Genomic DNA, 60,948 nt, shown 5'->3' with positions numbered 1-60,948 from the left:
TCATACATGCTGGACTCTTAAGCAGTGGCTGACATCTCTGCTGTTGTTACTGCTACTCACAACAGATTTTGGCCATAGTTGTGTTGCTAAAACTACAATAGATGGCTAATATAACATGATCTCTGGCCTTACTGTTTATAAATCATTAACCTACAGAGCAACAGATCTCTCCAGCATAATTTCCTAATCCTTTCACTTCTTAGACAGCCAACTACCTAAACTGCTCCAGCGGTGTTTGGGCTGCATTTCGGGTGAGCCGTGATTTGTTTCTTTATTTAATCGTTTCATTGTCTTTATTATTTTTTATGGTGGCTTCATTGATAATGCCTTACTTTCCCCTGATCTTGTATGCTAATTTTTACATTAATTTGGCAGTGTAACCTGTAAACTCTATCGGCCTGCCCAGCTCTGAACCTGACCGCGTGTTTCTACATGACACAGACTTTGATGCCTCAGTGGTTATCAGAATTCTAGGTGCTGCGTTCTTCAGGCTACTGTCCTGTGATACCATGAAACAGCTTCTTAAGATGACAACGTTACCTAATGTGCATCACTACTGTAAATCAACCACACTGCGGAGTTTTCTCTGCTCTCGGCTGTGCCCTCATTCTATTGCTGCTTATCGTTTCTAGTGATATTCATGTCCATCCTGGTCCCCCCGACAGGCCTCTCCTTCCCATCATTACTCTGGCTTCCAACTATGTGTTCTTTGGATTGTACAACATAATATTATGTTTTTTCTGCATGTAAATGCAACAAGTTTATTGTCCAAATTGGATCACCTCCAGAGTGTGGGTGGAAAGCTCAAAATCAGAGATTTTTTATTAACTCGCCCTAAAAGTAAGGTGGATACTACGATAACCCCCAACAGGAGGATGTATGGGGGCAGGCACATGACACTGCAACACACAGAAATAATCTCTAGATCTCTAGTGGACAATGATTTTGTCAGATTTAGAATAACGCAACACCAGCAGAGTGACGTATTGGAATCTTAACTACTTGAAAGAGAGATTTATACATAATGGCTCCAATCCAATACAAAAAATGAGACTGCCTTTGTCAGCGAAAACAGACAATCCGGTTACCGATAGGAATTGTTTGGCCGATAATTTCGGTCATCGTTTTATGAAGTCCGTGCATGTCTCTGATTCTTCCGCGTAGCCGCCATACACGTTGCACCAACTCCTGGACGTCCTGCAGTGTCTTGTTGTACACCTGCATGTATTGTTTGTATGTAGCCTCACACACATGTGCACTTTGCTGTATTACAGAAGGGGAGGTTTTAAAATAACTGATTTCAGTTTACCCCCAAAGGCAGCCGGGTCGGGTCGCCCATTTCTTTTTTAAAACTGCAGCTGCGATCACAGCAGTGCCATAAACAGACATGATTACTCTTGCCAGTCACGCTTCTGAACCACCTGGCTAGTGAACAGCAGCCTTTGTACAATACTTTTTTAAAGTTGCTGATCAGGCTGATTGAAACTATTACAGGCATATATACATTTTACCATGCTCATCTGAATTTCTGGAGAAAACTTCTCAACAAGAAGCTAACTCACTATCTTGTCTAGTGTACAGTCTGGTTTTTGATCATAAGATTATGGACGTGCTATCACCGTTTTGAAAGTTCTAGATGATGTGACTTCTGCCCTGGAAGCCAAATAACACTATTTAGCAATATTTATTGACCTAGCGAAAGCTTTTGATTCTGTAGATCTTATTGCAGTTGTATTACTCTAGGTGGCATTGGGGTCTCTGGTCACTCTTTGGCATGATTGTCTAATCTCTCTTATATCTGCAGCATTTAAATGTAGACCGCCATCTCTCGTAGCAATATGAGGTCTTCCCTTTACAACACACCAAAGACTACTAAACCCAACTCATCCTTTGGCCTGTTGTCATTTCAGTTGGCTACTGCTAATGACTGGAGTCTGTTCCTGGGAACACTCCAACTGAATAAATGTATTTATTGCTGGTTTTAAGGGCCTACTTACAGACATTTTAACAATACCTGTAAATGTGTTACTTCTGTTTGATTAATTAATCTTCTCTTTTGCCTTTTATTGTCTTGTGTTTATTTCTTAATTTTTTTTCTCCTCCCCATTTCCCTTCTTCAGGCACTTGCCAGGTCATCACTGTAAATAAGAACTTGTTCTTAATGTCAAAATAAGAGCTTGTTCTTAATGTCAAAATAAGAACTTGTTCTTAATGTCAAAATAAGAGCTTGTTCTTAATGTCTTTCCTGGTTAAAATAAAGGTTAAATTAAATAAATGATCAGCTCTTATCTTAGATAAATAAGCCATTGTTAAAACCTAACGTTGGATTCCACAGTTCACTTTAAACACGAGGGTTTGGCAATGGCCCTGGCAGACTGCAGTTTATCTGATAGATATGATTCACCCTGAAGTGGAAGAAGTGACATATGCTTTGTTTTTAGCTCTGGGCGCATGTCTGTTGTCAAAACATTTGGAAAACACTGGTAATATGTGCCTCTAAATGAAAAATAAAGTTTAGTAATGCATATCCATTACAAAACCGGGCCTGCTTTCTAAAACCATCTTAGTACTAAGATCATCCTAAAGGAGTGTTCCCTGTAATGAACAAGCCACCACTAAAGTTGAATGTTGTTTTACGAAGCTTTTGGGAAACACAGCCCGGTTTGTTTTGGAGATGCACCACCTCCTTCCCCCCTTCTGTTTTACTTTGTAAAATTGTATGTACTCTTTTTTATAAATAACAGTTTGTTCAATAAAACTGACTTCAGTCCTAACTGTGGATGTGTAGAACAGTGTCACTGGCAGAAGTGGCTCATATTCCTATAACTGATGTTTCCAACTGAGTTGAGGGCAAAATAGCACTTTTTCACTCAGCTTCTGAGTTCACAGGCCACTTTACACAATCGGGGGCTCAGATGACACAAAATTACACATCATGAGGCTCAAACCTCTCTCACTTTCCCTGAAAGTAGCATACCACAAACATCCTCTGCATTGCCCTGGAGGAGTTGTTTTGTTTTCCTGGTGGCTGACTCTACAGCTACACCATCTTCATTTTGTCTGGCTAGAACTGGCTCAAACCTGCCTGTTCTGACTAAATAGGTGAAGACTTGCGTGCCAAGAATCCCCCCTTCAGAGGTGGAATGTGAGATTCACCTCATCGGTCTGTGCTCTGCTCAAGCCAAAGGACAGCAAGTCGCCGGGCCTTTTGCATAGTTATCTATTTATTCCTCCCAGAGTCACTCAGAACCTCCTCAGAGCGGAGCGGCTTTAAACGGTACCGGGTCCTAACCGAGTGGTGCGGCTCTCACTCTAGTACCGATGCAGTTCTTCCTTTACGTCTTGTAAATTGGAGTTTGACCTGACTGAGTATTAAGACGGGTAGGACAACGTTGCCTTAATCTATTTGAAGCCCACGGACTGACCCGAGTGTTGCCTAAAGAAAGGATATTTCGTACGAACAAGACCGAGACGAAAGGAAACTTTGTGTTTGTCTCCTCACTAAAGGTAAGTCTTCGTACTATTCCACAGCCAGGTAGCCTAAGCCTAGTCTTTAGCGTCCTATTATAAACGGATAAATAACTAACTACAATTACCGGCTCAGCTTCGCCACCGATATCTCCCAACACCTCGTATATCGCCATATCTCCACACGAACAATGTGTTTTGCAAGTAATGCTTTTAAACTTAGCTGCGCTGAACACGCGACGCCGGTTCTCGTCGGCATGGGTAAGCCTAAGGACCGCCCATAACAGACTTCCTGATTGCGACAATAAATTTATACTTATCACAGGCTGCTGCACTTTCTCAGCCTTTACTGCCTAGAGAACTGGAAGAATCGATCCTTTTAAAATGAGCGCTCTGGATTAAGGTGCGTATCTCGAATGACTCCGAGCTGCATTTAGAAAGGGGCTGGATGAAGGAGACTCGCTTCCGAAACTGGTGCAGACTGGTTAGTGCTGCCGTGAACACGACAGGGGAACGGACGTGGTGCATCCATCCTCCATGGGTCTGTTGTCATTTACTCCGAAAAAAAAAAAAAAAACAGCCTTCGTCTTCCAGTCATTTCCTAGCGATGAAGACTCCAAAGAGTTGTTGTAACGCAGGGCTAATGATTGCGCTGATATGAAATCCGGCTTATTCTTAAAGTCAGTACGCGCCTGGGTGTCTGAGAAGGTATTTGAGGTCAGTATCGTATCACGTTAACTTGCGTCCGTATTGCCTAACTGCAGCCTGCAAGTTTGACCGTTAACCCAGTACCGAGTTACGTGGCGTGATGCTTGCAGCCCACCGTGCACTGAAGCGACGACCCCTTCCCACGTATTAAGGTGCTGCTGCACGGTTAGGTTATTCTAACCGCTGCACAGAGCGCCTGGGTAGCTTTGGTAACACTCGTCGTGGATAACCTCTTTGGCTCAGGAAGTGAGATAATATATCAGATGGTATGTTTATGATGCAGTAAGTATCCTGTTTTATATCGCAGTAAAAATGTCCTTATGCACCGCTACTCTTGCCGTGTTTGAGTAACGCAGCCGAAACTGTCATCTGTGAGCTCAGTGCCAGGACATGGTCACACGCATATGCGAATTTCTTATATATAACACCTGGATGGGGTTCAAAATGGCTTCGGGACTGGACTGTTTTGATGGAAGCATGGCTGGTCGAAAGACTCGATGGTGAAATCTCCATAGCTTTCATTCAGTGAATGGCAGCCGGTTCTGAGGAGTAGGGTTAGTAGGATTTGTGGGTCCGCTCAAATTACAAACACCTTGGTTTCTAAAGTTTTATCATGCATCTCCACTTAAGTTTCCAGTTAGGTAGAGTTGGATGCTAAAATAGCCTGTACGGACAGGAAAGTGTGAAGTGTTATAGCAATGATAATAATGTTTCATCATTTAGACCAACTTTATTAGCTCCTGTTGTGGTGTTTTGGGTAAACAGTCAGTAAAAAAAGGGGTTTTTTTTTTGTAAAAGTGTTTTTCAATCACACATCGATTTAAACACATCTTGCACTTATTATTAGTATAACAGTTTACTTTAGATAAAAGCCTTGTAGTCGCCATTGTAGTAATGTGCTGCGTGTATTCCGATTGTACTTGTTTTTGAGTGTTTATTATTTCCATGGTTTTCTAGAAGTTTGAATAACCGCAGTGAGAGGCTGTCTGCATGTTAACGTGTAGCCTACCCGTCTCACTGACCAAGGGCTGAGACTGTAGACTTCTCCTAACAAATGAGATTTCTCCTCTTGAGTATTTCGGCTTGCCACAGGGACTCTTATGGTGGGCCCAACACACACTTAATCGGCTTGTACGTATGTATGTATGTGAAGTCTTGTGATTGGTTAATATGCATGTCCTTTCAAATCACTATGTGAGACCCAGCAAATCAGAGTGCCGGTGACGCCTATGACCTGATTACAAGATAGATATTAAAAACAGGGTGGGGTTAACCAAGGTCGACCGTGAGAGTAGCAACTTTTGCCAGCGGTGCTACATTACTCAAGTGCGGTTACAACATTAGGGTACCCAATACCATGTCCCAGTTTAAAACATTGCACAAGGCTGCCAAAGTGATTGGACTGTCAAGCGTACTACACTTCACTGTAGGCATATTTCAACTATTTTAAAAAAATGTTTACTTATTTTTAATTTAGTAAGCTGACTTTTTTTTTCCTCTTAGAAATGTTGGTAGCTGAAGTTCTGATGCATCACAGTGCATGCCTTTAGCATTAAGGAAGCAGGCCGGTTTAGTTACATACAGTATCAACAGGCGCAGACTGGCCATTGAGGCATTTGGGCAATGCCCGGCGGGCCGTGGACTCTGGTCTGGTCATGGGCTGGCCATTTCAGGAAAAATGTTATGTACTGGTTACTGTTTGACATTAAAATAAATTTTCTAAATCACTAAACATTATCTGTCTGGTACTGCTATTTATATAGTCCTATATAATATACCGTATTATGTCAAGTTGGTTTAGTTGTCAGTACACAATGTTGCAGCGAAAAATTTGACCTCATCCTCATTTGACTTCGTGTCATTGTCATTCATTTCAGCCATTTAACGTCTGTTGCCAAATATGAACCAGATCGGTGTAGAACGCAGATGTTGATGCGTTCTATGCCGTTCTGTCACTTCTTCACCTGAGGAACTTTGAAGTTGTTTTCGGAGCTATTGAAGAGCTGCATAGATACTTTGTCAGATTTGATGATGGCATTACTGCTGAACAACTACAAACAGAACTGCAGATGCTTTGGACAGCAGTGGTCAACACTTAAACTATCAGTAGCAGATGCTTATACTGTGAAGGATGATGGTGACCGTGAAGAAGATTAGACAACTGTGGCAACTTGCAAGTCTTGTAAAGACTGTCCTCTCGGCTGCTACAAGGTGCTACTCCGGTTGAAGCCCTTAACTGATGCTTACCAGAGCACTGGGCTTTTGTACAATATACTGCTAACGCTGCCTTTCTCTCAAGTGGAGTGTGAAAGCTCGTTTTCTGCGTTGAAGAGAATCAAAAGACGCCTGAGAAGCACAATGACGGAAGAACATCTTGAGGCGTTTATGTTGATGTCGGTGGACAAAAGTATCCAAACCAAACTTGACACTAAGAGTATTGTGGATGATATGGCTGCTAAGAGCAGCGAACTGCGTAAACTACTAGCCTACTAGGGTACTGGCACTTGGACATTGACATTTGACATGTACTTGAATAACATGTAAGCCATGTTTTTTAAATCTTTATTTTTCATTAAAATTTATTTCTAAGCATGTCATCTAATTTTAACTTGGGTCTAAACAACAATGTACAGATTAAGTTTGGCAACAGTTTAGATAGCATTCATATCAAAGCAAGGAATGTAACCATAGCAAATTTTAAGAAAATAACAATGAATAACAGGCCGAGTAAGTCCACCTTGTCACTTCCCTCGTTGAAGGATGCCCGGGCCGGTGCTGAGACCCAGTCCGCCCCTCAGTATTGGTGAAAGTTTGGATGAACCTGACTCAATGTATGTTTATTATAGTCTTAAAGGCATTTTAATCTAAAATTGGTTTTAAGAAAAATATAAATGATGAACGTTAATAGCCTATATATATATGAATTGATTTCCAAAACATATATAAAATGTATATGTATATAAACAATTTTAATGAATATTAAATTGTCTCTTAACAAGGAGTTTTCCTTTAGAACTTTAGCCCCTCTTCTCCCAGCATATGTAGGAGGAGCTTCACTTGGCTTTGGAGATGTCATCAAAGGGAGGCTACATTGATTGATTAATCTAAAATGGTCAATATTTGTTTAAAACGGCATAATCCTGTGCCATTTCATTGTTTTTCTAAAATGTAGAAAGAAATGGTTTAAAGGTGTACATGTGTCTAAACATTTGAGTGGTTGTGTAATAGGCAGTGAAGAGATGGTATGGAAGTGTTTTTGGTGAGCCCTGTTGTAGCTGGCAGGCTGCGGGTAGCCTAGCGTCATTGCGGGAACGAAAACTGTCAGAAGTGCAGTTTCAGAGGGATCTCTATAACTATGCTGACAAATGTAAACATCTTTAGGTGTACAGAAATGTGGACATCTTGCAGGCAAGCTATCTGAAGTGCTCAAAAATTTAAACATTTTAAGAGCAAACCTGGTCACTTAGTTAAGAGCATCAAGGAGTCTTTGACGAGGCTAAATCGGATTAAAAAGTGTAAGCATGAAACAGCATATAAAGTCCACAGTCTTTGTCTTAGATGCTCAGTGGGACTGTGTTTTCACTGCTCAAATTGGGTGCTACACTGGTAGGGTTTTGGTGGGGGTGCCTTTTCTAAAGGTGCAGCTCTTTTAAATGAATGGTGTTTTTGTTTTAAGCCATTCTCTGTGTGCTCCAGCATTTACTTTTGAAACTGTCTGAGCTGGTAAGCTTGACATCAGTTCTTAAATGACTAGTCTGGGTGCATAAACCACATATACAAGGAATCACTATGTAATTCCTTACTATAACATACTAGGAACATGGAACACAATTAGGTTCAGTGATGTTGGGGGGCTGAGCTATCCTGTGTTTTGAATATGTAGCCCTTGCTTAAATGAGTCTGTGATTTATCTTAGATTCAGATGATATAATTGATAAATACTGCACATTTGAATATAAATACACTCAAATTATTCTCAGGTAATTATTTTAAATTCTCCTTAGTGTCATTACGGCATTTTATTACAGTGTGTTATCAATTCATCCTTATGCCTGCAGGATAATAAGATATGGTTAGGATGAGTGGGCATCATTGTGGCTACAATGATTGTAGTTATGCACAGGACACTTTTACTACCACTCCACATGACTAGGACTATTGACCTAAAAGGCCACAGTCACTGGGTGGGATGGTAAAGTGCACAAAGTGCACCATTTTCCCTCAAACCTGTGTGAGTTGCTAAGGTACTTGGTATGCTCTCTCTCCTGTTCCCTTCTGTGCATCAATGCTCGTTAATATATTAGATTAAATTTCTTTGTCCATAATGTAGCAGCAGTGCTTGGCACAGCGTTGAAACCATTTCTGAGTATCCATTCATTGTTGCAAGAGACTTTTCTGCTTGGTCACGTTCAGACCTCCACATCTTCCTGTAGCTGTATATGGGAGTGATGTGCCGATGATGATGTGTAGACAATGGGGAAAATCAGTGGGAATGCTCGTGGGAAAATCTGATGGGTTTCAAAAGTTGCATTCCCAGGACGTGTATCGCTCTTCTCATGGCATCAATTAACATGATGTACAGTCTAGTAGTAGGGCTGAACAATATTGCAAAAATATGATCACGATATTTTTTCCCATATTGATCAATATCAATATTTATCACAATATATAATTTTAGAATGCTTCATCTGTGTTTGTTATATCACTGAAACTGTGCTTGTTATATCCTTGCTCCTTTTTAATTGCTTCTCGTATGATGTAATTGCTGCAAAAGATGACACAATTTATTGTTGTTTCAGGACATCCCCAATAGCACTTCTAAAATGTGGATGGACTAACATGGGCCACATTTTCACACTATGGGTGTAGACGTTGTGGAAGATTTGCTGTGTTTCCCGTCCTGGTTTGCACAGACCAACAAGATATTTTGCAGACGTCTTAATATGTGCTTCATCATTTTTGAGATTTAAAAACCACTTTCATTTAGCTGATGTAACTTTTTTTTTTTTTTTCTTCAACAATTTCCAAAGCTTTGGAGGGTATCGCAAAGTAATTTTCACTTTCGCTTTCATGCCACTGTGTGTTCCACTAATTTTTCCTGGTTATCAGAGCTTTCTTAAGGGCTGGAAGCTCAAACAATGCTTTGTGGTAGGAAATGGTGTATTTTGATGTGCAAGCCAGATCTGACTGGCAGGCTGTTGTGGCATTTATTTCTGCTGAGAGATACGCTGTTACATCTATCTTTATTGAGAAAAAATTATAATGTTTATCATCGTTATGGACAAATTTTATCGCGATCCTGTTTTGAGATAATTTTATCACCCAGCACTAGTTAGAAGTTGTGCTATGTGTTTCCCTCAAGATTTGGATGGACATCTGTTATTTTCTTATTAGTTGCATGAACTTCAAAGACCTGCATTTTAATAGAAGCCTGCCATCAGAGAGATGATAAGTTGTGCAAAGGTTTTAAGCTTAAAGACACAGACTGTTTGTTTGTTTCCCCACTGGGCCATTTCTCCCATGATCTGAATTCAGTATGTGTAAAAGTATGTGTGAAACCCTAGGAAGCAATTCCATGACCTTGGTCTTGCTGGCACATTGATCTGCCTGTTCCACCAGGTGAGCTATAGGCCCCTCAGGTCGATTTTTGACCCTTAGCTTGTCCTCCAGGAGAGAATTTGCATTCTTCCCTTTGTCATTTCCTTGTTGCCTTCCTCCGGCTACAGAACATAGCAAAAAAACAAAGAAATCCCAGGGAGGAGGATGAGGATACACAGACGGTGATTGTTTGTCGTTGTTTATGTTGAGTTGACCATACATGCCATTTATGTTGTAACGAGCATAATTGCATTTAATTACACATTAGTTAATGAAACGCTAGAGGAAAACTGCTGGTTTAACCCCTTCCTCATTACACTTCTGTAATGGTTTCCACTGGATAATACCAGTGAGCTTATGTGAGCTTGGCTGATCTGTTATTTCATGGATTTATGCTTTTGGTACATTTTGCAGATTTTTAATTGGTTTTTGAGGATTATTTGAGGACTACCAAGTAACACAATTCAAAGGCATTCCCATTTAAAAACATCAGTCCAACAACAACCTTCCTGCAACTATTACCTTAGACATAGCCAAATGTTACACGGTACACTTGATATGCTAACCTCAAAATCAACTTCACAGTCTGTTCAAAGTAGGGATAAGGCTGGATTAAGATTTTCTGGAGAAAGGAAAAGCAACAACCCAAGTCGTGGCTTAAGTGGTCCCTGCAGTAAAAGGAAGGAATGTTCCTGTAGTCTATGAAGCATGCTCCAAAAGACCTCAGCCAACAGAAGTCTAATACACACAGTTTGTCCTTCATTAGCCGTACATTCACTTTTCTAGCCGGCATCAGCTGAAACGCAGGTTCTTTAATGCTGTTTGTTGTCTGACTTGATGTACAGGAAATAATTTCTATATACAGTGGTCTAAAGAATGATGATTATTTGAATGGTTTCTCGTTTCTGGTCCTGCCACCCCCTAGACCTGCATATCTTAAAGGTCTCTCTTAGCGAAAACACGTTTTAACATCACAAATGGCGGGTTAATTAGCTGGTGAAATGAGTCAGATGTGTAGGGCAGGAGCACTCCCTGACCAGGATTAAGAAACATAGCTTTTATGCCTCTGATACTTAACCCTGGTCCTTGAAACCAAATCTGCTCCCATTAATTATAATTAGTTCAGCTGATTAACATTTGTGTCATTACACAAAGGTTACAGCAAACTGAAACCTCTGCTGGAAACGCCCCTTGAGAAATAAGGATTAAGCATTTGGCCATCCAAAAATGGACCATCCTACTAAACCTAATTCTAAGAAAAGTCAAAAATGACATTTATCCCTCTAACAAATGCATTTAATGACCAACCGATCCATATACATTTTTAAATGGCATTTTTACTAATGTAAGAAGGTAGTTTTATTGTTCATACTTTGGTATTTGACACTGGATTCTTCAAGTTTTGACCACCTAAAGGTATGAAAGCTGAGACACCGAGTCTTGTGTTTTGACATCGCAGAGAGAAAAAAAGCACATTATTTTTGGCCCAAGTCCATCACTACAGGAGTGTTGTCACAACATGTTCAGCCTGCCTCCATCACATGTCAGACTGTCAACTCTAATGTAGTGTGCTTACTCCCTTTGTAGTGGTAGATTTTTGTAAGATTGAGGGCTCCTTCGGTGAAACTAAAACTTGACCTTGATTAGCTAGCCTACAGCCTCCATTTCTAACTGTCACTTTAACCATTTGTTGTCCTTTACAACAAGATGTATGTGTAATTTAATGATTCTAATGTTTCAATAAAAAAAAAAGATATATAGGTCATGTCCACCCCCCTCCCCCCCAAATAAATCCTGCTCACACTACTCATATAATGTGTTAGGTTGGGTGGTGTGAGCAGTGTCTGCCACTTAGTTGAAATGAAACCTATGCCACTGAGCTTAACTAATAATAGATGAGCTTAAATGGCCACAAAAATAGAGCTCCAGGCTTGAGCAGGTCCTCTTTTTGTAGTGGGGCTCTCCGTTAGCAGTTATCCCCTCCAGAGGTCTGGGGTGGGCTTGTACATTATGGCCAAAGGCTTGCTGGTTTGGTGGGCATGATTTGCACTTAGAAGATGGAGAGAGTGGAGTTTGACTTTGAAAACAAAAATGTAGCAGTGCCAAAAGAAATTATCTGTCACGAATAGAATACATTGAATGGCAGTGTATGGTTCATAAATGGCCAAAAGAAACCTATTTTCAGATGTTTCTTAGACTTTTTGAAATGTAAGCTTAATTGAACACAGAAAATGAGCCACAAACCTGTACTTGGCTCAAGTGTGAATGCACAGAAAGTTAATTATTATTGGGACACAACCTCTAATGCTAATCATTTGGTTTTTATTGTCTCCTGTAGGAATGTTTACCCTCACAGAAGTTGCCTCTCTGAACGACATCCAGCCAACCTATCGAATACTGAAACCATGGTGGGATGTGTTCATGGATTATTTAGGCATTGTCATGCTCATGGTGGCAATATTTGCAGGGACGATGCAATTAACCAAAGACCAGGTGGTTTGCTTGCCTGTTCTGGATTCGTGGGAGGAGCCCATCACAATACAGAATCCACCGGAAACATCACCTCCACCTTTGATGAACAAAGACCAGCCTGACAGAATTGTACAATATTCTGAACCAGCACGCCCTAGACAGCCTCAGCCAACAGGTGTGAAAACAAACCTGGACTTTCAGCAGTATGTCTTTGTCAACCAGATGTGCTACCATGTTGCCCTCCCCTGGTATTCAAAGTACTTCCCTTACCTTGCCCTCATTCACACAATTGTGCTCATGGTCAGTAGCAACTTCTGGTTCAAGTATCCAAAAACAAGTTCAAAAATTGAGCATTTCGTGTCTATTTTGGGGAAGTGTTTTGAGTCCCCTTGGACCACTAAAGCACTGTCCGAGACCGCATGCGAAGACTCCGAAGAGAACAAGCAAAGAATGACAGGAGCTCCCTCGTTACCAAAGCATGTTTCCACCAGCAGCGAAGAGGGGAGTCCAAACCAGTCCACGCCGATGCTTGCGAAATCCAGTGTTAGGTTCTCCACAGAGAAGCCTGTTATCGAAGTGCCAAGCATGACAATACTGGATAAGAAAGACGGTGAGCAGGCCAAGGCCCTTTTTGAGAAAGTTAGGAAATTTCGCGCACATGTCGAAGACAGTGATCTAATCTACAAGCTCTATGTTGCTCAAACTATAATAAAGACGTTTAAGTTCATTTTGATCCTGTGTTACACCTCAACATTTGTGGCCTCCATTAATTTTGACCATGATTGTGTGCAACAGCCAGATATTAAGCATTTGACTGGCTATACGAAATTCAAATGCACTCACAACATGGCATTTATGTTAAAAAAGCTTCTCATTAGCTACATTGCCCTCATTTGTGTCTATGGCTTGGTTTGCATTCACACGCTTTTCTGGCTATTTAGACGACCTTTGAAGGAGTACTCGTTTGAGAAGGTGAGAGAGGAGAGCAGCTTCAGCGACATTCCAGATGTAAAGAATGATTTTGCTTTCCTCTTGCATATGGTAGATCAGTACGACCAGTTGTACTCTAAACGCTTTGGTGTCTTTCTCTCTGAGGTCAGTGAGAACAGGCTGCGTGAGATAAGCCTGAACCATGAGTGGACGTTTGAGAAGCTACGGCAGCACGTGACTCGGAATTCCCAGGACAAGATGGAGCTTCACCTGTTCATGTTGTCAGGTGTTCCTGATGCAGTGTTTGAGCTCACTGACTTGGAGATATTGAAGCTCGAGCTGATCCCTGAAGCAAGAATAACTGCAAAGGTCTCACAAATGATCAATCTCCAAGAGTTGCACTTGTACCACTGCCCAGCCAAGGTCGAGCAGACAGCGTTCAGTTTCCTCCGAGATCACTTACGGTGCCTTCATGTCAAGTTTACAGATGTCGCAGAGATTCCCACTTGGGTTTACTTACTGAAGAATTTGAGAGAGCTTTACTTGGTGGGAAATCTGAACTCAGAAAATAACAAAATGATCGGTTTGGAGTCCCTCAGGGACCTGAGGCATCTGAAAGTTTTACATTTGAAAAGCAACCTTACCAAGATCCCGACAAATATAACAGACTTGGCTCCACACCTGCTTAAGCTTGTGGTACACAATGATGGTACTAAGCTCCTGGTACTGAATAGTTTGAAAAAGATGATGAACCTTGCTGATCTGGAGTTGCATAATTGTGAGCTGGAGAGGATACCACATGCCATTTTTAGCTTGAGCAATCTGCAGGAATTGGACCTGAAATCAAATAATATTCGCACTATTGAGGAGGTCATCAGCTTTCAACACCTCAAAAGGCTTACCTGCCTCAAACTATGGCACAATAAAATAATCACCATTCCACTATCCATAAGTCATGTAAAGAACCTTGAGTCGCTCTATCTGTCGCACAACAAGCTAGAATCTTTGCCGGTCCCTTTGTTCAGTCTGCTTAAGCTTAGATATTTGGACCTAAGTCACAACTCCATTGTGTTGATTCCACTAGAGATAGGATTCCTGCAGAACCTCCAGCACTTTGCCATCACAGGAAACAAGGTGGAGGTGGTTCCCAAACAGCTCTTCAAATGCACAAAGTTGCGTACCCTCTGCCTGGGGCACAACTGTATTTCTGTTCTGCCAGAGAAAATAGGCCATCTGGTGCAGCTGACACACCTGGAGCTGAAGGGCAACTGTCTGGATCGGCTTCCACCCCAGCTTGGTCAGTGTCGGCTCCTGCGTCGGAACTGTCTCCTCGTGGAGGACCACCTCTTTGATTCCCTGCCCATAGAGGTCAAAGAGATCATAAATCAGGAAACCAGTGTTACTTTTGCTAATGGAATATGAGAGATTTCCTTAGACCGCCAACTCCCTCTGTGCTAGTACTCCTTTTGGCCAATGTCCTTGTTATACATGTGAACTGGGATCCTGCAAAGGACCGACTACTTTCCACACTGTAGGTCTGGTTGTTAGCAGGAGCTTTTCAGCTGGGGAGAATGTATTGGTTTAGGACTTGTTGAACCTGAGTGGAAGTATGCTTTAATCCTGTCGAATTACACAAGCATATTTACTTGATTCTGCTGCCTCTGGGAGAGCACGTTTTTTTCAAAAAAAGGCAAGAAGGCCAGTAAGAATGCTTTATTATGCCCATTGATCTGACTTGAAATGATTCTTTAAAGAAAATATGATAAAGATGCGAGGGATGTCAGGGGAATTGATCTTAAGTTTGGAAGCACTGTTGCCAATATTGTCGTTCACAATCGATTTTGTTCTTATTTAACCTTTTTTTTTTTAAACCCATATTGCAGTAGAGAGGTACTTTCTGATACGGTGCAAACACTTATGTTTTCTCATATCTCAGTAGCACTTCACAGTTCAGTTTTGCTAATCTTTCCATTTGTAGTTTTTTGTTTTTGTGTTTTGTATTTTAACTTCTTATAGCTGGTGTGTACCCAGTATCATCTGCATTGAGGTGCAGTAACTGATTCTATTTATTCATTGTTTGGAAGAACCCAGGGAAATGGTTTTCATATTTGGATTGTTACTTGATTTGTGTTACATTTTAAGGAACCATTTCAATTTAATAAGCACCCAATGCATAGTCCTTGCTGCTCATTATGCTCCAGTATGTACTGATATTTATTCTTCTATTGCCATGATATGTTAGCCAGTTGGTAAATATGAAATATTGAACATCTGCTAAAAACGTTTGATTTTTGTAATCGATAAACATTGTGTTGGTTCCTCTCAGAGGAAGGCAAAAGCTTGTATTTTATAAACTTGTTGATTTTCATATGTACAGTTTTGATTTACCAGGCATCTGAGGAATACCCAGGCAATTGGCTTTTGAGAAAGTTGCACTAAACAAAATTCAGGTTTTAAGTTAGAAGAATTATGCGTAATGGCCTATTACTCCCCACTTTGTATCGGCTAAGTTCAGCATGCTAGGTGCACCTCTGCCACTGCTGCCACTGGATCTGCGTTTCTCATTCTCTAATTGTCTGTAACTGTGCCTTTTTCTTTTTCTGCATTTTGTAAGTTCTGCTATTCACTTTGTCAAACAGTTCCTGAACAGTAAATCCTCATTTAAGATAGAAACACATTTCACTTACTTTAAAAGTGATAAAATCCCATAATACTCCAGATGTAATCTTGGTGGAAGAAAGCAAGGTAACCTCAAACTTTAGACAGGCAGTGTTTTGGCAAATTGGATCTTCTGGAAGCCACACAAAAGATAACAGTAGTACATAACCCAAGCCTTTCTGTTTTTAAAGCCCTAGTTCTTTCACATATAAAATAAAAATTCCTGTAATCCGAAAGGTAAGGGTGAGACCAGGACTTTGAAATGATGGATGGCTGCTTTTTTTTTTTTTTTTTTGTTATTTATTCATTTCATGTGCAGAAGAGGATAACAAAGTAAGACATAAAAAATGATATTGTGATTTAACTTAATGTAATTCTCAGTAGGAATGTAATGTAACCATTGTTATATCAAAAATAATCACACGTTGATTGTAACAACCAACTAGCAATATACTGGACATCATGAACATCATGACATCATGTGGTGATTCATTTTTGACATGAGTGCTATACACCATAAACCTTTAGCTTGTGTACTGCTTATGTGAAGATGGAAATTCCTTTGACTGGAATAGTGCAGCATGTTGAATAAAAGGCTACAATGCAAATGTGAAAAATGGCATGAACCAATCAGAATGAAGTATGTATCCCTAGACTAATCAAAGACATATAGCATGTAAACATACCCAAATCCGCTGCACAATAATATCAATTTAAATACTTATACTGACTCAGCAGTTGTTAGTTTAGAAACTGCTATTGAATTCAGATTTGAAAATGCACCATGCGGAGTTGTTTGGGGGAAAAGGGGATCTGTGTGTTTGAGATTTTGGACAGGGAGGTTTAGAACTTCCACCGCAATAGTTGCCTCATTCTAATTAGGACATGTCTTCATTATCCCCAGGAGATGCGTCAGGACCAAGATTCCGAATCATCTTTGGAATCTTTGATCTTGGTGATAGAGTAATCTGAATCCTATCATATATTAAAAAAGCTCTTTAAAGTACCACTAATTTCAGTGCTAGGGCCTTATGGAGGCAATCCAAAATGTGATTCAGATGTACTATGGAACATTGCTTTCATAATCACTGTTAGCTACAGATCTCAAGGCAATAGAACATGACTACACCACTGTAAGCAGAGGGAAAGAGACAAGTCTTTGAGACAAGACCATAGTAACTGGGGAAAAATATTTAAGTACTTTCTTTGGATGTATACTTTGCACACTGTGCATGGTGCCCAATGCTGTTATTGATTTGTACCAATATCTGTGCCCACAGGCCTTACTCCAATCCTGTGATCTGCTTCAGATGTCATGCAATATAAACCTGAAACGTCTAAACACTGAGTGGAATGCACTCCTCTTCTGTGCTTTCTTTTGACATCCCATTCTGTTTTCTCCTAAATGCCTTTACGGTCAAGTTATAGAACCTAAACTTGGTGTCTAAGTCAGACTAAAATACTTTCCTTGCTGTTTAGGCCTAACTTTATTGACCCTTTTACACGCACACACACACCCCGAAGCGAAGGAAGAACAGCTAAACTTGCCATACAGACAACGTCTATGCAAACCAACAGATGTATCAGGTTTGTGCTTTTCTTCTGTTTTTTAAGCAGCCACCAAAATGACATTAAGACCATTAAGAAATCTTGCCCTGACTCTGGAAAGTTTTTCAGGCTATTTTAACCAGTTTAACCATATTTAGTGTCTGAAGGTAGAACTACTGATTTAATGTAAATTTTTTGTATCCAGGCTTTAAAATATAAATTAATTAAGGAATTATTGAAGCATTCAGCATAAAACGTCAACAGTTGTATAAACGCACGTGTACCTTTAGCGCTCTTTTTCCGAATAAGAATAAATAAAATAACAAAATAACCGATTAGTGTACCTTAAAGCACCGAGTGTATCTTCTGTACGCTAAACAGTGGTAGAGTTGTGGAGAGGTTCCTTAAAACTGAACTGAGACAGACGAGACTCTATTTGACGGACTGTCTGTGAGTTACGTCAAATCCAGTCCCTTCATTTATTTTTATTTTAATGTCAGTATGATACTTTCACATGGTGGCTTATATTTACTTTCAAATACTTTTGATAAGGGCGAAACAAACTGATGCTGCGTTTTTAATTTTTATCGGATTAGTGTTAAATCAAAACCGCAAGGCTTCACCGAAAGGCGAATACAAATCCATAAAGGCGAAAGTGAAACGAAGCATCGATATTGTGATGTTCCACCGCCCTCATCAGGTCAAACGACATGACTACATGACCAAATTTTTTTTCCTATACCTAGAACCCATAAAAAATAGAGATTAGCTAATCTTATTTTATTACCCAGTCTGCGCCACAGGCTTGAAACGGATATTTAACTATTGGTGTTACGTACATTAAGGAGCTCATTAATTACTAAGGTACTTTCAGTCATCCGTATTTTGGGGCAACATTAATAACCACTATATAGGATCCATCTTCCTTAATATGCCTTAAATCTTGGGTCGCTCTTACGAAACAAGCCTCCATTGCTCTGGTCGATGGGGAGTTCTGTGTGTTGTCCTGAACTCACACACCTGATTCAGGTCACCAGGTAGTCATCAACGCTTTCCAGATTGACATCAGGTGTAAGCGAACAGGACAACACAAAGGCTGTAATGTAGACCTGCGCGACTGGAATGAACCGTCCAGGTACTGTTTTGTTTACGAGCTGTTTCTGAGCTGCTGGCAAGTTAAAAGCCTCTCTTTATTGATAGAATGGGTTTCGTTAGCGTTAACTGAACATCATATCTCCCAAACATCCGTTAGCAACCCACATTGCCTTGTTAAACCCTAGCGTACCTTTGGAGAAGCGGACCTAACGAGTCGATATTTTTGTGATAACTTTGTGCAGGGTTTTAGAAAAATGGCTTCTGGAGATTCAAGAGGAAGGTTCTCTGAATATACTCCAAGATCATTAGAGGAGTCCTATTCGCTGTTTGAAAAGTATGTTCTTCACTCGCCCTAAGAGCAGTGCAGCATTTAATTAGCCGTATAGGATGCAGCCAGCCTGTTTAATCATATGCTTTAGATCTTTAGGTTTTGCAGAAGGAGATCAGTCATTGTCAGCATCTGAGACTGCAGGTATACATGTTTGTATATACTTACTTTAAAACTTGTTTTAAATAGGTTCAGAAACCTTTGGCTACAATGCACAAATCAAATAACATGATGGTGGATTTTTTATTTTTTTGCTGTTTTTTTGTTGTTTTTTTTAAATAAGTGTAAAATAAGCCTACTAATTTTCTTGGGCAATATATGGAAAAGAGAATTCAGAATAAAAACTATATTTGAGTACAAAATAAGAAAATCTACTATAACGTTTTCAGTAAAATATTAAGGAACACATACAAGGGTTGAAACAGCAGTACATAAACTAGAGGAAAGATGGGTTGCGATGTTATCTTATGGCACATGCATACTCTTGTGCTAAGTCTGTGGATTTTAGGTTTTTCCACCGGAATGTCTTATTTTCTTGCAGTTTATGGGGAATGCGGGGATCTGATCAAGCTGAATTTGGTAGCTGGGAGTCATTGTTCTTTCATGTACAAAATAAACACACCAAAGTGATCCTTGGTTTCTTTCCCTTTATTTATTTATTTTTGTTTCTGTCTTGCGTTCTTGCATGTTGGCTGCTTTTTGAGCTGCAGGGAACTTTTTATCCTTTAGGGAGGTGCTCCAGTCAGCAACAGTTTGGATTGTTTCCATCGAGATCTTGCAAGCCCTTTGATGCTTTCGAGTCAAAAAGCTCGAACAGGTGAGCGAGATCCAATGAGTTTCGGTAAGACCGACATCAGCTGAGCTTCTGCCCCATGCTGGTCTCACCCTCCAGATACAGTGCCTGCGAATCTTTGAATCGTCTGGGCACAAGCCATGATCGTGCTGATGGAGACTACTGTGAGTTTGATGGAAGCTATGAAGACCCACACCCAGCTACCTGGACAGACGAAACGCCGTCTTGCTGGCACGTGCCTTGCCCCATGTCCTTGGGGAGGTCCAGGTCGCCCTTCAGTGATCTCTCAGTCCCTTATGCTTCCCCTGCCAGCTCATGCGTAAGACCTGCTCCCATTGGCTCACGCAGCAGAGGGGCGGGGGCTTCCGATCAGCGCCACTATGGAGGGAGGGGGGCAGACACAGCCCAGCCCTGCCGAGCAATATGCAGCGGTGTAAGTGTAGAAACTTTAGGGAACATCAGTTACGACAGAAGTGCAGCCAGTCTGATGATGCATGGCTGCTTATCAGAGCTTCGTGTGAAGGTTTTACTCATCAAATGTTACACCAAGTAAGCAGAGGCTTTATTTTTATTTTTTTTAATTGTCCTGTTTTGCGCACAGATGTGCAGGCTGAGGGATGCCGTTGCCATGCCGACTCTTCGTTCACATGTAGCTGTACCGGCGTTTCGTGGGACTAAACGGAAAATGAAGGCTCCGGGGTCTCGGGGCAAGTTTGTCAAGAAGCAGAGGATCATCATAGCAACTCCCCAAACAGCCTCGACGGCAGCCGTAGCAGGTGTGTCTGAACGGAGCGAGTATTCTGGTTGGGCTGATATAAACTTCAGCATACTTTTATTGTCCTATTTGTTCAATTGCTTTTTTTTTTTTTTTTTTTGATCTGCTGTCCACTACTATTATTGTGCTGTAAAATACAGTTCCACTACAGTTCCTTTTGTTTGTATTTCCTTTATGTCCAGGACTGAAGGAGGTGAGGGGCCAGAGTTACTGTTGCATATGACTAGAGGCTGTCTAGCAGTGTTTGTATGTGTGCACACTTTGCATCATTCACCTCTGGTTGAGGTCACAAAACAACAAATTACATGTATTATACAGAAAATCGCACTAGATTGGTCTGACCTCACCCCCTCCCCGGACAAAATAAATACACTTTGCTTGCGTGCGTGTGTTTTTAAAGGTTGGTCATATTCCCAGTGATGGGGACATGGACAAAGAAGATGGTATGTACTGTTGCCCCAATTCATCCCTCAGATTTGTATAGGAACAAAAATCACTGACGTGAAGTGTATTGGTATAGTTTGTGTTGACGTTCTGTAAATTGCCCCTCCCCTTCTTTTTTTGGGGTGGGGTGTATCCTTAAAATCATTTAAAGAAGTTTACACATTATTTTATTTGTACTCTGATCTGTCCTTCAGTGGAGGGCAAAGTTCGAGTCAAAGAGAAGCGAAGGCGCAGACGTGAGAAGAACCGTGAGAAATATGGAGACAAGCACAGGTAAACACTTGTTGTCTCAACACGGCACACCCATTCACAAACTTGCACCGCAGAAGGGAGCGTCTTTGCTAGAAACTATAACCAAGTAGACTGTCTCATGGAATTACCCCTCTGTCACTGGGTGGCACTCATGCCAGCGGCTTTGTCTCAGTAGATAAAGATTGTTTTTACATAAATGAATGTTTAGGCACTTTTGTGTGTGTAATCTGAATGTCCTATTTCAATACCACTTTATTGTCTCTAGAATGGCTTTCACATGTGCATTTTGTAAATTTCGCACATTTGAAGACAAGGACATCGAGAAACATTTTGGAAGCACGTATCACCGTGAAACACTAGACTACATTCGACGGCAAACCAAGTTTGATGACAGAGTTATTAGCTTTCTACATGTAAGATGATCTTTTGGAGTCTAATTTATTACATTTATATGAAGTGTCCCTAGAGGGTGGTTTGTTTGTTTTTGTTGTTGTTGTTTCTTCTGTCCCCTTTGGTTTAGGACTGCATGGTGCAGAAGTTTCGCAAAACCGTGTCTGCTTTATGCAAGTTACGCACCCTCTCGGACCAGAAAACAAATCAGAAACTTATGGAAGGTGCAACTTTTTTCTTTTTTTTTTTTTTTTGAGTCTCATCTTACCATTTGCATAAAAGTTTGCATTTGACTGATTCAAAAGTTTTACATCTGGTGACTCATATAACTGCAGCCCTTTATTAGGTGACCAAAAATAATGACACATGGTGAGATGTTGTGTGAAACGGTCATGTTTAGTACATGACTGCAGAGTCGTTGCTGTCAACGCTGCCTCAGCGTTTGATGTCTGTTCTTCATGACTGAAAGCATTCTTCCGGCAAGTGTTGGAAAAAAACATACAGACTGCCAAAATGTCTGGTTATGTGTAGTTCTGATATTCTAAACCAGCACACATTTTTGCTGTCCAAGTACTCTCATACCTGACTATGTAATATACATTTTGTTCTTTATTTGGGACTAAATGTGCATAAATTCAGAACTGGCATTGTCTGGACTTTCTCTCAACCTGTCTCTCTGTCTACCTTTTTGGACTATAAAGGTTGTGAATGAGAGCTGTTGCATGTATTCTTTCCAGACTCAAATAAGTTATGTAAGGATGATGTGACAGTTTCTTCCCACAACCCTGTCACCTTTTTTCCTAATATCTCTCTTAAATTTTTTTTAAAGTCTTTTTTTTCCTGGTTTGAACAGGGGTGACTGAGGATGACTACATGAGGAAGGTGGAGGTGGTGCATTGCATGGCTTGCGACACTCACATCGCTGCAGTTTTTGCCTCCGTTCAGCATCATCTCAACTCCCCCGTACACCTCAAGAGCAAAGTGGTGCCGGCCCTCTTCACTGCGGAAGCCTGGCAGAGGCTGTGTCCTGACGCTTCATTCGGTGCCAATCGATCTGTTGGATGACCTGTGTGTGTTTGTTTTTTTGTTTTGTTTTTGTTTCCTCCAAAGATGTACAAAGAGCGGCTAAAGAGGGAGAGTGTGCTTACTGCCAAAGCCATAATAAATAACGATGGCGTCAAAGTACGCTATGAGAAGTACATGAAGGTAAATGTAAATAATGCATCTTGGCTTTCAGGTAATCGATGGGTTGCAGCCCTGACGCTGATGGAATCTGAAGTATGGCTTTTTTTTGTGCCTTGCAGGGAGAAGACCCATTCGTAACGGATGCCGGAGAAGAGACCAGCTCTGATTCTTCTGAACAGGAGAGGCCTGATGAACCTGAGGACGACACCGGCTGAAAGAGATGAAGAATTGAACACCTGGAATCGGCAAGAGGGCCTGCCATTTCCTGTTCTGCTGAAGACGTCTGCTCACAGCAGCTCTCTGTGTGACACGATGATGTAACCAGCAGAGCAGCCTTGCATGTATGCCTTTTAAAGACTGTTCATCGATCCCCTTTCCAAGTGAAGCCGACCCCCCTCAACTCTGTTTTGGGTTGGTGCTGTGTTTGGAGACTAAATCTCCATATAACAAGTTTTCCGGTTAGATTATAACTGCAGGGTGCGGTTGTATGGGCTGCAGATGGTTAGCATGTTAACTGTAGTATTTGGTAATGGAGAGCTATTATACTTTGCTGTTGTGATTTCATGTCTGCAATTAAATGATCATTTATACCAAAGTTCTGGTTTGCCCATGGTAATTGCTTTAAGACCCTTGCTTTAATCTGCCACTAATTTCTCATGTTTGCCTGCAAACAGCTTCACTTGCTCTGCTTCAGGATCTGATTAGCCTGTACAAATACATCGGCCCGGTTTCACACTATTCAGAAACTGAACTCGTGTAAGCAGATACTGCTGTGATTGTCTGTGCTTTTGATTAATTAGCTCAGTGATGAGAAGCTCAAGGGAACCACAATTGTATTTTTCCTTTTGAAAATATGGGGGAAAAAAACGTGTGGGGCGGGACACACAGCCACTATAACAATTTCCTAACGCTCAGCAGTTGAAACTTTTGTGCAACTCTTCTGTGGAATCTCTCATCGTTGGCACTCAGGAAGCAAGCTGTTTATACCGTGCTCCAAAATAGCCCTCTTAAGTCCTTTCTCTCATTCTCATACTCTTCCTCTTCCTATCTTCAGTCTAAAGGTCTGGAATTGTTCTGGTTTTAGATTCTTCCTGTCTGCCACATCATCCAGTTATAACAGATATAGATGCGATAGTCAAGAACACACTTACCCTTCCACAGTAAATCACTGGCATACTGTTATCCAGATGAGTGTTAGGTCTTCTCACTGATCTGGAACCTCCCCATGAAAGCTGCCTTCTGTGTGAAGATATGAATCAGTTTGTGACTACCTATCAATGTAAAAGTTCAGTGTCCTGCTAAGAATTTGATTGCACTAATTAATTGTGCCTGCCGGTTTGAACATCTGAACAGGAACTATAAACCTTGAGTTCAATGTTAAAGGGTCGTGTATTGGGTCAAAGGCATTTGTCAGCCACTTGTATATGTTTATTAATGCAAATGCTGTATACTCTTATCTGTTTCAGTTTCTTGTAAATGTTTTATGTGGTTACAACACCAACAGTAAAGAATGCATCTCTACATGCATGACTGGTTTTCCTGTTAGCCAAATTGTCATTTGTATAATTGGCTAGTACAAGATTAATTATCTGGTCAATTAATTGTTTTGGTCAATGACCAGCAAATAAGCACAATGCTCTAATTAGGGTCCTTGCAAACTGTCTCATTGTGCACTGGCCCTTAGAAGCAGGTTTCTTCTTGGACTACTCCTGCTAAGGACGCAGCCTACCTAGTAATGGTCTTTTAAATGAGACGCACCTGGAGTGTCTGAGTGTATGGCTCATTGTCCAAAGGGGTTCTGGGTGATGTCTATCACATCATCCCTTGCAGAGGACTGTTATGGCAGTCCCATCAAACCCAGAAGTCAAGCTTCATCCACCACAGAGAACACATCATTATTTCCTTTGCATCATGGTGCCCCCTTACCCAAACCTGCCCACCGACATCCAGTGTCCTGTTTCCGATGGCTGCCATCCCTGTGGTTGTTGCTGTTTCCTATAATGAGACAGGAACCCCATGTCAAGTGCACATGCTTGTCACAAACTTACAATGGCAGCGCACCTGTGTGTCCCAAGACAAGATCATGTCTCATGAATTCGTCATAACAGTAATCACAAAGATACCTGCCGTCAACAGAGCTTAAAACGTGAGCCCAAGGTGATGAAATGTTGCTGACTTTTGCTTCTGTCATTTGGCACAGATGAAAGATTATGGGCCCACTAAAATTACCCTGCACAATGCAAAAAGGGGAGGGGTACAAATACAGTAAAGATTCTAACTACAATAGTGCATTCTCTCATATTAACTCTTAATATTCGGTAAAGGGAAAATTGAAAAAAGTAAAGTTTTTATCATGGCTACTGTAAAGAATATATAGAAAAACAGTCTTCTAGTGCTTTGAAGGAAGTTTTTGTTTTTGTTTTTTTGTTTTTTAATGAAAACTGTTACAGCAAACGTTCTGCTGTTAGTAGGGCATTAAAAGGAATATGGAACGGCCTGCATTTTCATGAGATCTGTTAACTGGTGTGTGTGTTGCCCAGAGGAGAGAAGCTGAGATCCAGCATTGGCACTTTGTAAGCACTTGCACAGATGATGTGCAGTAATTACGCTTTAATGATTTCTTTAGGGCATCTCTCTCTCTCTTACTCTGTCGCTCCCTTTTTGTCGCTCTCTCTCTCACTCTCTCTCTCACATTCAGATTCACGCACATACACCCATGCGTGAAAACCCCTCCCGTCTTCAAATTAAGATATATTTTGAAAACATTTGCTGATGAAACACATCTCTGTAAGGTCCATTAATTGCCACACTGATCTCATGTGGCATTCTAACTTGGCAGTAGCTTTGATGTGAGATAGCCCAGCTCGAGAGTATTCCAGGCACCAACTGGGCACCGAGTGGCCATAATTGGGACAAGTTGTTTTAAAAAGGGTATCCATTGCTTGACATTGACAGGCACATTGGCTCCGCTACTGCTCAGAGTCTGGGCTTCCACCCCCTTTCAGGCCTACAGGCAACAGGGCCTTGTCACTTATTAAAAGAGGCCGTCACCACAAAGTGACAGATGTCCTGATAGGATCTGGCTGTGTCTCTGGCCCCCGCCTGACTTGTTAGAACACAAGGTTCAAGGGGATCCCGTAGCTGAGAGGGCTGTTGTTCTTTAATAACTGTTACATTTATTCTTCAGAGGCCTTCAGCCCCCCATGCTCCCTTAAGCTCCTTCTCCATTTCCTTTCCAGGCACTCTCTCCATCCCTCCCGAGCTGCTGCACAGGTCGTCGGACGCGGAGAGACCTCTGTGCAGTGTCCCCGAGCTGCTGGCCCTGGGGCTCCAGGTTGTCGCGTTTCTGGGGCTCCATTTTCGCTCAGCCCCACCCCCCACCCTGCCACCTGACCCCGCCCGACCCCTCTGACCCCTCTGACCGCAACACCAGCCTGCCGCAAGAATGCGAGGACCGAATACCGCGCTACACAAGTGGCCCCTTCGCTCCCCCGACGCCCGTGAATGCCCCTCTGGAGAAGCACCTGTCCTTTTAACTTCTTCCGCAGGTAAAATTGCAAAGAGCCTCCCAAGGCTCCAGGTTTGCCCCTGAGGGAAAATCCATAATGGAGTTTTGATTTGAGCTGCAAGGGCCTTGAAAATGGGCAGCTTTAACAACACAGCTGCCACCCGGAAGGTCAGCGGAGATACGTGAAGAAAGGCCAGGATAACACGGCACAATTACACAGAGCAAGAGCAGCCTGCACAAATGACTCCCTCTGCAGCACAGACTTCAGATTTTCCCATTTTGATTATGAATTATACGATATGAAAACTCACTAAATTTTGGAACTTGTGAACCTATATTAGCTTGTAAGCCTATATCTCAATAATACTTTGTGTTAAATATCTTTGATATGTTTTTTTTCTTTTTTGAAGGCAATACAAAATTACTGGGACGTTCAACTGCAAAGAATTTTTTAATTTTTTTTTTAACATACTTAAATCGTTTACATACTTACGATTAAGTATGAAGATTAAGTATGAACCAATCAGTTCAATTCCTGGACTGAACAGTAGAGGGCGCCCCAACATAACTTTGCGCCACTCAGAAGATAAAAGCTTGCTTGAACATATTCAAGAATTCATTGTAGTGTCAACCTTGTTTTTACCCTTTGATGTCAGCTGACACATAACTGTCCTCTAGTGTAACACGCTAATCAGTTCTTCTTTCACCTCTTTCCCATGCCTTCCGTGATACCTCACTCACTATCGAGCGCCGTCACTAAAGCGGACCAGTGAAACAGACCTGGGTCAAGGTCACTCAATTTCCAATCAATGCATTTCAGTCCATCACAGCATCGATCGTTAAATGTCCACGCTCTTTAATAGTGTGATAACTGTGCACTATGAAGCATCTGAGAAAATAAAAACCCTTCAGACCACGGCTTCAGTTATTACAAGACGTTTGTTTTTTGTAAGATAATTTCTTAATATTTATAAGCCTCAGTAATGGTTCATTACATAGCTTATTACCAAGTGTTTAATAATTCATCGGTCCGTGCCCCCCGCTCGAATATGGGAGGAAAAACAGCGAATCACATTTTCATCGCAGCTATAATAATTTGATAATCTTCGCATTTAACTCACTTAGCTGTAATGTTTCAAATTCCCATGCAGCTCTGTCTGGTCGTGTGGAGACGTGTCCAGTCCCACCGGCGGCCGTCGGGGGGAAAAAAAACGGTCATTACTTCATATCAAGGAACTTGGAAATATAATGCTACCTGACAGTTAAATTCTGCTTTTGACGGCACCAAACTTGTTGAATTCCCACAGAAGTTTCTCTAAATACTCGTCCTTGCGATCAGTTAAACATCCCCCGGAGGCTTGGTGGAGGTCTGGCTTTGAACGAGCACCCGGGGGAGGCCGGTGCGGGACCGCGCCAGGACCTCCAGGTCTTAACGGGAGCTGCTACAGGGAGTTTATTTAATGGTACAATCCGTAATTTCTCCTGTCACTTGTGGAGAGAGAAGAGAAAAGGAGATGAGAACGAAGAGAGGGAGCGAGAGTTGGGAATGTGCTGTAAGAGAGAATCTTTAGCTTGGCTTAATTTCCCATGCTTGAGCAGAATGGAGGATTTTTTTCCCCCTTACAGATCTTTGTCAGATCCTACCTACCCAAGAAAGACCCAGGGGCGCTCTAAGAACATACACATCACCTAGATTTGCCTTCCAGCCCACCTCTCTACGGCGATAGCTTCTTCTCTCCCCGACGGCTGCTTTGTGTAGCAAAGAGGCGAGAGAGCGTTTTAGAAATCAAATGTCTTTTTGTCAGAGGGAATCTGCAGCGAGCTTCAGTTTGAACAGACGCACTGCAGTATAATTGTTCCAAAGACGCTCAGTGCTTACCTTAAATAAGTGTTAGCGCAGTTAAGCTATGTCTTCTGGTATTGTATTGAAAATGAAATATCATTTCAGTACACGTATGTCTTTTTGTGTAGCTTTGTATTTTATTTTCAAACCTCCAGATCACCAGAAATGTACCACATTTCATACCATATATGTTGCTCTCACTCATTAAGTATTATTTCATTCCTTCTCTAACTCAGTTTTGTCTATACTTGCTATTCCGGCTTTATACATGTCCTTGCCCTAAACCTCCATGTTAACCTTTTGAGGTCTGACTTCTGCCCTTTGCCCTACGGTTTCTACATCATAATTGCACACCATGCCAAAATGCTGGATGACCCGTCTGTGCTCTAGGGGGGAAAAAGCAGGTGTATAAGTTAGAACTGGACTGGTGCAGGCAAGGACGGATTGGTGGCCCTGAGAGAAATCTGTCCGGTAGCCGAGGGGTTTACGGACATGTAGAAGACTTCCTTTGTCCCACCAATCCTCTCCTGCACAGACCAGACTGTCCATCAGCATGGTCTCCTGAGAAATATAGGAAAGAGACATGCTGACAATAATTACATGCACACACACACACACACACACACACTTAGTGAAAAGAGTTTTCTGCTTTGGTTGTTTTCAAAGCTGGGTGAGAAGTAATGGATTAGATTAGCTAGAGCACACATTGCATTTGTTACACACACAAATGTTTTGCAGATAAACACTTCCCTTTTACACTTAGCTGTCTCGGTGATATTTTCCAGTATTATTTGTCTATGAGGTCCTTAAGTGCTTGTCATAGAATAAATAAATTCAGTATAATAAAGTTTATTATACTGAATGTATTTATTCTAGGACGAGCAGATAAAGCAGATAATTACAATTTTTAGCTGCATAATTAGGCTTTATACGCTTTATGTAATAGTTTACAATATTTCTTTTTGATATGGCTATAAATGACTTTTGTACAAGAAGTAAAAATGTTTGCCTTGAATTTGTATCTTGGTGAGTTTGCAGGTGCTTTGAGTGTGTTACACGACTTTGCTTTAGCTCTGAAGCCTAATCCTGCTTAGTGGGAGGGGTACTCTCCTGAGAACAGGGGAGGAACAGGCTACCTGCCAGTCTGGGAAGACTGAAGACTTTAAAAGCATGAAATAATAACCAGCTTTTCCTCCAATAAATGTCCCACTTTCCTTTAAAGGACATGATGACCTGCTGTTCAATAGCAGTGTATTAAAGGATTTCTTTTCCATCTTGGCTATATTAATTAATGCATGCGTTTTCTTAAATTAGTCCTCTGAGGAGCAATAACTCAAATTCTTGTATTTATGTAAGTAATAGGTTGGAAGAAAATGCTAAACTGAAATAATTATGCAGTCCAGCACTTTGCTTTGAGAATAAACTGCATGAAAAACGTGATGAAATATAAATGTGTTTAGGGTGCAAAGTTAGTTAAATATTTACAAGCGAGTGTTAGTTTACAACTTCGGTTAAGACTCTAGTCAGCCACACGTAATTTCTTGGTTCTAAATTTTTCCACTTAATTACCGGTAAAGTGGTTTACACCCTCTTTCTGTCTTTCCTCTTTATGCATCTTCGTAAAGCCCAGAAACAAAATCCAACATTGTTGAATGGTTGATGTTTGAAAGAATAATATTGGGTTGCATTGTAGAGTGGGTCTTAGCTAGGTGCTGGGCTCTACTGTAGTCTATCTGAGAGAACACAGTGCTTGGTTCTGAAGTTCAGGCTCAGGGAGTCAGAGAGAGGGCCCCATGGGGACTGATCTTATGTCAGGAGATTGCAGGTTTTCACGCTAAAGAAGCTACTCAATCCCACCAAAGGCTGAATTATTAAAGGCCCTGTATGTTTTTCAAAGGATTGATTTAGCTTTTAGGTTTGGGGAGAATGTTTCTCTCTAACTGGATCACTTCTGTTCCTCCCCCACCTCTACGATTCCCCCACGCCTGCTCAAATGGTCCTTTACTTTCTAAGCATGCTTTTACTGTCTTTGAAGAGTTATTTTTGTTGATGAAAAGGATACGCTAGCTTGGTAGAACGAACCGCGGCTATTCGCCGGCATGTTTAATGCTCCTCCCTCTAAGGTTTGCCTTATAAATTTATTATCAGTAACGTATATGAGAGCTCTCATGCCTTGCTGAGGCCTGGAAGCTAATCGTTGTTGCTGTGCAGAGACAGAGGGCCAGACAAAATGAGAAAAAGAGCAGGGAGGCAAGAAGGACGAGTGGGTATTCAGCATATCTTGATGCCTCTGCAAGGTGGAGGAGCTGGTATGCGGTTTTAAAATACTGCCTGAATAGACAGCACACCTCAGTTTGAAAGGGAGTACAGAGAACGGGCTTGTTAACATCGTGTATGTTCATTATGCAGTGGTTCCATCAATACACCCAAATATAAAAGGAACTCAGCAGTATGTTTTGTGTTATGGTACTTAGACTCAAGATGCAACATGGTGTGAGAAAGTTCACAACACACACACACACACACACACACACACACACACAACCATTTCAAATTTTAGTCTCTTTATCCATGAAAAAAAACAAAACAGTTTTAATGGGATTTAATAATGTGGGCTATACTGTATGGAATGCCTATTTACTGACTCTAAAAAAAACCTACAAAATCTACTCTACATGCTCTTAAAATAAATTTTGCCACTTTTTAATCAAACAACATGTAAGGTCCAAAAATTATTCTATGTATGTAGACAACACATTCTGATACAACTTTTAAAGTTGTGTACATTAAGAGTTTTAAACAGACAAAAAAAAAAAAAAAAAGCATACTGTCTACTAGAGCATCCAGGGCCAGTACCCTGTGTAGTCAGGTTGGTGTTAGGCCTGAGCGATACCAACACCATGAAAATCAATGTCTAGGGTAATCAGAAACTCTTTGTGAGGGATTTGATGAGATTGACTTCAGGCTGCAGAATTACTCAGAATGAAATTCCAGGGCAAAGATCAGGACACTGTAGTGTTCTGTCACCAAGATGATTGTATGAAAGAATCAGGAGATGTCAGAGCTTTATTATCTCTGAATGTGATTCCACAGTCACATAATAAAATGATTTACTTGTACTCTGTCAACATAGTCCTTCCATGGTCTTTTCACCACATAAAATAACTGTCAGTAAAATCCCACATTTGATTACTGTAAGTACACGAGTTAACTGAACTCAGAAAAACGGTATTCAGTATTTCAGTATTTTTTTCAGTATTTTAGAATTCAGTATTTTTAAGTAAGCTTTAAATGCAGAACAATACATATATTTATAAATGATTAATGTGAACTTCTGTGTAAACCACAATGCGTCGTACTGACTGCACATTGAAACACTAAGCTTTGATTTCTCCAATTTAAATTCAAAATATTCTCAAAAATAGTTTTTGTGCTAATTGCCCATATTTAATGTGTTAAGAGTACACCTTCTCTCTTGAGCTTGCTTTACTTGAAGTCCCGAGTGTTTTGATTAATGTGTATTAGAGATGCACATAAGTGCTGGTTAACCATGATACATTCCTCATGCCGTATGTGGAGACAGGGCTAAATCCCAGTGTTGACTTAACTGATGACTTCCATCCATAACATCCTTCTTTCTTGGAAAATTTAATTCAACGGTACAAAAAAAGCTTTGTTTCTACTGCATTAGTTACACTCAGAATGAAGCTGCTTTCCCAAAATGAGCCCAAAGTACAATTAATGTAAAAGGCAAAAGCAATGGCTGGTATCATCTACATAGCTGGTATCATCTACATAGCTGGTATCATCTACATAGCTGGTATCATCTACATAGCTGGTATCATCCGCATAGCTGGTATCATCTACATAGCTGGTATCATCCACATAGCTGGTATCATCCACATAGCTGGTATCATCTACATAGCTGGTATCATCCACATAGCTGGTATCATCCACATAGCTGGTATCATCCACATAGCTGGTATCATCTACATAGCTGGTATCATCCACATAGCTGGTATCATCTACATAGCTGGTATCATCCACATAGCTGGTATCATCCGCATAGCTGGTATCATCCACATAGCTGGTATCATCTACATAGCTGGTATCATCCACATAGCTGGTATCATCCACATAGCTGGTATCATCTACATAGCTGGTATCATCCACATAGCTGGTATCATCCACATAGCTGGTATCATCCACATAGCTGGTATCATCTACATAGCTGGTATCATCTACATAGCTGGTATCATCTACATAGCTGGTATCATCTGCATAGCTGGTATCATCCGCATAGCTGGTATCATCTACATAGCTGGTATCATCCACATAGCTGGTATCATCTACATAGCTGGTATCATCCGCATAGCTGGTATCATCCACATAGCTGGTATCATCTACATAGCTGGTATCATCTACATAGCTGGTATCATCTACATAGCTGGTATCATCCACATAGCTGGTATCATCTACATAGCTGGTATCATCTACATAGCTGGTATCATCCACATAGCTGGTATCATCTACATAGCTGGTATCATCTACATAGCTGGTATCATCCACATAGCTGGTATCATCCACATAGCTGGTATCATCCACATAGCTGGTATCATCCGCATAGCTGGTATCATCGGCATAGCTGGTATCATCCACATAGCTGGTATCATCCGCATAGCTGGTATCATCCGCATAGCTGGTATCATCTACATAGCTGGTATCATCTGCATAGCTGGTATCATCTACATAGCTTTAATTATCTGCATAGCTGGAATCATCTACGCAGCTAATATCATCCACATAGCTGGTATCATCTGTATAGCTGCTATCATCCACATAGCTGGTATCATCTGCGTAGCTGGTATCATCTATATAGCTTTAATTATTTGTATACCTGGTATCATCTACATAGCTGGTATCATCTATACAGCTGGTATCATCCACATAGCTGGTATCCTCTACATAGCTGGTATCATTTATACAGCTGGAATGATCTACATAGCTGGAATCATTCATCAGTGTCCCCTGGCTGTACTGCACGTGGTGCTGTGTGAGTCAGCTTGTTCCTCTGATACTCCCCTAGTGCTAAAACATGGATAGAGCCTGTGACCACGGCGCTGGAGCCAAGGACCCTGAAAGCCACGCAGGTCCTAAACACGTGCCCCCATGAACAAACTGCTGGACCAGGACAAAGCATGGGGTAATTACAGCAATAAGATGCGCAGGACACCGCTGATGAAGATTGGAGGCGAGGCCGCTTTCTGCTTTATGGCAGCAGCCCGGCGCCCTCGACACCCACATCCCACCATCCCCTCTTTCATCTCCTCCGCTCGGCCATGAAAAATTCATCCAAGACCTCCAGAAATATTTATAGACAAAAACTTAGGGAGAAGTGTTCATGCTGAAACATTCGTGGTCACACTGGCTTCTAACAGTGTACACCCCTGTAATGAATGGGATTGCTCACATTATACCATAAATTCATTTGTTCAATATTTATCCTTTTTTCCCCTTCTTTTTGCTCTCCCCTGACCAGGACTGATCAGACAAGTGTGAGAGTCTGGAAGTTGAGGCTGCCACAGTACACTGCTCTCCCTCTTCCCTGATTCTGCAGGAGTTTCCTCTGCCATGAACTAGACATGCCACATCCTCATGAAGTACCTTTCCATAGGCACCTTTTGTACTGTAATCCATTTCCTGTGCAGGCCCACGGACACCATGCGTAGCTCTCTGCTGCATTCGGTGAGTCTGTTCATGCTTGCCATGTAATACAGTTCAGGGCATTGCCCACAGGTCTTGATTTTACGGTGCCTGACACGTAAAGGCTTAAAGGTCCCCACAGCCTGTGCAGAAGGATAGAAGAGGACCTTGCCACAAGGCCTTGTTACATTCAGCTCATATCCACACGCTACACATGCGATCCCTGCCTGGGAGGAGCTCATTTAGTGCTATCATGGCTATGGCTCTTCAATGTCAAAGGAAGTCGACCTGAAGGATTACCATGATGTGTGTGTGTGTGTGTGTGCGTGTGTGTGCGCGTGTGTGCGCGGGTGCAGGCACACACGTTTTGCTGATGATCGACATGGATAGAAAACATATGGGAACTCTGCAAACAAAACAAGTCACTTTGCACCAATATATTCACCCGTGTAAGCAATGCAAAGTAACCTACTGTACATGCTGGTCAACAGTAATCTAAACATGTAGCTCGTCGACAGCCAATCATATTCTGTCATATTATATGAATATTATATGCAGCCACTCTTGAGAGTCTGCATTACTGAATTTCGAATTCCTCTCCACACTTCTATCTTAAATCTGCCTGTGATAAGCTCCTGAGAGGGGCATCAGGGAAAACCCGTACCTTACACCTCAGATTAAATCCGAGTTGTGTCGTTTGCCATCTATAGGTGGCAGTTAGCAAAAAACCCAGGTCAATTCAGACTGGAGGTTGTAGCTTTCTCTCTCTCCTTTGTGGTGTGGCTTACAGATTCGTCTGGTTGCCCATTGTGTCATTTGGCAAGCTGAGAAGTTATAGCTTTTCTTCAAGCACAGTGAGACCTTCACGGAGACTGACAGCACACACTGACAGAGCTCATGCAAGGGACATGCATGCAGCCTTTGATTTCTAAGACTAATATTCAGTTATTCACTAAGAATAATATTCAATTAAAAAACACAAACCCCTGTTTAAAAATTATATATAAAAATTATCCACTTGATAGCTACAAATAACCCATATTGAATATATTCATCAAATAGCCTTTAATGAATGATTGTGGGAAAGAGAATATTTTACATTTACATTTTACATTTTCAGCATTTAGCAAATGCTCTTATCTAGAGCAACTTACAAAAGTGCTTTGTCATCTACTCACTGAAGGTATCCTAGCCAGTACAAAGATACCCTTGAACAAGAATACTGCTAAATACAGGAATCAGTGCTGATACCTATAAGAAATGCATAAAAATAACATAAAAATATAAATAATATGAGCATAAGCTCTATATCTTTACTGTATTCTGAAATAATTAAACTTTTTTTCCAACCTGTGATGCAAGCCTGTCCCAGCATGCCTTGTGTCCACATTCGGCCACCGTCAATCCACTTCCGAAGAAGACATGGGCTGTGGGGAAGGGCACGGCAGGGTCAGAGGTCACGCAGCAGAATCTTGTTCGGGAGTCTGTCCTCTCCGTCTGCTGCCAGAGGCCCTCCCACAGAGACTCGGGTTGAGGCAAGAGCCATCAATCTCATCCCTGCTCCTCATTAGTCTAATTACGTATATGGCCAGTGCACACAGCTCGACAAATAACACGTCCTTCCCTGCCCCTCCACTTCGCTGACATTTCTGATGAACCCCAGATGTGTTTTCATTTGATGTCTATAAAAAATTGTTCAGACTACAGAACATTTTCTGCAGCAGAATTCGCCACATGCTAATCTGGACCTGAGTCATGTGATCATAGTCAAAGTGGCAAAGGCCAAGCTTTCAGACTGATAATGGATTGAGTTTGAGTCCGACGTGCATGTGAGCTTTCCTGAGCTGAAGTACATTTGAGGCCCTGTTTATGTCCTCGCTGACAGCCATCGCCTCATGGGTTCAGTGAACCGACATGTTGAGGGGGCCTCACTTTTGCCATTGTGCAAACACTTTTCTTGGGTCTTACCTGTTAGTGTTAGTGGTGGTAGAAGGGCTACGACTCACTTTCCTGTCTGTACACATTATCGGGACAGCTGACTGAGCTCCTGTCTCGTCTCTGTGGAGTACCTCACGCTGAGAGGGAAGGTGTTGGGGTGATGATTGCTTCCTGACCTCACCGGTCCCTCCATTACATCCACCATAAGAGACTTCGTTTGCCTCTCACCTGAGTCTAAATGGGTAAAGGTGCCTCCCCACACCATACTGCCTTTGATTTCACATCTGCACTCTCATTTGATCCTTAGCTCCGCTCAACACGGCACCTTTCCACTCTTCCAGCTCAGAGGACTCATGTTGGTGCCGCAGCCAAACTGCCTCCTCTGGTGTGACTGCCCCGGCGTCTCTGGCCTTTCCAATGACTCGTTTGATCAAAGCCTTCGACCAGACAAGAGAGTCGCATTTATGGACCAATCTGAAGAAGGTTTTTTTTTTTTGTGTGTGTGTGTGTTAGTTTGTCTGTTTTTACAGGTACAGAAGATGACCTGGATGCAAATGGTCTGACCCATCTATCCTGTGCAACGGGATTGTCCATTCACGGATGATGTCTGATGTGTCGAAGGGGAGCAGTTGCAGGAAGACATGCTCAGTTGGGGATCGTGCTGAAAGTGTGATGCTAAAGGTTACATCCTGATCTTCCACTAGGAATGCCACTGGATCATTGAGAAATGTCACTCTGTTCATCAAAATAAACTGCATGCAGCCCAGAAAATCAGCTTATATAAAACATCAGTAAAATATGTTTTAGTGATTGTTTTAAGCCTGAAATTATTCATAAGTTAACAAAGACACCACAGCCACCACTTATTTTTAAAATAGTTTTCTCTGTCTCACCTTTAATATAAATACTGTAGATAAAAAGGAAAGACGAGCATGTAATTTTGGCTTTTGTACACGTATTGTTCTGCAGCTATGCTTGAAAATAAGTATGTTCATTTGTCTTTGTCATTGATTGTGTTTTACTCGGTAAGGATGTAGGAACAAAGAACAAACTGTTTTAGGAACCCATTTTTCTGTGACCTGAGGATCTGACAGTGATAAAAACCACAGAGTCTCTTCCTCCGGCACCTTCGGTAGCTCTTACCTGGAATGAATTTAACAGTGTTTCCATGACTACCAGGGCTTGCGTGACTTATTGATTATAGTTCCTTCCCCCAGAGAGCCTTGCATTATCTAGAGCTTAAAAGAGCAAGTGTGCAGAACAGGAGTCTGTAGGGGACATACACATGCCTCTGTACACACCACTTTACACTTGTAGCCACTGACGGGAACAGACACGCGAATTCAATTTACACCACTTTAAGACAATGTAAACAATCTACACGCTGACAAGTGAAAGAAAAAAGAAAAAAGAAAAAAAAAACAACAACAAAAAAAAAAAACAAGTGTCAAGCCTCGGGAGAAGAAAGCCGTCCACTGTATGATTTCACAATTAGTTTCTGAAGAAAAGAGGCCCTCTCCTCAAGGAATGTCCTTGTCTTACTGATTGACTTTTAAAGTTGAATTCATGCAGAGAATCCTGTCAAATTCCAAGAAATAGAGGAGCTCATTATCTTGTTTCACTTTAAGTTGCACTTTAAGAGAAATGGTGATGTACATTCAACTTTCCTATTGAAAATCTATAAATATATTCTTCTGAGGCCTTACTGATTTCTTTTTCTTCTGCAGACTATTTCTTTTAATTAAAAGGCCAGACAGCAAATTAAAACTCTCCCCATGGAAAAGCTGCACAGTGAAGACGGAGAGGAGGGTTTGGGAGAGAGGCAGGGTTTCACTTGAAGAGGATCGATCCCCATGGAGCCCTGTCAGAATGTCAAAAAGCCTGACTCCACTAATCTTGAAGACCGTGCAGGAATCCCTCATGCGATTATCTTCCTGATGAACATGCACAAAGGCCGCAAGAAAACGGGTCAGAAAAAAATGCTCGTTAGGCAGTTTGATGGACTTTTGTCCTCTGTAATGTTGCAAAGATTAAATATTCTTTGCCGACTCCCATACGACAAACATTTGACTAAAAGACTAGTTTTAAGAACAACATGTCCGCTCCCAGCTAGCGTAATTACTCAAATGAACATGTTTGTTGCAGTCTCAAGAGCCTCTGAATGCTCTGAGGCACTTTAAAATGTTTAAAGTTAAAATTATCAAACCACAACATCAGACATTAGATGCCATATAGGACCTGTAGATCAAGACTACAGATAACAAGAGACATCTCCAATGGATCGAAACCAGGACACAATGCAGTTGACATGACGAATAGTGCAGTGATAAACTGCAAAACTTTTTTTTTTTTAAGTAAAGCCTTATTTGTGTTCTTTCACACTTACCCATGATGCTCTCTTCCTGCAGAGAGCCCTGGTTGCAGGCAGCAGATCGTTTTTATACGTGTGCCATGCCATCAAAAGAGAATCAAACAGTGGGATTGTTGCGTTTGATGTGATTAAAGCATTAAAGATTTTAATTGCTACCAAAACGGTTTTAATCCTCTGAATTCCCTTTGCTCACATTAGTTCCCTACTGTCTCCCATCAGCAGAGTAAGGAAGGGATTTTGCCCACAGAAACCAGGCCACAGAACTCTAAGGTACAGGAAAGAAGGTAAGACAGGTCGATTGGACAGTTAACCTTGTGTGAGTGGGATTCCATCCAATACACTAGGCATGAAGGAACAAATGTCTTTGATATATAAATATTAACCAAACTGTAGATCTTAATGCATAATTATTCTCAAAACTTAACGCTAATCTTAATCTTAAATTATGATTATGTTTATGTCAAATTATGTTTTCTCCAAGTAGCCTTTTTAATTTACATTTACAAAATTTTTCAGATGCCCTTGTCCAGAGTGACTTACACAAGTGCTTTGTAGCCTCTCCGAAAAACATCTTTATGCTTGCATAAATGTATTAGTGTCAAGAATTCTATCAGGCCTAGCTAAAATCAAATGTTGGACTTCATGCTATTTTTAAGAAAAACAAACAAGCAAAAGCTTTATAACATTACAACAAATTGGGGGGGGGGGTTTGCTATTAAACTGCCTTTCAACACTAGAGTGGCTCAGAATTTTAGCCTCATCAGCAAACCAAGTCAGGTAAGACTTGTAAATCAAGCACTCTACAAAAATGACTTTTTGTAACCTGAGACCTCAGACACTAGTCTATCATTCTTCTTGGTGTATTCAAGTCAAAGAGGGATTAAAAAAAGATAGACAGTGAGAGATACTGAAAGGGGAAAAAACCGACTTTTCCTGAGGAGTAGTGGGAGAAGCCATGGAACTCGCGGTCTCAGAGAGAGTAATCTTTGCCTCACAGTCAGACATGCACCCTGCCTCAACCTCCCCTCTTTTATCTTGTCTTTGTTGGTGTGGATGCACTGATGCAGAGGTTCACATGCCCCCTACCACTCTCTCCGTAACTGTGACTCCAAGGCGAGATGATTACTTTCTCGTAAAGCCACTCTTTTACTTCACTCCCTCTATCCCTCATCTCCCTCGCCTCTCATTCATCCATCTCGACCTCCGTTCTTTCTCTCATTTACTCCCTCAATCACCAACTCCCTCGGCCACTAATTTTTCACCTCTCACTCTCTCTTTGTCTGTCTCATTCCTCTCTGTCCTGTACCCAAGCTCTATGCTTAGAAAACATCAAAGGGACCTAGCATACCCCGATGGTTTAAATCTTTAAACAGCGAATAACAGCCGCAGAACATCCAGACCCCTCTCGTCCCTCGCTCATGTCACCGTGCATTGCCACAGCGGTGGCCAGGGGAGGGAGTCATTGCATTTGGAGGGTTTGTGGCCTGGTGTAGAGATGAGTGGATGTGTGGGGAGAACCCCAGGACTGCCTGTACTCTCTAAGCGCCCCAAAACATGGGGGCCCAATTCTGTGATCAGGGGCTGGCTGATATTCTGTTTGAAATGAGAATGGGCTAATTTTCATCATCTTCCCTCATACTGGGGTAAATCCCAGGTGTCACACCATGCCAAGGGTCATCATTAGAAAATGACTGCCTTCAAAACAACAACAACAACAACAACAACAACAATCCAAACAAAAAAACCCACTGAAGCATTACAATGTATTGTGGCAATATTTCAGATTTTTTAAAACTCCTTTCTTTGATAAATTTATTATCATTAATGAAGAGGATTTACACAACTCACAGTACAACTCCTGAATTGTCTTTTTCCATTTTACCTTTCTGCTTTTTAAAAATTCTTTATTTTTTCCCCCTCTGTCCTTTCCAACACATTCTGGCAGTGGGCCTTGTGCAGTAAACAAACAGCAATGAAGAGGCAGAGGGGGAGGTTTATCATTTCATATTTCTGAACTCACAAAGATCTCATGATCAAAGAGGCCTGGATATCTCCCAGCTGTTCAAAGGGACTTGTAGGGAAAAAAATGTGATATGGGAATACAGCCCCACCCCCCACCCCCGCCCCCGTGGACTAGCTGGTATAGGCGAACGCTAGGGGCGCTGCAATTGAGAAGAAAAAAATCTAACTTTTTACTATACTTAACTATCTCATTTTATACTATCATTTCTAAACATTAATACAAAAAGCTAGCAATACCATATCTTCACAGTGTAATAATATAAGCCCTAATATTTTGTGAGACGCGTCCGCATCGCGCATCCCCCTCCTCACGCTCTAGTTAGACTCGCCTGTCTGTGTGGGAGGGGTGCCGCGAGTGAGTGATTGAGTTAGTGACGTCGTAAATAACGGTACTAAACGGTCAACGCGGAGCTAACCTAGCTAACAGTACAGCATCCGCTAGCTCGTATGTGAAAAAGGCCTAGAAATAAAGAAAAGAAAATGACGAAAGTCGGTTAAAAGACAGAGGTAAAGTAATTTGATGAGTGAATACCTTATCTGTTGCATAGTAATAGTTACCGTCAGATTCTAGGATCAGACTTACTCACTAGCTAGCATTAGATAGCTAACGTTAATGTTCACTAATTTAGTAAATAGCTAACCTAGCTAGCATTAAGATAGTTAGGTTAGCTAGGGTTAACACTAGATAACCTAGCTAAGCTAGGCAGTTACTCCCACCCTAAATTAGGGAACGATGGAAAGACTCTTCAGCTGTTTGGGAAATAATCTACGTAGCTAAAAGAAAAGGTGTATTTCTCAAAATTAGCTAAGTGCTGCTTGCACGAACCATCCACATTTTATTGACATCTTAATGAAGTTAGTTAACTAGGTTAGCTAGCCAATGCTATCCTGCTTCTGTCAATTAAATGTTTCCTTTTGCCATTAATTGATGTAAGCCTTTTCATTTTCATTTCATTAATTGCATTTGATATATAGATACAGCAAACTGCTTGCATCATAGAAGAGAAGTGCTTGTGCATGAAAATTGTGTATGACATTACACCATTAGGCATATTGTAATGGTTTCTGTAATGTAGTTTACTTTTTTGCAGTACTATTATTTATGTTTAGAAAAGTTTGGTCTGCAGTGGTTTATTTAATACATTATTAATACAGTATTTTGTGCAATACTTTATATATATTATTTATATTTATATTGTGCTCATTATTCATTTACTGTTTCTTTTATACTGTTTTTACTGTTTATGCTGTTTTTGTTTAGAAAATAAAGAAAATCTCAAAGATATAAAACTGCAGTATCTGTGAATGTTTGAAACACAGTGATTGATGGATGAATGATGCAAGGGGCACTAGCCCAACTCATGCCTAGGTCTCCACAAAGGGTTTTGGATCCCTTTACACTCTTCAGTTTGGTTTGCTCTAATATGGCAAACTATTTTTCCAAAGGACAGTTAGCTAATGTAGATAGCTAACTGGTTAATTTAGGCTTTATTTTCTGTGAATAGCTACATTTTTAATGTAGCTTGTCCAAGAATGTTAATACATTTCGCCAACAGGTTAGATTACTTTGGTCAACAATGTACAATATAACTAGCTAGCTGCAACTAAGATATTAAAACGTTTAGCTAGCGATAAAACGGTTCTGGAAGCTAGGAAGAAAGACTGCACGTAGTTACCGTTAGCTAGATTTACATGTTATTGACCAGTAGACACCCAGGTAACTAGGTAATCTAATTAACCTGTATTTATTTTGTCCTTTAAACTCAAGCTATACCAGCTTTTTCTAAAGGAGCCATCTTCACTATGCTAGCTAACGTAAATAATATTTCTGGACGCTTACTCCACACCGGTAGCTAGATACATCAGGCATTGACTTTTAATGCATTGATGTATGTGCATTGCAAGGGCATAAAAGGAGGCGCATGCACCTTAGTACGAGATGTAAACTTGAACTTCATTTTTTTTTTTTTTCCTGTGGAGGAAATTTCAAACCACTTTGCTGTATGGAAATTAGAAAAGAAATTACCCTATACGATGCAGTCGTAGCAGATGTTAACCTAGATAAGATAATTGACAGTATGCTGGGATGATTTTAAAATAGTCCCAAGAAATCAATATTTTGCTTAATGAAATATGACCACACACTGCATCGTGTACCTAGATAAATAAATTAATAAATTTAAAAAAAGGATACAGCATTACTACCAGGAATCCATAAAATTCACAATTTCTTTTCTCCATATCACCTACTATATCTGTTACTCATATACTTTTCTCTTTACTGTACAGGAGGGTTTTCCAAGCCACCCCTCAGGGACCCTGAAACGGTCCACATTTTTGTTCTTTTCCAGCGCTGAGCACTCCTGAACCAAGCAATCAAGAACACTGAATACTTGGTATTGCTGTACTGGGAGCTGGAGAGCAAAGATGTGGACTGTTTGGGCTCTCCAAGGATTAGGCTTGAAATCACTGCTGTACAGGACTGTACTGGTTACTTGGGATTGCTGTATGTAAGACAGCAACGGAAAGTGTCATAGAAAATGACAATACATTTGTTACTGTGGTTCAGATGTTGGCTGTTTTCTCGAGGGCTGTTGGCATTTTTGGCAATTTTGACTCCTCTTTGAGAAATGCGGTAAAAAAGCAATTCACTTTAAAATCACATGCCTCCGTTCTCATTAGTCCTGGATTTACTAGTGCACGTAGCAGTTCACACAGGAGGTGACACAGCAATCACTTTAATTAAATTTTTGTTTCAAAATTAAACTCACTTGACACATATATCTTCAACTGGAATTCCAGGGTGAGAACATCAAAGCACTGGTTATCAGTGAAGGCCAATTTTAGTTCTGCAACAACTAAGGCTTTTAATAGCACCAAGGTCCTTCCTAGAATCTGTGCTATGTACATTAACAATGTTCTGCGGTAAACTCATTATTGTAACGTTACCCTGAACTGAATGCAGCTTCACTGGCCTATTTGTGGGGATGCATTAAGACAGTTAAATCTAGTCAACACAGTTGATTTCATTTATTTCTTGTCGCTGATATTGGTTTTGTGATTGATTCATTTTAAATCACAAACTTGAATTTGAAATAGTTCATCCAGAGATGAGAACCTTTGATATATTGCTTTTGATATTTTGGTGGTGGATGGTTTAAAGACCAGCCTTGGAGAGGATGACGAGAGCAGGTAATAATATTTTGTGAATATGTGCTAGTGTGGAATAGTATTGAATAGAGAAGGTTAGTGTCATTCACTAAAAACATTGTGATTTGTACTAGCCCATATATGTTTTCTCCATTCTGCTACAATACTTTTAATAAATATATTCCTGCCAAAGACATTCTGATATTTTAACACTTGTGCTATTCACAGATTCCAGTGTTTTGGGTTGCTGGTAGATATAACGAAATGAAAGTTTTTGCTTTCTGGCCAGGTTGTTAGCCTATCGCTTTGCTTATACACCAACATTTCAGGGTACCTTCACCTGCATGATCAAAACAGCCTCAGAACAAACCACAGGTAAGTGACGAAGAGCCCAGTGCTTCCATCGCTGTCTCCTGTGCCCTCCTACACAAACACACATGTGCCCCAAATCCCAAAAGACTGATCTTGTGTCTTGAGAAAGTTAACTTTTTGGTTATCACAACAAAGATTGCACTGCATCTGACAGATCTCTCCTCTGAGCAGGTCGGAAACAACTTCTTTTGTTTTGATTGATTGATTGATTTATTTTTATTGCTGCCATGGGCTAGATCTGCTAAGGCTAACAGACAAAGCATGTGTGATTTCGTGATACTGCACTCTTGTAATGCATAAGCAATGGAATGGCCCTTTAATAACACTCTGTACTGGACAAGAGAAACCAGGCCTGCTTTATTCACAAGCCAGTGGTTTGGGGAGAAATTACTTTAGCTGTGGAACAGACGCACTGGTTACATGGCATGCTGGTACAAAACACGAGCAACAGCAAGTAAAAATGAATATAGGGTATTGTGTAAACAACACAGTGGATGCTGTATAACACATTAGAGGTTGCTAGCTGCAGTTTCCTTAAATCCAACTTGAAGCCGCCATCAATGCATTACAGCTTGCCTGCAACAGTTCATATTTCTTTTTATTACGAGATAATGACAGGGATCAACTGACATTTCGCTTGTTGTTGAGAAAGTGTTGAGCAGATAATAAGATCCCCCCCACCAGTTTGTGTGAACGAGGATGTCTGTTTGATTCTTTCTCTCTCTCTCTCTCTCTCTCTCTCTCTCTCTCTCTCTCTCTCTCCCTGTCTGTGTTTGAAACTGCAAATCATTCTAATTCCAGGCAAAGGTAAGGCATTGATTTGGGCTTTTAAAGCATGTATGATGAGAAAATGCATGCAATCAGGTGGCAACTCACTGGTTTGGTGGTTGTGGTCTGACCTGTTATTCACAGAGATTTGTAATTACTCTCCTCTGTAGTTGCCAGTGGAAGAATTGGTTTTTCTTCCTGATGCAATGCAGTATGTTTGATAGAAATGAGGACTGGAGGACTACAATCAGCTTCTCAACTAAATTCAAAAGCCAAAACGCTACTGTACTGTGTGCTCACAGTCCAAATGATCCTACTTGCTGACAATTAGAGGGAAATTTGTATTTAATCCATCGAATACTATTGGTGTATTATTTGGCACCTTATACTGCAGTTCATATAAAGTAACACATATGGTAACACATATGGTCCATATTCATACAGCAGCCATTATTCTTCTAGCGAAAATAGTCTCAATTAACATCAATTAAAAAAAACCTGGTGCCAAACCTATGAGTGAGTGTGATTAGTGTTATTCTGTCCTCTTTGGGTGTGGTTTACGGAGCTTTAACCTGTCTTGATGTGGATCTTTGAGGTTGGGTTAGTGTCTTTTTCTCTCCTCTGGCAGACTCAAATCCACCATTGCAAATTCACGTGTAAGGATTAGATTGACGCCAGTCAAACCTGTCAGAGGAAATCAACATTTGTGTGATCATATACGCATGTGTTGGACAGCATGGCAGAAAAGATCGCAGTAGGGGAAGTAAAGTTGTCTCTCACTCTCGCTCTCTCACTCTCTCGCTCCCTCTCTCCTCACCTCATACATTATGTCCTGTGGCCTCTACCTCATCAGCATGGAGATCCAGCGAGAAAACAGGGTCTGAGCTGCCTGCTAAAGCAGGAGCTCCAGTACCTCGTGCATCAGTAGCCTCACGCGGAGGCTAATGAATGGCACAGCTGCTGGAGGATGTTGGATGGGAGAGAGCGTAAGAGAGGCGCAGCTCAACTTCCAACTTTACACTGCATCTGTATCCCCCTTGGATTTGCCCACAGTGGGATTTTGATGAAACTGTGAATGGAAGAAGTGATTATAAAGACATACACTAGTCTGGCATTTGATGAAGGTAGATGATGAAGGAAGCTTTTTCAGTCAGCTTCTCCTCAATTCAATTGTGTGTTTTATTTTATTAATGTTATAACTCAAGATTCTAACAAGTGAAGCAATTAAGACTCAGAGTACTGACAATATATATGATAAATAGTGATAAATAGTTTTTTATACACAAAATAGGGCATAACAGATGGAGTTACACACACACCTACAGGTTCTCACCTAACATCCACTTAAAATGCTTCTATAACACTGACACTGTTATCCAGACCATTTGTTGTTCATTTTAAACATTTTTTAAATTGCACTTTGATTGCAGGCCTGAACGCTTCCTCTAGCTCAATGTCTTCTTTCACCCATGATAGCTCTCTATCTCGCCTGCATTTCCCTGAGGGTAGACCAGCCATATGGCTCAGAGAGTAACACAGATTTATTGTTGCAATTATCTCCCCATGCACTAGGGGGCAGTAAGTGACCTGAAAACACACCCTTATGGACCTTGGGATCACAGTGTAGACAGAAACACACGACCAGACAGACAGGGCCCATCCCAGCCAGACCTCAGTTTCAAGTGTTCATAGCCATTATTAGGCTGAATGTAGTCCTGGTGGAAGTGGTTATGGACACACACTCCTTTTCTTTTTTTGCTGTTTTGTGTGTATGTGTGTGTGTGTGTGTGTGTGTGTGTGTGGGTGTGTGTGTGTGTGTGTGCGTGTGTGTGTGTGTGTGTGTGTGCGTGCGTGCGTGTGTGTGTGTGTGTGTGTATGTGTGTGTATGTGTGTGTGTGCATGTGCGTGTGTGTGTGTGTGTGTGTGTGTGTGTGTGTGTGTGTGTGTGTGTGTGTGTGTGTGCGTGCGTGCACATGTGCACGTATGTGCATGCACCAGCATGTGTGTGCGTGTTTCTAACCCAACCAAAACAATGATGTAAGGTGCTGTAAGCTGCTGCAGGTAGTACGAGGACGATCATTTGTGTACGGCCTGGACCAAGGCTGCAGCACTGCACTTTCTCACCCGTCCCTTTTAAGCTTTATAAATAGACTGTGGCCCATGCATCAATTATTGAGCAGGCCAAACTTCATCTGCCCCTTAACAGGACAGCACAAACTTTGGCTCCGTGCTAGCTTCTCACGTCGAGTGCTGGGCCCAATCGCAGGGCAAGGACGATGTCTACGACGCACAACACCAGACCCCAGTTCTAGCTGGAGACCACACCTGCATCTTTGTCACTGACTGGGTCTTGTGTTTTTCTACAGATGCAAGTGCTTTACTGGCCCACTGGTGTGAGATCCGTCTGCCACGCCAATGCTTTTTATTTTAAGCTGCTACAGAAAGGTGGGATGCTCCAGGGCTGGTTGGTGCTAAAGGGGTTTTAGCATTCCACTATCTGTAGCAGAGCTTTTCTACATTAGCATGATAAGGTGCTGTATTTATTTCAAGTACCAGTAAAGTGTGTGTCCTCTTCTACATATGCAGAAGATTGTATTTTGATGTGAGATTTTCAAGACAGAGCCAAGTATTCCTTTTAAATAAGCAGCAACAACAGTGAAAAATCTCAACAAAACACCATAATAAAATATTAGACCATGTGGTTTATTATAGAAAAGGTTCCCGAGGGTATTTTAAACCATGCCAATTATCCAGGGGCCACAACACACCTTTACCTTTTAATTTAAAATGCAGGCAAGCGTGACCACAGTGCTGACTCTGGCCCTGCTGGAAGAACAGTGTCAATTATGAGTGGCTGTAGATTATTTGTAAATTAAATGGGGGGCTAGCAGGGCCCGCTCGAGCGCGGTGGCGGCTAACACCTGGAGCTGAGACTGTAACAGCTGCCAAGGCCTTGTCCGCTGAGAGAGACGGAGCAGCGTGTTCATTAGGTGGCCCTGTCTCAAGTTAACATTAATAATACATGGCCAAAAGCCGTAATACTACCATTACATTCTCTCCTCTCCTGCTCTGCCTTGCATTGCTGTGGCCTCGACACGGGGACAGCAGGAACAGAGGTGGGATGGGGTGGGGGGGCATGTAATCTCTCCTCTTTATCTGAGGCTTCCTCTTCTGTCATTGCTACCAAAAGGTTCCATATTTTTGGCATGCTCACACACAGAGACACAGCAAATGGGTTTACCCTTACCTTTCTGGGTTCACTTCTCCTTCAGAACAATACACCGGCCAAGGTGTCTGTAAGATGAAAGTTGTCAATTTGGAGTCAGCGAAACTGAAGAATGTTCATTCCTGTACAATTTCCTGTGAGTCCAGTCAAGCTGCCACCTATGAGATAAAAAGTGCCACGTATAAGAATGATGGGACTTTTTTTCAGACATGTACTTTTTAATAGAGTTAAAAAAAGAAAAGAGAAAAAAAAACCTTACCTTTTTATAGTGACCATAAATTTTAATGTTGGCTGAAATGGTTCTGGGAGATTGTTTTAAATGATTGGATTTGCCTGTTAAGACTGGAATGGGAGGATTTGCATAGATTTAAATCACCTGTAATGAAATCTAAATGTGCCTTGGCCTCTCTCAAACAGTGGCTTTTAGATGGGCAGGCTGAAAGAACAGTGGAAAAAGGAGAGCCAATCCGCGAATCGTGCCCTTGTTAAAATTCACACAATCACTCCTTTTATGGCATCAGATCCTAACAGTCAATAAGATGAGTGAATTGTTTGAATCGTAAGTATGACTGGTGGCTTGTTCTGTAAATATGATTTATTATTTTTTAATGTAACAGTCTTAAGCCCGAGATCAGATTTCCATTTGGAGGATTCTGGAGTCAGTCAAATGGCCAAGTAATTAGTGTTCGCATGCACGGCCAGGACATTAAAATGTTAACAGTGTTGGAGCTGTGTGGTGTGGAATGCAGAGTGAGGGTTTTCTTACAGCGCCACAGACGGAGGTGACATCCCTCCTAATTGGGGACATCATGGTTCCTGCTGCTGTTTCTTATCTACAGTTCAGATCTCTTCTTTTTTATTTATTCATCTCCCCCCCCCATCATGCTCTCTCTCTCTCACCCCTTCTCTCATATGGTTCTCATTAGCAGTCTGCTGTGATTGTGACCCCCCCCCCTCGTTTGCATTTGAAGTGGTTGCGCCGTGTGGGAGAAGCTCTGCTGTGTAGAGGAGAGATGGAGAAAGCAGGGGAGAGAGTGTAGAAAAGGAGGGTGGAGGAGAGGCGGAGAGAGAGCAAGCCACAGCCTGACATCTGGGGCTGCCTCTCTCGGTCCCAGCGGCACTGCTGTGTCGTTAGCAGGATTAGCCTGAGCCCGATGCTCTAATGATTGCTGTTTTAATATATGTGAACCAGCACGGTCTCTTGACTCGTTACCACCGATTTGCCTGAAACATACATAACCAGCCTATTGACATTTATTTGTGCTAATATGTTTTTTTTCTCTCTCTCTTTTTCTCTTTAAGTGCAAATTGAGTAAAGAGTTTTAGTTCTGAGTAAATACATTGCAGTATTAGTGCATTATTCATCCTGGGGCTGACCTACCTGCATCCTGACTGTTAAGTCAGGAATATAGATTTAATTCTGTGCAACGGGACTGCACCAGAGACCTCATCATAGGGCCCTGGGCCTCTTTTTGGATGAATGGACACCGTGTCCTCTTGCAGATCTCTGGCTAGCAGGAAGAGAACCATTTGTGACTCTTCCGTGGTAAACTCACTCACCTACCAACCCCAGAAGACTCGTGGAGAAGCCGTCTTCCACATTTCTAAATAATGAACCCACAGAAGGAGACTGACTCATCGAAAGAGATTTTTTCCCCACCTATCAATATTTAGATATGGGTCTCTCACAGATGGAGGGTATGTTGATGAAGCCCTGACCCGCAAGAGCGTGCCCCAGTGGCCGGCTTTGTGACGAGAGCTGGCAGAACTGTCTAAGAGACGAAGGCATACGACACAGAGATGGGGATCAGGGCTCATGTGTCCGGCACAGGAGCAGCGGCACCAAAAATACTGGAATGCATTCATGCCCCAGGGTGGACTGGGGCTGTTCTGTGAAACCGGACACAGGCATCTCCGCTTCAAGAGAAGAACTCCAGGCAGCATGGCCCCTCAGGGGGAGCCCGCCTTGCCCTTGTGACAGTTGACCTTTGACCCCAGGCGGCTCCGGCAGCAGGTGAAAGAAGCTGCAGCAGTCTTCCTCATCACAGGTCACAGGGCATATCGCTGACTTTTTCAGGGTGGGACAAGCGAAGAGGCCTACAAAATAATCTGACCAACTCAAACATGTAGTGCATGGCGGGGAGGGGTCATTTGCTGGCTGGTCTATGAGAAGGGAAGGCAGCTCCCCAAGCATCATGAACAGAATTCAATGTTTGATTGTACTTTGGGAGGGCGTTTAAACACATCAGACGTTCTGATTTCATCTGTGACAAAATATTAATTAAAGCATCTCTAAATGCCAGCTTGTTAATTGGTTTGCACCTGCATTCAAAGACCAGGTTTTTATGATTAATTTTATTTTTCCACCCCCCCACTGCTCCCTGCTTCCCAGCCACCCCCGACTCGTACAAGCGCGGCAGTGCAGGGTAAATATTGAATCAGCGACTAAACTCCCAGCTCCAAGAGAGAGGGAGAGGGAGAGAGAGAGAGAGAGAGAGAGAGAGAGAGAGAGAGAGAGAGAGAGAGAGAGAGAGAGAGAGAGAGAGAGAGAGAGAGAGAGAGAGAGAGAGAGAGAGAGCGAGCAAACCAGTACGGGTGAGAAAGTTGGGAATTATTCCTAATTAAGGCATTCTAATCAAGCTCCGAGTGAAAGGGTCACTCCCTGGGAGTAATTTGTGATATTAAACCATGCTGCTCCATCCGCACCGTTTGTTTCATGGTGCCAGCTAAAGCTGATCCCTCTTAATATCACCGCGCATATGCAAATGGGGATTTCAATATTGTGCCTCGTCACTCGCGATCCTCTTTTAATTCAGTCAAAGGCTAGGTGAACGACCCTGTCACTCACAGAGTCCAGACCACGCTCAGCATGCTGGTCCTCCTCGCAGCTACAGAGGCTGAGAACAAAGTTCCAGAATGCTTTGTGCCTACTTAATATCCCATTAACTGTACTAAGCCTACTGCTTACTTAACAACATATTAACTGTATTAAACATACTGTCTACTGCTTAACAACATATTAACTGTACTAAACATACTACCTACTGCTTACTTAACTAACTGACCTGAATATACTGCTTGCAGTAGAGGAGAAATGTCAAAGCAGATGTTTTGTTTCATTTCACTGGTGCATCAAATCATTACTAGGGGATTTACTTCCCCTATTTTCTCAAATAAATTATAAATAACAAAAAAGCAGTTCCTTCCAACATATAATGTAACAATAATTTTTTATGTAAAAAAGTACATTCCTAAAAATCTTTTTTATGAAAAGCACCCAAAAAAAGAGAGGCCAAAACAACGCTTTTCCATCTAATTAGTGATTAGCAGGAAGTGGGTATGGTGGCTCAGAAAGGCCATTTCAGGAGCAGCAGGCACGTGTCTATTTTATGGAGCATACAGGAATAGTAGTAGCTGTGCCATAATCCAAAATGCAGATGGAGCACTGCAGTCCACCTCGGGAAGCAACAGTATATAAGGATTTACATTTAACACAAGCATTTATGGAGCTGCAGAGGAAATGGCTTGAATTCTATGAGTCTGAGTCACTCCTTACTGTAATGCGATGGGAACGTGTTTTAACCCTTGATAATTAACATCACCAGCAGTCATTCTCTAACTGTAATTGAGCTGTCATTATGTCACAGCTCCAGACCAGTCTGCAGCCGACATGTACACCCCTTTGATAGTGAATCTATGTTGACAGGCTTGCTTCTATTCCTTGCTGTTAGAACATCAAATGCCATTGTCTCAATTACTCTTCCTTCCCTCCTAAGATGTCCCTGTATGCTTTTATCATTATTTTTCTATAATGCTTTTTTACAATATTTACACACTCATAGAGCAGCTTTAAAAAATAAAGCTGAGTGATGAATCGGGGTGATGCTGGCAAGGAAAAACCTGGATCGAAGAATGAAATAGGGAACCCATCCATCATCCTCTGCATGGCACTGGATACTGAGATTGAGATTACAGACCTGGGATTAAAGATACTTTATACTCACTATAATGACGGCATAGGAATATTTCCTTTGGTGTTTCATCTGTTATGCAGGGAATGATATGGGTTTATTTTATTGTAATGCTTCAAAAATGCCTATATTTAGTGCAGTTAGAGTACATGTAATTTTTTTCCCAAATTAATAGACTGTTAAGCACAGTGAGGCTCCACCTCTTTTAAGATGCCTTCAATTCAAACATTTATAGGTATAAGAATAATTATTATCGCTTAGAGAATAAATAACGATTAACTCAATTAGTTGATTTTAGTAGATTAACTGTAATTGAACTATAAGTCCAATGAATCAGTAATGGATGGATATAGATGGAAATATTATGTGTATGTTGTTTCCTTGCTGAATGTGTTGTGCAGTTTTAATAGATTGTAGTGGTTTATTTTTAATTGACATTAATGAACACATGTTGTCTTTTATACGTGCTATAGAAATAAAAGTGACCGGACTTTATAAGTTCTGCAGGCTCACTATAGTCATACTTCTCAACACTGGTGCAGGGATGTTGTGTGAATGACCCCTCACTGAAGCACGTCGAGTTCCTGGAAGTGCTGGGATGGACAAGACGAGGTTCTTTTCCTGCTCGATGTGTAATAATGAATGCGCGGATCTCGGATCATCCTTATGTGCTGTATCGTAAGGGGTTGCACCGATGATGCCGCTAAGATGTGCAGTCGTGTTCTGTTGCTTCCTGTTGAGTTGTGCAGACGGAGGGAAGCCTGCATCGTGGCATCGCCACTGGCGATAGCTTTGGGATAAGAGACACACTGTAGTCTGCTTAACCTCTCAGCTAATGGCTCTTAGCGATTACCAATCTCTGCGATGCTGTTGTTGTGGGCTTCTGTACAAGCACAAACTGCACAGATGTGAAATTTTGTGACAGTGTCATTCACCGCAGATGTATTGTGTTAAATCCACGTGGGACTGCGCTACTTCCCAGGAACTTCTTTTTTTAAGAGCAGGCCAAATATTGATTGATTTACATCACTGGATTGTTTTACATCGCTGTTGTGGATCCATCGCTGGAGTGAACACAGGGGCTCTGATCGACATGCGGAGTGACTTCACACAGCAAGTCTCTGAAGCGAGAGAGAAGGCTAGACTACATTTAAAGCTTGGTTGGAAATATACACATGCTACTCAGTACGCTGCTTGAAACAGGTATAAGTTTAACCAGAGCCTAAAGCTGATTTTCATGAGCAGAGTTCTTTTGCTGATTATAAAAGCCAGGGAATGTTAATAGCAAAATTCCCATTTGAGATTTTTTATGCTCCTGGGCAAACAAAGGGCCAATTCATGCAGTCCAAGGAAGAGAGATATAAAAAATGAGAACCCACTGATGCTGTCCCATCAGCTGAATTAAGTGGCTATGAGAAATTTACATCTGCAAACGAAGGCATTTCTGAATGAAGATAATGCGAACGATCTTTAAGCCCATGACCGCATTACTGCTATGGCCTAGCAGTCTGCATGCACAGCGAGAGGCCTGTTGTTGAGCGTGATGTCTGGTGTTGGAGAGGGTGCCAAGGATGCTGTCCTGCACGCATGCCGAGGGGCGTGAGTGCGCCGAGCTCCGAGGGAGACTACGACCCAGTGTTAATAGGAATCAGACGCTTCACCAGGTGTGAATGAGCTGTGAATGAGGTGAGAATGAACAAGCCCAGAGACCTGCTGCGACCCTGGAACCACAGTGCTCACCATCCTCTACGCCCCAAGCCTCTCTGAAGTCTGTGTGCTACTGTACATAGGCCAAGATTCAAACCACCTGCCCCGGTGACTCATTTATTCAAGACCATCTGCTGTTTAACAAGCTGGGAGATCCACAGCATGCATGACTGATTATATAGAATAGGTTATTAATAGGTTATCTCAGATGTATATGTATGTGTGTGTGTGTGTGTGTGTGTGTGTGTGTATGTATGTGTGTGTGTGTGTGTGTGTGTGTATGTATGTGTGTGTGTGTGTGTATGTATGTGTGTGTGTGTGTGGGTGTGTGTGTATGTATGTGTGTGTGTGTGTGTGTGTGTGTGTGTGTGTGTGTATGTGTATGTGTGTGTGTATATACATAGACACAGAGCCTCCCCAGCACACTTCATAACGCCAGACATCACGCTCAACAACAGCCCACTCATATTACAATTTTTTAAAATATGTGTGTATGTGTAATTACCACACCGCTTTCAGTTGCTCTTTATCGTTTAGTAAAAATGTATAGCTAAGCTGGAGCATTGTATATGTTTGGTTTCGAAAGTGTAAGTTAGTGATGCGAGTGCTAATGCATAGCACTCAAGACACAGTGGGCCCTATAGCAGTAATGTGTTACATAAGCTAGATTTGCAGACAGGGCTGTCAGTGGAACAGTGCACTTGGCTCCACTGCGTCATTACACACAGAGCTGGAGTGTTTCAGCTGAGGATCCATATCTCTGCTTCAGGGGAGCCCAAAGCAAGAGCCAGAGACAAGATCTGCTCGGATGGCAGATGAATGAGCCATTTCAGCGCGGATGACGGACCCGAGCAGCCTTAAAAGAGCAGCTGCAAACCCACTGCCAGCCAGCACCACTGCACATCAGAAATGGCTAGAAAATTGGCAGTGAATTTAGGAGTTTTGAACCTACCAAAGGACTTCTGTGATAGGGCGGTGTTGCACTGACAAAGGTCTGTATTTGAGTCTGATATCTACTGTAAGTGAAGCAATCATTTCAGTTTCTCAGTGGTAAGAAAATATTTATCTTGAAGTGTAAGGACTCGCCTGCTTGTTTGGGATTACATTTTGGTCATTCACACTTGGAGAACATTTAGGAAAGTTAACATATTTTGTTATGAATGAGAGAGCTCAGAAATGGCACTGATGCTCAGATGGAAGATATTTTTAATTTCCTGAAGTGGAGCACAAGAGCAGAGGAACCAATTCATTATAAAAACTGAACTGCAGCCTCAGTTATCTAGGTCACGCAAACTAATTGCAAAAAGGTTACTGAATTATTAAACATAATTGGGATACCTACTTGAAAAGCCTGAATCACAACCCCACCCCTACCCCCATTAATAAGTAAAAAATCAAACTCCTGAATCCACACACCTTTTGGAGGATTTGTGGTAAGTGGGACATGAAGGAGCAGGAAGTGGGAGGCAGATCTCTGCCGAAAACCCCAGAGACTAATCAGGCGTGAGTTTCCCAGAGACGTCGTACCATCTTTAGATAGCAGGCTGCTGCCAGTGACAGGTTCTAGCCCTCCTCTAATAGTTGTCTTATATCAGGGATGGCTAAGGCCGTCCTATACATTGTCTTGTAATTGTACAGGAGCCACACAACAATCATAACCGGTTAGGTTATCTGAAAATGTAAAGCTCACTTAAGTACATTAATAAACACGAATTTGTGAACTATTGGTCATCCTTTTACTTACACTATTAGAGATTCGTTTGTATCTTGCATTATATCTGTCTGCATCTTAGGGATAAAATCTGCATATATCACTAAACTGATCTTAATTTGTGTTTTAGAGGAGATTTGTCTCTGCTATAATCACACCACCCTTGAGGGGTAGCAGGTTAAATTGAGTTGAAAATGAGATTTTAGCAGTCCCTGGTATAATAGCAGGGAGTAGAACTTTGGTGGTGTTCCTCGTTAATGGAGTGAGAGCACTTGAGGATTCAGCGTTGGCGCACAGAGCAGGTGGGGAACGGCATCCTTTACATGATCAGACATGAAGTCAATTAGACGTGTGAGGAGAGGAGAGTGTATATGTAGAGGGGACATGGGTGTAAGGCAGCCTGAAATGGCCACATTAAGATAGAGGTCGAAATGGAAAATCAAAACAAGACAGAGCATATTAAGCAGAGATGGCAGCTGGTTTAGCCAGAGTAACTCTTCACGAGTGCCAGCATCTCTATGAGTGATATATTTCGCCAATTCTTTTTGTGCTTTTCCATATTGGGATGTATTTAGTCATGTCTTTTAAAATTCTGATTTATTTGTCAGTCCTATAAATGCCTGTTCCAACGTATGCATTATAAAATGTTTTTGTATTAGTGAGTCAGCTTTGATTTGTTTTGAGTCTCCTTCTTGACCTTCATTTTAGCATGGCCATTCCACTGCCTAACAGCCCTGTGAGTCAGAATAAATGAGTCTGTGATCTCTATGAAAGACTCGTGGATGAAACATATCGACTCACAATCATAGTGGCATCATAATTTCACCTAACGTACTACGCATGCTAATTGCTAAGAGAATCAATGCTCATCATTTTTAGGTAATAAAGCAAGATCCCCCTATCCTCCTCTTTGCCCTTTGGAATAACCAACATGCATATCTGCAGATCACCCTCTCTCACTGCCTGTGGTTACTGACCTGCTCATTTTGGCCTGCCCCCAGAGACAGGCCGTTTGGCTGCATCACACTGTAGTGTGCTTGTTAATAATACATTGATGAAGAGACACTCATGAATATTAGGTGGCAGCTCCTATGATAATAGGGCCTTGGAAGGGGGCCAGAGATCTCGGCTTTGCTGAAATCTAACCTGGGGTTAAATAAGCTTTTGTTGCAGAGAAAGAGAGAGGGTGGATGAGTTAGAGAAAGGGAGAGAGTTAAGGTGCAAGTGGAGACCCCCCCCCCCTCGCTCTGGGGGATGTAAATGACGTTCATTGCAGATACAAGTGAAAATGTGAGAGGAAACAGAACAATTACAATGAGACAAAAGGAAAAGTAGTGTTTCATTTCACGCCTAGCTTCTGGATGCCTGCACAGAGGCAACTGTATTAGCAGCTGCTAAAGAAACCAAAAGCATTTGCTTTGCTTTTTGTTGCTGCATCGGAAATGTAGTCAGCGAACATGTCGGATAGCTGCGGATATCTCATATTTTAACACCTCCTGTCTAGAAAAACAGAAAATGTTTTTACAGAAGTCCTGCAGTTTAATGTGTCGCGCCATCACCTCAACAATGCAAAGCTGGACACCATATCATGCCAATATAATGTAATAACCCGAAAGGCATTACCAGTAGCCTGGCCTGAACAGCTTGGTGTAAATATTTTAAGCGTCTTCTGTTATTTTGGACAGAACTGCACTTGTAAGGGGTTTGCTCACATTTGTGTTCCTGCCTACATTGCGGGCTGTTACTGCAGTCTCCTTGGCTGTCTGCCTCTTACTACAACTTCTCTTTGAAATATAGTGTTTGTAGATACTCAAACTTACATAGATACTTAAATGTCTGAGACACCAAAAGCCTGCAAAGCCTAGGTCACCTTGTCATCCCTGGCCCTGTCTAACAGTGAAGAGCCCAGAGATATTTCTGATACAGGTGAGACGTTCCACTCGCCAGAACAGTACCTAACCACCTGCCAAGAACAGAGCAGACATTATGAGTAACCAATGTAAAAGTCATTTAGAGAGGGAAAGACAACAGAATCGTAGGTGAGTTATTAGTACAGGAACTCTGAAAGGATCATGGTTGTCAATACATGAAGTGCCCTTTAAAATGCATGCAGAATACAACGATATCATTTAAATAAATTGAGCCGTTTCCGTATGTAAGCACCTGTATATAACAATGCACCTCACTGTTATTATTCAGTTATTACTGGCTACCATTTTCACTCTCATCATTGTGCACTGTATATTAAAGAACATTTCTGGTGGCAATACACTTACAAAGCCCTCCTGTAGCTTTAACTTACATCTGTAGCTCCTCCTGTAGCTTTACTACTCATGTAGCTTTAACTTTCTTGTATGCAGTCAGTTCTGACAGTTTTAATCATTTGTAAGGCCTATTTTGATAACTACATTTAATGAAAAGGCTTTTACCATTATAGTACGTATGCTTTTGTTAGTCTTAATTCATTATTTTAAATATTCAGTGTTTATTATTGCTGTTGTGAATTATTTTGTAACCTGCATGACTCCAAACAAGGCTTGGAGTCTGAGTGGGGATCACCGGTTGGATAAAGGTACCCAGATGACTTGCTTTGGCGTTAATTCTCTGTCACCTCTGTTTAGCTCCGTGCTTTGTTTTTCTCTGCTTGGCCTTTTGATTATGACACATTTATTAACCCAGAGTTGAAAGATAAAATGGAGCTAAACCAGCAGACAACCACTTCCTCAGTCAACATACCATTGCATCATCTTTACGGTCCAACCCACGTGGGGGGAATACAATACCACAGTTGACTAAAATTTCAGTAATCAAAACATTTTATTTGATTATGCTTTATCTGCAGTGACCAACTTTCAACAGCAATAGACATTTTTAGAGTGTATTAGATGGAAGGGGGATGTCTGGAGCAAGTCAGTCTCATTCAGTTTAAGCCCTAGTAAATGCTGGCGCCTCTATGGTCAGGGGTAATTGAAAGTGCCCTGATGTTTCAGATAACCACTTTTTGTTCATTCCCACAAGAAAATGAGCAGCACAGAATGTGTTTGTCTCAAAGAAAGTTCTAAAAGACCTTCAAATCATTAAGTATGAGTTTTCAAAGAGTTGCTGATTGAAAGCCAATGGGAGAGTCCTTATACTTTTATCTTAGATGTTAAAGAAAATGATGAGCATCTTGAGCCAAGGCCTTCTGGATAAGTGAATCATTTTTAAAAAAAAAAAAGAATCACAGTCTCTGTGTCTTTGGTCCTTGATGCCTACTGGGGCCAACCCGTTTTTTCTTTGAGCTCCCTCTGCCAGCCTCAAAACTGGAGTTCATGAAGAGGAATAGGCCTCAAACCTTCAACAGGCCTTTAAGTTGATTTATTTATCAGGCCCCACTGTCTATCTGTCTTGACTCCTGAGTGAAGGATGCCCAGGGGTGAATCTGCATGTCACGGCCCCCCTCTGCCTCCCTACCACACACACATGCGCGCACACACACACACACACACACGGTGCCCAAATTTGGCTTTCATCAGTCCAGCTCTTAAACATTCTCAATCATAAATGTTGAGCTTTCCAGCAGGGCTAACTAAATTCAGCCAGGCCATCGTTGAGATGACAGAGTGCATTTTCATTGCTACATCTTTTTCCCAATATGGACCAATGCAGGCACATACAGCACCTCCTATCCATATGTCCACAGCTGTTTGGCTTTGCCTTGGGAGGGCACACTGTCCGACTGCCAAGACTGTGCTCAAACAGACCTCTGAAATGGCACTGGCGTGTGTGCAGCCAGGGTGGACTCCCTGGTCGATCCTCTGTTTGCAGATCTGTTCTGAGGGGGTGGATGGACAAGGTCTGCCTGGCTGGGCCCAGGAAAGAATCGGCCTACTGTGGATTAGACAAATGGTACACCCACCCTGAAGGAAGCAGTGTTTTCTTAGCTCAAGTGATTCGGAAACTCAACAAGTCCCTTTTATTGTTGGTTCCAAAGAGTGTTGATAACAGAGAATGGGTTTTTTTTGTTTTTTGTTCTTTCCGTTTTCACCCCATCTCCTTTTCCCTCTTGCATTACAACTTGTTTACAACTAAATCCTGACTGATAAAAAGAACAGCTGGCTTTTGTGCAGTTGAAAAACTGGCAATGTATTAAAGATGATGATTTGTAAATCTGCCAAACCGACCTCTTGTTGTGCCACGGCCCTCCACTGATTCTGCCATATAGTGAATATTACTGCCATGCTCTGCTGCCAGAGTACTGAGAAAGTCTTGTATTGATTTATTCATATCATATCACTATGACAAGCATATGTTTGGGCTTAATTTAAAGCAGAGCCAGGTTTGCCCTTACCTGTACAATGCATACATACAGTGGGAGACACACAAGGCACAACAAGTGAACTTGCAAGACAGTGAAATCTAACAGTTATGAAAGAATGGCACATGACGTTGAAATATATGGGGTGAAGATTAATTTATGTGGGACATATTATTATTATTATTATTATTATTATTATTATTATTATTATTTATTCAGCACCTTTCTCAAACTCAAGGTCGCTTTACATTCAGAGATCACATGCTCACACACAATGATATTGCTTTCTGAATATTTATAGACCTTTTATTATCTATTATAAAGACTGTCTGACAGTGTACATCTGGTCCTGACTATTTGTAAGTTAATATGCTAAATGTAAATTAATATGCTTCCTGTTTTACAGACAATTGTGTGGGTTTAGCATCAGAGGATGTGTTATTGTTTGTATTGAAATATAAACACCCAAATTTCAGAATATCCCTCTATCTGCTGATTTTTACATTACAGATAATGTTTGTAAATATCATTTGCTAAGCTATTCATGCTGAAATTTCAGTCACAAATAAACAGAAATGAAATCAAAGTTTTGTGTAGGCTACAGTGTCACCTGTATAGTCCCATCTCTTTACACTGATGCTATAGTATACCTTTAATTTAAAAAACATCTATAGACACATAGCTAGTTACATTTACAAGATTCCTATGGTATGATTACTGTTCAATTGGTATATGTAATAGCAGCTATGTAAATGGGTTAACGACATAAAATGTGAACAGAAATGTTTGTTGGCTAACTGACATATATCCAGCAGGTCCTGGAGATTAGAATTACCTTAGCTACAGTTAGTTATCTTAAACTTTCCAAATTTATTATGGCTTTGGTCATGTTTGCAAAATAGAGTAGCAAAGCAGGCTAACAAGTTAGCTAGTTAGTTAACTAAGTTATCTAATTATATTGGATAAACCCAGCTAGCTAATATACTTACCCATGGTAATGATCAATTGTCTAGATAAAGTGATGAATGGTAACCTACTTGCGCAGGAGTCACAAATTAAGAGCTCATAGAAAATGTTTGTAACATTAATGAAACATTAATTACATTAACAGTAACTAGCTACATTATGAGACTTTCCTGAATGAGTCCTAATCATCATGACCTATTTTTGTGGTCATTATAGTCACCCTATCCGGACAACATTTACTTTGTCCCCATCATCAGACTACTTTTTTCTCTGGACTTTTACTTTGAAATTATTCTTGGTCGTTCACTTTATGTGCTCATGCAAGCATCAGAATTAGGTAAAAGCAGTACGGTTTCACAAGCCAAAACCACCTTCGGTGGATAAGTACTCGTCTGGAAAAATGACACTCAGTCTGTTTCCACAAAAGTATGTGACCATAGCTTCACAACCCATAAGTATGTGTGTTTGTGCATATGCGCCAGCAGCATCGAGAGTGCGTGTATGGTGGATACTTGTTACTTCACCATCACTGCGAAGGGAAGCAATGTGAAGTGTTTGTGTGTGTCACTTTACTGGTAGTGATATTGATAGCTCTCACAGGATGCTCAATGGTGTCACGAAATGTCATCAAAAACCTAAGTCCACTGGAGACTAGTTAACCAGATGATGGAATGATTGGCTGACTTACTTAGAGCCTAAGTGTTTTTTCTTCTCCCAGCCCTGACGCTGCTGCAACCCGACGGCCGAGGCA

At 41.4% G+C, this 60,948-nt stretch overlaps 2 protein-coding genes across 9 annotated transcripts; both read left to right on the top strand.

Moving 5' to 3' along the window:
• Window positions 1–3,110: 3,110 nt before the first annotated feature.
• LOC113584531 (volume-regulated anion channel subunit LRRC8D-like) lies at window positions 3,111–16,306 on the top strand. Of its 8 annotated transcripts, none has more exons than XM_027021498.3 (2): window positions 3,111–3,507; window positions 12,113–16,306. In XM_027021498.3, the coding sequence occupies exon 2, from the start codon at window positions 12,115–12,117 to the stop codon at window positions 14,596–14,598; it is 2,484 nt and encodes an 827-aa protein (XP_026877299.2). In that variant the 5' UTR covers window positions 3,111–3,507; window positions 12,113–12,114; the 3' UTR covers window positions 14,599–16,306. The 8 variants fall into 8 exon arrangements, 4 of the variants coding, with proteins under 4 accessions (XP_026877299.2, XP_026877297.2, XP_026877298.2 ...); XR_014124562.1 differs by lacking the exons at window positions 3,111–3,507; window positions 12,113–16,306 and adding exons at window positions 3,514–3,871; window positions 5,134–6,961; XM_027021496.3 differs by lacking the exon at window positions 3,111–3,507 and adding an exon at window positions 3,579–3,871.
• A 136-nt stretch (window positions 16,307–16,442) lies between these two features.
• Window positions 16,443–24,049, top strand: znf326 (zinc finger protein 326). Its single transcript, XM_081717047.1, has 14 exons — window positions 16,443–18,517; window positions 18,720–18,811; window positions 18,897–18,949; window positions 19,535–19,582; window positions 19,652–20,031; window positions 20,200–20,374; window positions 20,556–20,566; window positions 20,774–20,816; window positions 21,012–21,090; window positions 21,335–21,482; window positions 21,590–21,683; window positions 22,313–22,443; window positions 22,570–22,665; window positions 22,764–24,049. The coding sequence occupies exons 2-14, from the start codon at window positions 18,732–18,734 to the stop codon at window positions 22,857–22,859; spliced, it is 1,434 nt and encodes a 477-aa protein (XP_081573173.1). The 5' UTR covers window positions 16,443–18,517; window positions 18,720–18,731; the 3' UTR covers window positions 22,860–24,049.
• The last annotated feature ends 36,899 nt before the right edge of the window (window positions 24,050–60,948 follow it).

The sequence above is a fragment of the Electrophorus electricus genome, chromosome 7 (assembly GCF_041902795.1).
Source record: "Electrophorus electricus isolate QZ-2024a chromosome 7, ASM4190279v1, whole genome shotgun sequence".
Lineage (NCBI taxonomy): Eukaryota > Metazoa > Chordata > Actinopteri > Gymnotiformes > Gymnotidae > Electrophorus > Electrophorus electricus.
The sequence above is the reverse complement of the archived record's forward strand: the minus strand, read 5'-3'. Positions and strand labels throughout refer to the sequence as shown.

What these genes read in the sequence shown, in the direction of transcription:
- znf326 (XM_081717047.1), top strand. Translation starts at nt 18,732, where the DNA reads ATGGCTTCTGGAGATTCAAGAGGAAGGTTCTCTGAATATACTCCAAGA. An exon ending in GTCAGCATCTGAGACTGCAG is followed by an intron (nt 18,950 to 19,534) that starts GTATACATGTTT and finishes TTTATCCTTTAG; the next exon opens with GGAGGTGCTCCAGTCAGCAA. An exon ending in AAATATGGAGACAAGCACAG is followed by an intron (nt 21,091 to 21,334) that starts GTAAACACTTGT and finishes TATTGTCTCTAG; the next exon opens with AATGGCTTTCACATGTGCAT.
- LOC113584531 (XM_027021498.3), top strand. Translation starts at nt 12,115, where the DNA reads ATGTTTACCCTCACAGAAGTTGCCTCTCTGAACGACATCCAGCCAACC.